Below are 72,089 nucleotides of genomic sequence, written 5' to 3' on the forward strand. Positions count from 1 at the left end.
GCAACATACAGAAGGATGGGATGTAAGAATAACCATGCACAGAACCATGCAGGCTCCCTATCTATAGTTCAGTCTCTGTGAGACCCTATGAGCCCAGATTAGTTGATTCTGTGGTTTTCCTTGTGAGGGCCTTGACCCCTCTGGGTCCTACAATACTTTCTCCCCCTCTTCTGCAGTATTCCCTTAACTCTGCCTAAAGTTTGGCTGTGGGTCTCCATATCTGTTTCCATCAGTTATTGGATGAAGCCTCTCTGATGACAACTGGGCTGGGTACCAATCTGGTCACAGGAGATGGCCAGTTCTAGGATAACATTAAACTTTCCATTTTGATAAAACACTAAGACTTATTGTGTATGTTCTCTTTCTTCAACCTGGAATCAATCATGTAGAGTGTCAGTTCCATTTAGTAAGGAACAGTGTTTAGACATTTCAATCTGCCCCTGGGATGTTTAATTCTCCTTGATATTGATTCTAGGCTGTGTGGATACTTAGAGTGGTGGACAGATTAAGCAATTTATAAGTCAAAACAATCAGCATATCCTCAAGTAGCTGATTCAAATTTTAAGTCACAAAGTTCTTGTCTTACTTCTGTTTGTATATATATATATGTATATATATATATATAAAATTCTTATGACAAAAACATCTCAGTTCTTTGTGATATCAACATAACTGCTTATTACTATGACATCGGAAAGACCCTCGGCTTTGACACTTTACCAAGTCAATCAGAAACTTGTTCTGACCTAAATGTCATGGGAAGGTGTTATGTAATATTAAATAAATTACATTAGCCACAAAAGACAAATATCACATTTTCTCTCACTTGTGGATCCTAGACTTTATAAATACATAATATTAATGTATGTGCAGGTGACAGGAATGTAGAAGTCAACATATCTAGAGGAACAAAGTGTTCTCTTGCGGGGGGGGGAGGGGGAGAAAGTGGAAGGCAGCAGGGAATGAACGAACTATGCCTCAGCTGCATTCTAAATGGCTTAAAAACCGTGTGTGTGTGTGTGTGTGTGTGCGTGCGTGTGCGTGCGTGCGTGTGTGTGCATGTGTGTGCGTGCGTGCGTGTGTGTGTGTGCGTGCGTGTGCGTGCGTGCGTGTGTGTGCATGTGTGTGCGTGTGTGCATATGTGTGTGTGTGCGTGCGTGCATGTGTGTGTGTGTGTGTGTGTGTGTGTGTGTGTGTGTGTAGAAAGCTGAAACCTTCTATCAAATGGTACCCGCTGTACACAGATGAGAATCTATTCTGAAATCTGGAACCTGGCAACAAAGCTTGAAGATGAGTTCTTCCAGTAAGGACATGCCCCTAAAACCCAACATGATAAGATCTGCACCCAAATGGAGCAATGTTCCAGACCCAAGCTTCTTGTCTACAGCAAAAGCATCGGGAATGCAGTTTATATACTTAAGTTTCAGAGTGTTGAGCCAAACTAGCACTGCACTGGACCATCCTTCTGGGGATTGGGGTTGGGAAGAGCCTCTAGCTAAACTGCATTTGAATATCTGAAACAGAAAATGAAAGCTTAGAGGGAGGAAGGTCCTCACACCCCAAATTCTAACCTTAAACAAAACAATGAATTTCCAAATCTCTCATTTTAATGTTGACAAACGGATAGCCATTTTACTGTAGGTTTGCCTTCCCTTCAAACAGTGAATTAACCATACAGTAACTATGAGATAAAAGGGTTTGAACTCAAAAGGCTTTGATCATACTATTCCATCTCATTGTCATGGGACTCTTTAAGACAGCATTTCCAGGGCAGGAGAGATGACTCAGTAGTTAAGAGTATGTATTGCTCTTGCAGAGGACCTGAGTTTTATACCCAGCACCCGTGTTGGGCTGCTGACAACAGACTGTATCTAGTTTCAGGGAGATCCAGCACCTCATTTTGGGGGGCATTGAGCATTTTCATTCACACAATATACTTTATAATGCATATACATTATCAGATATTTTAAAATTAATCTTCAAAAAGAAAAAAATCATGTTGCCTCAACTTCCATGTAGAATACTATGTAAGTGGTTATCTTAAGGGACAATGAAGCCATTAATTATATACTAACTTTTCAGGGATTGCCATATTTTGTCTCTATATCAGTTTGGTTTTTCTCAACATAAGAAATCATTTGTTTGCCAACTTTTGAGGTCTGTACTAGGATAGACTATTCTGTGAGAGTAAGACAACCATGGTGTTTTTTATTCCTTTTCCATGAAGGGAGGGATCTGTATTTTTTGTAGTGACTAGGCTGGTCAGTCACATGATGCAGGATCTTCCTCATCTCATTGACTTATACCCTTGAACTATACATGTTTTGCATATCTACAAGAGTCAAGCAGTCTGGGCACTATTGGTTACAGTTTAAGTACAGTCTCATTTTCCCCAGAACAGTTGGATACCAGGTCTGCCTTTACTGTTCAAATCCAAAGACCCAGTCAGCACAAGATCCAGTCATAGACTCTCAGAGAGGCCCTAAGTGTAGCATAAACATGTTTACAGAATGCTATGCTTGCACATGCTTGTGTAAAACTCCTGATCTTGCCATTTATTTTGATGGTTGCTCCAAGGAAAAGGCTACCCTAATCCTCCTGATAGTTTCATGTGAATACATTGAGCAGATCCATTAAGCCTCAATAATAATCCAATTAATTGTTTAGAAACAAGAGCCTAGCTCTTTCGTGTGGTTTTTCTCACAGAAAGACCAGGTGCCTGTTTATCTCACAGGAGCACCGACCAAGGGAGATATTGATATTCTCCATGAGTGAGCGCTTTAAAATGGATTTGCTATCGACCGGCCCATTTGCTATTGTTAGAAACCCTGTTCTCTGCTGAGAGGCCTGTGACTTTTTTCACCCCCATTAGCCCTGTGAATAAGTCCTCCTCTAGCCAAAGAAATAAAATCAAGTTTACATGTGCATATTATGTATACATTTTCCCTAAAAGTACAATTTCCCCCAAACATATTTGTATATCTCAATTAGATTTAGATTTTTTGAGGATGTAGGTGAGTTATTTAAATTCCTTTCACTTCATTATACAGTTGAACTTAAACTTAAAAATGATGGGAAAAGTAATTGCATGTGCATGTCGGTACACACGTAGGAAATCATAAACATATATGTGCATGCACACCAGAGGACAATCTCAGATGCTGTCCACCTTGCTTTTTGAGACAGAGTCCCTCGTTGTCTGTAGCACATTTTATTTAGATATGGCTGTCTAGCCAGGGAGCCCCAGCACTGGGATTCCAGGTTTGTGTTACCACACCCAGATTTTTAATGTGGGTTCTGAGCATGCAACTCTGGTCCTCATATTTGCATGGCAAGCTTTGCACTGCCCTCTCCTGCCTCTTTCCTCCTGTCTTACACATAGTTAAGACTGTGGAGTAGGACAGACCTGCATGGAGGTCTGATTCGGACATTTGTCATAAAGCAGAGCCGGCTGTTTCCGAACTTAGTTCACTCACTTCTAACTGGGAGTGGCCCTGGTTTCAGCCTCAGTGGTACATGATTGGATGCACTAAAAACCCCAATAGGTGAGCTATGTAGACTTGGCTTCCTATCTGTCTTGGCTCCTACAGACACTATATAAAATTACATGAAAGATCTATTTATTTTTAGAAGTTAAAAATCATTGGATATTAGCAATTTTATGAGACTCACCTATTTGTTTCCTGCCTGCCAAGAAATAGGATGATATTTTGAAGGGGTGATTGTATTTTCTTCTCTTTACATGCTGTTAAAATTCGGTACAGAAGAAGCACTGAGCCAATGACTCTAACGTGTAAATAATGGGATATAAATAGAGTAAAGTATGCATAATATTCAAAATGGATCCTATGTATCGGTTTCCAAATCACTTAACAGACATCAAACTATCACAGATTTACCTTTAGAGGAGTCAGTCTTACTACTGAGGAGAATATGCCACAGTTGTTTATGTGCCTGTCATGTGACTCACAAAATGGCATTGTACCTGTCGGCTATTCTACTACTAGCTGAGAAGAGATGCAAGGTTTCTAAGGGACAAAGATCTTTTCCTAGTCCCTAGAGATGCTTGCTGCTTCCTTGTGTCACACAGACCATGAAGTAGAGAATAGAGGACACCATTGACATGGAATAAAAATACATACCATCATGGCTGTCCCTACTATTCTAGCAAAGAGGGAGTCCTGTCAAAAATCAAGTCCCTTCTGGCAATATGCAATGGGCCAGAACACATGGCACTGTGTCTCTGCAGTCATCCCTTGGCTACAGAAATATTTTTATTACAGGCTGCTGCTGCTGCTGGTGGTGGTGGTGGTGTGTCGTGTGTGTGTACATCAACGTATGTATGTGTCTGTGGAGACAAGAGTTGATGATGGGTGTATTCTTTAACTGCTCTCTGCCATATTTTGTTTTGTTTTGAGCCAAGGTCTCTCATTGAACTTGGAGATCAAGATTTTGCTAGACTAGCTGACCAACCAGCATCAGAGATCTGCCAACCTCTGCTTATCCAGAGATGGGATTTCAGGTGCACACAATGATAGTCAGATGTTTACGTGAGTACTAGGGATGCAAAAGAACTTTATTGATTGGACAGCCATAATAAGAAAGTAATTAAAGATCCAGAGACCGATATTGGGGTTCAAGCTTCAGGCTGAAGATCAGGGAAGCAAAGCAGCCTACCACTAGCTTCTTACCTCTACCTCAGGCTGAATGGGCTGATCCTGTCTACAGGAGCTTTCACCAAGCTTCAGACTATAACCTTTCTTCAGCATGGTTGGAGAACGAATGCCTCTCTGAGACCTTGCTTCTGTCTTATATATGCCCCTAATGATGAGATTAAAGGTATAATTCTCTTTTAGACTGATTCACTCTCATGTAGATCTGGTTGGCCTGGACTCACAGAGAGATCCATCTACCTCTTAAGCCTGAGTCCTAGGATTAAAGGTGTGTACCACCCCCTCCTAGCTTCTGACTGCTGGGGTTAAAGGTGTGTGCCTATCTTCCATGACTTGTGGCTGACTTTGCTTTCCGAATCCCCCAACAAGCTAGCATAAATCATAAATAATATATCACTATAAACAACCCCAATCTTCAGGTTGCTTTTTGCAAACAGGGTGTTACTTGCTACATAGCCTCAGCAACTAGACACCTACTTAAATGTATTTCCATTGCAGAGTGAATGAATGAAGCATAACTACTTATATCCCTAAGATTCCAAAGAATACATACATCTCTGAAAAATGAATCAGGATCACTATGCACTGTAGTCTAGTGACTAGACAGGATCACATAGTGACAAACTTGCTTCCCCAAAACTGCTGTACAACTGTGCACTTTCCAGGATGGAAGAATATTTCTCTCTCATACAGTCTTCCATTGCTTATATCAATTGACTTCTCATTGCTGTGGCCAAAACACCTGGGGGTTTATTTTAGATCACAAGTCAAGGGCACAGTCCACCACGGCAGGGAAGGCGTGGAGGCAGGGGCATGAGTCAGTCAGTCACACTGCATCCACAGTCAGGAAACAGATAAATGAGTCCTGGTACCCAACTAACTCTAATTCTTTTTACTAAGTCCAGGACCTTACCCTATGGGATGTCACCATGCATGTTTAGAGTGTGTCTTCTCTCTTTGGTTATAGCAATATCCTCACAGACACAAGCAGAGTTGTGTCTCCTAGGTGGTTCTAACTCTAATAAAGTGGAGACTAATATCACACTGTTTTAACAAAGTCACCAAACCCTCAGTGGCTTCAGACAGTACAAATTCATTGTTCCACTGACTGAAATCCTGGTGTTAGCCAGGTTGTGCAGCTAAAAGCACTGGAGAAAGTACCCCCCACACACACACACACTTACAGCATCACACAATCACAGGGTTCTTGGAGTATGCCTCCTTATAGCCTCCAAGCCGGAGCCTAGGGGTTGACTCCCTGAATCGTAAGTGGTGTATTTGTTTTATCTTCTCTGCACTGTCTTTCTCTTTTAAGGGCCCCATCATCACCTGAGACTCAGTAGGACAATTCATGACAGGCTCTTCATCTCCTCCATCTCTCGTTCCATACTTCATCATCATCTATAGAGTTCCCTTCCCTGCCTAATTCCACGTTCTGTGGGAATTAGGACCTGGACATTTTCTGAGACCCATTATTGTGCTGATGACACATCTCTTTTGAATCTATATGTGGTGGTCAAGTTTATATTAACTGAAGAAAAATCACATCCATCCAATCCTACCTCTGTCAGTCCCCACTGTATGAGCAAAGCTATGTGCTCAGCCTCTCTGTTTTCAGTGTCTTTACCTTTAGCAAAATGTTAGCTCATACGTGAAGGCGGGACAGAGACAAAGATGACAGAGAAGTTGGAAGTCAAGAGGTGAGAAATCCAGAGTCTACACCCTCAGCCTTCTGGCAACAAAATGTTTAAAAATGGGGGGATGGGAGTGGAGGTGCCCTGCTCTGGTATTTGAGGACCTGAAGATCAAGACAATATGGTTGAACATCAGCAGCCCTCTGAAGAACAGAAAGGGTTGACTTGAATCTCTTGGCATCATGGCCAATAATCACGAAAAAGATAGGCCTCAGACTCCATTCTGTCTGACAAAGAAAGTGTGACTTGTGTTTCCACCCGACGACCTGGTGCTTTGCACTGTACAACAGGGGAGAGACCCCAAATCTAATTACGATATTCCTTTAGTTATTTACACCTGCTTAGGTCCAAAAGGATTTAACATGATTAATGCTTTAAAACTCAGCCTCGTTATTCTTTCCTTCCTTCAGATAAGGATTAAACACTACAGGAGCTGTAACAAGCAAGGGGTATGGGGCCGCTGCAGCATCCTCCCAAGTCAGTCCCCGGGGAGCTCTCTACAGACAACAGGCGACGCTTTCTTGTATCCAAAACAGGAAACAGAATAAACATCATCTATTTTTAAGGGATATGAAAAGTCTGTCTTCTGATAAGCTGAACTGATGTTTAGCAGACATGCTTATGCGTACTGTGATATATTTCCTTAATGTGGATAGGTAATAATTATAGTTATTCTGTGGTGTGTGTGTGTGTGTGTGTGTGTGTGTGTGTGTGTGTGTGTAGGCTAGAATTCTATCTCAGATCTCAGCTGTTGTTCCCAGATGCTGTTCACCTTGCTTTTGTTTGTTTTGGTTGGTTGATTTTGCTTTATTTTGTTTTGTTTGAAAACAGCCTCTCACTAACCTAGGACTTATCCTTTTGGCTAGGCTGACTAGTGAGCCTAGTGGTCCACCTGACTCTGCATTCCTAGTGCTGGGTTTATAAGTGTGTATCACCAGTATCACCATGCTAAGCTTTATTATGTGGGTTCTGAGGGGTCACACCCAGGACACCAGGCTTGCCTGGCAAGGCCTTAACAGACTGCCTTGATTTCTTTTCGTGCTGCTCTGATAAAATTCCCTGGCAAAGACAACTAAGGGGAGAAAGAGTTTATTTTGGCTTATGTTTCCATAAAAGTGAGTCCATTGTGGGGGTGAAGACATGGCAACAGGCAGGGTGTTCCCATGGTAACATGGAAGGCATGGTGGCAGAGACACAAAGTTGGCTGGTCACATTTCATCCTCACTGAGGAAACACAGGTTAGATAGGAAGCAATGTGTGTCTATAAAAACCCACTTTACAGATTAGATAGAAACAACAATGTGTGTCTATGAAACCCACTTGCTCTACAGTTGACCCACTTGCTCCACAGAGGCTCCGTAAGCTACAAATTCTACAAGCTTCCCAAACAGGGCCAGCAGCTGGGGACCAAGTGTTCAAACACACCCGAACCCATGGTACCATAGAGGGCAGTTAGTATTCAAACTCTAACACCAGCTAAGTAATTGTTCCAGCCCCAATCATTCTTTTTAATGGGTAGAATAATGACTACACACACACACACACATTATATGTGAAGGTAAATGACTCTCAAAAACCTTGCAAAGTCACAAGTGCAATTATAAGCTCTGGCACAAACTTCAGATGGAGGCCACAGGCCAGAGATTCAGGTAGAGACCCGAAAGGATGTACAGCCTGGCTTCCCAAACCTTAAGACTGCAGGGAAGAAAGCCATCAGCCTCTATGTGTGTTCCTCCTTCACACACCTCCTACTTTGCTCTCTATACCCACTTCCAGAATTTGTGTTCCCTTCTGTTACTAATGACAACTGAAGACACCATGAATGCATTTCATTCAGGAGTTTTTCTGTCTACCCCCATGAAGATGCAAACTCCGTAAGACTGAGGAGACATTGCCTCACATGCTGAATGGGCTCTCAGCAAAGAGTGTTGACAGCCTGGACATGTAAAAGCCAGTAGGTTTCTCTGAAATGAAGAGATGCATCAATCAGTAGGTGTGGCTTATCTTTTAATCTGCCACCGTATGATATCTGCACATCATTCCCGGGAACCCCATGCTCCAGTCACTCCTAAAGGTTTCCTCAGCTCAGAGGGCTCCTGCTGTTCAGTGACCCTATATGTTTATGTTTTTACTCTTTCCCCCTGTTATTCTGTGATTGTTCTGTCTCTCTCTCTCTCTCTCTCTCTCTCTGTCTCTCTCTGTCTCTCTGTGTGTGTGTGTGTCTGTGTCTGTTTCTCTCTCTCTCTCTCTCCCACACCACCAACACACACATGCACACCTCCTCCATGCTCCCCCACTCAACCTCCCAGAACCAAATATATTAGCTAAAACATTGAATGTCATAGATGATTTCCATGAGCATCCCTGCAGAAGCATCCACTCTTCCCATCAGCGTTTATTCGCTCAAGCGACATTCTCAGGAGATGGGGGGATGCTTCCCATGTGTTTGCTACTGTGAGCACAAGAGAAACAGCTGCATACAAACACAGATGGGTCCTGTGCTCGTGGAATGCATAGCATCACCAGCACTGTGCCTCCCTCCTCTCTGAGGAGACATCCAGCAACCTACGAGGCAATTACATGTTGACATCTGTCTCCCCAACTAGACTCTGAAGTCCTGCAGGGGAAAACCATTCTTTATTTGTCTCCATTTCCCCAATGCACGATGTTTGTTCCTTGATAAATGTTTGAATGAATGAAGCAACCTAATGGCCAAAGGATATGAAAGAGATGATCGTTTCTAGCCATCATACTGACAGCCCATTTCTTTTTGCTCCTGGCCTTGAAGGTGCCTATGCTGTTGCTGAGGATGTCATTTTCTCTCCTTGGTATGTGGGATGGCTGCCACTCATTCACAGCATGCTTTGTGCAAGGTACTCAGGTACCATATGACATCACAAAGCTTAACATCTTATTTAGCCCTCAGAAGACCACTAGTTGGGAACCAACTCAGAAATCCCTACCCCTCCCTGGGTCCCTCTACAATTAATGGTTGCTAAGGGAGGGAGAGACATTTTCTTCAGTGATGCAGTCATTGATAAGTTGCCTCACTGCTCTAAAGAACCCCTTCCCTATGCACATGTAAGCAATTCTAATTAAACTCATAGGAACACATACACACACACACACACACACACACACACACACATACACACACACACAAATAACAGGAAAATTGTGAATAGTAAAATAATCCAAAGTGGAAATGAGAGAATAGAGGATAATAGTGCATGAATAATATAATGCCAGCACACCATAAACATATATGATAATATCATCATGAAAATCACTACATATACTTAACATATTTGAATAAAAATTATAATAATATAAACACCAGCAAACAAATATCAGTGCCCCTACTTTGAAAATGTCTTCCTTTTCCTCATCATAGGCCCTTCTTGTTCAAGTGGGACCTGTCTTAGACTCACAGGACTCCTGAACCCTCTATGGTAGAGACAAGTTCCTGAACATCACCATGTCCCAGAGACTCGGGTCCCACTGTTTCCCACCCTGCTCTGCTGCAAATCCTCCTTTGTCTCTGATTGCCCAATGCAGATCCTGGCAGAGTCACAAGTCTAGACTGTATTGATTTCCTTGACAAGTGACAAATAGACCATCATAATGAGTTGTTTCAAAAAAAACACAGAAAGATTAACAACTTAAGGCAGCTGTTACTCTCCCCTATCCTACCAGGAGATTGACACAGGGTGCTCTCCCAGAGAAAACAGTGGTAGCCAAGCCCCAGATCTATTCCTTACCCATTCAAACTTGTAGCTGACAAGAGTTGGATATGTAGGTTATGCGGCAACACATGCACTGAGTCTTGTTGCATGACAGCTTACAAATATACCAATAATGTGTATGCAAACCACTAGATTTTAGTAAAGGAGTGTACAAATGACCTCACCTGGAACAGAGCATGGTAAAGCTGCCTGAGACTACTTGTGGGGGGAAATTCCAGGGTACCTTTAGCTTTTGAATGCAGACAGGCATGCTTGGAATCCCTTCCTCTGTCTGATGCCTACATGACCTTCAGGAAGCTATTGAATCTTTCCAAGGTCTCCCTCTTTAGCTGTGTAATCAGACAATGCTACCAGTTCCACAGGCTTGCTGAGGAAATTAAACGAAATAACATTTACAGGAGGTCTAGGATTTCAAGGATCTGCAGATGCCTTTTTCTTCTGCCGCTCTATTCCAGTTTCTTCACTTTATGAAAATCTGGGATTCTTAAAAGGAAATAAGGAGCCACCAACGGCAGCCTCTATACACATCAGAACACACTCCTGCATGGGTCATCTGGCTTCCAGGGCTACACATCTGTTGTCCTTAATAACTCAATTCTGGTTTTCTTTAACACTAGCCTGTTTATGTGATACGTCTGTTTCCCCCACAGACTGAGATGACATATCATGGGTCCATTTTCTTTATTACAACACAATAACCAAAGGATGTGAGAGATATCATTTCCACCCATCATAGTGACATCCTTCTTCATTCCACGACTGCCCCTGAAGATGTCTGTGATATTACTATGGCTGTTGTTCTTACTTATAGCCTCCTCTTTTTTCTTCCTGAGTCACCATCATGGCTACCACTGGACTGACTCTGCGTAGCATATGGATACCTGATGCGTAAATGAACTGTTCCAAGAGTTCTAGAAAGCTCCTCCTCTATTAAGCAAACATCTTAATGAAGTGACCCACCCTCTCCTGTTGTGCATGTGCATTCTACACACAGTTGTAAGGATGGTTGAGCTGACCTTGACATGAACATCCACTGAGCACTATGGACACAGTCCTACTCCTGTGGATACAGGAAGAAGTTTTTCATCAGTCAAGGTGTTGAAATACAGAGTGCACAGAGAAGGCACCTGGGAGATGCTAATTGGTGGCTTAAGAAAAATGGGAGCAATTCCATGGCCTCTGATCTAAATTATACATTCACCCTCTCCTGGCTCTTGGAAACACATAACAAATGAAAAAGAGAGCAAGACTTTAGAACATTAATTCATGAAATGCAGGCAGTGGGTTCTTCTTCTAAGCCCTCCTCTGTTTCTCTCATTCTCTTTTGATTGATAAAATCTCAACTTCACGGAAACAGTTAAGAGAATAAATTAGAAATATACTCTCAGCACTTACAGAGTATATTCATTTCTAACACTGAGTCAAACCCAGAAGTGGGCAGTTTGGAAAGACAAGAAATAGATCCTGCCCTCAGAGAACTCAGGGTTGCCTGGGACAGATGGGGGCAGCGTAGCATACTCACATATTATTAGAGCCAAGGTAGTAAAGATTACATCTGTAGCAAAGTACTACAAAGCTGGTAGTTGCATCTAGGTTTGCCCGCTGCTGTACTAAACACCTACAGACGCATCCCCAGGGAGGAAACTGTATTTCAGCTCATCATTCCAAGGCACCGCTCATCACGGTGGGAAAGTCCAGGCAGCAAGAGCTTGAGGCTCACGCTGCATCTGTAGCCAAGACACAGAGACCAGCGATGCTTACCTTCAGCTGGCTTTCTCCACTCTTTGCCATCCAGGGACCCAGCCCATAAGACAGAGCCACCTACATTTAGGGTGGGCCCCACCTCAATTAACCTAGTCAAGATCAGCCCTCACAACCACACCCAGAGGCTTGTCTCCTACATGATTCTAGGTCCTGTCAGGTTGGCAGTCAATATAAATCACAACAGTAGTTGAGAACACGAGAGAGCAATCTCTTTAGTTCTGGATCCCAGAATTCCTCAGGGAGCTAGTCACTTAAGACCAGTCTCTTGGGGGATCTAATCTCGATAGTAACCCTAGCAGACTTCTTATTGCTTCTGGTGGTTTCTAGATGCCCTCACCTGTCCTCATTGCATTCTCCTCTGAGACCGAGTTCATTTGCACATTTATTGTAGGAACACCAGTCTCTTCTTGAGTTGGACACACCTTTGTGTCCCAGGATAATTTCCTTATAGTAACATCTGCAAGAGCCTTTCCCCCGGTAGCACTGATGAGGCTGATTCGGATGTGGAGACATGTTACAGGAGAGGGGTCTTTCCAGGCACTGGAATAAGCATCATGCTGAGCACTGTTGTATTGCTTTGGAGAACAGCAACTGGAGCTCCTAAGGTTAGACACACCTAGACTTGGAGAATGGCCAGCTGCAACTCACACCCACCTCTGACTCAAAAGGATCTGCTCCCTTCCATCGCTACTAATTCAAGAAACCATGACATAGTATTCCATGTGGCCCTACATAACTATGAGATCTAAACTCATATACAGTAAGCAGAACTGAGAAAAGCCTTGTGAAGACCAATGATGAACGACACCCAAGGGTTAAAGGTGTTATGTGGGACGGTGATACTGCTTCAATGGAAGCCTGCTTAGATGCTTCCTCATTGTTGTGATAAAATACCCTGACCAAGCCACATTAAGGGAGAAAGGGTCCTGTTGTGACTTACAGTTCCAGGGGGATAGAATCCATCCTGGTGGGGAAGACATGACAGCAGGCAGGGGAGGCATGGTGGCAGGAGCAGGAGGCTGGCTGGTCACATTGAAGTCACACTCAGGAGTCAGAGAGTGAGCAGGAAGTATAGCCAGACTGTAAAGCCCCAAGGCCTAATCTCATTCCAGGTTGACTCCCCCAAGCGAGGCTCTACTACCTAACCATGACCTTCCCAAGCAGTGCCACCAGCTGGGGACCAAGTATTTAAACATGTGAACCTACGGGGACCTTTCACAATAAACCATACCACCTGCCGTACTTCCAATGCAGTGCTTTTGGTGAAGGACTCCAAGCGCAACGCATTATAGAGGAAGAAAGGCCATTATCAACCAGGCAAGAGAGAAGGAGGGAGCTTAAGAGAGTTCATGGATGGAGAGTTGTTGAGAGGGAACTAACAGGAAGAGAAGAATTGGGGTCCAGCATGAAAACATCACAGATGGGAAAGTAGAGAGATCAGGATGAGGAGAAAAGCATGAGACTGATGCAAATCTGCAGAAAGACAACAGTGATGGCAGCAGTGACAGCTGTCCAAAGAGGACTGCAGATAGGGAGACGAGGCTGGGGTCCTCGGCAAGGCCAGCATGCAATGCATCTATATGCGTGTTTGGGGACTGACTTTAAAAGTGGGAGCCACCACACAGTATTCAGGGTGAGGAGCAGCTGAAATCCACCGATGCCCTCAAAGCTCCTCTTTCTAAGTCCTTAGGACACAAAACCCTATCTTCAGCACCGCCTGTGGCCTTCGCTCTGGGGACAGACACGGTGACACATCCGATCAAATCCTCCTCAGGGTACAAAATGTAGCAAGGCAGCCACTTGCTCCCTTGGTGAGAAAGTGGTCCCGCTGCCGCACTTTAAGGTGGAATCCTGAGGACGGGTCACCTTGGTGAGGACATTTTACGCTGACCATCTCTAAAACAGCAGATCATTTTGCACTTGGCTGATGCTGAGGTCCACAGAGGTCTAATAGGGCTTGAATAGCTAGTGGAATTGAATACAATAATTGGTCTCAATGTGTCCAAAATTAAAGAGATGTGGCTCCTCAATGCCTTAAGAGTCTGGATCAGGGTAAACAGAGTTGATAGAAAACATGCACAAGATGGGACTGTCTGGGATGGAAAATGGGGCTCTGGGGACCCATACCTCCCAGAGTCTGTGCAAGCAGCTAATAGTGACTCTGGAAGGGAGAGATTTTCTTCAGTGGTGTAATCACCGGTAAACTGTCCATAATCCTGTAAGTAAACCCTCATCCATGCCCATCTAACCAATCCTAATGACACTCATTGGTACACACACACAGACACACACACACACACACACACACACACACACACACACACACACATACACACATAGGGTGGGGGGGCGGTGGAACATAGAAATAGCGGAGGACCAGGACCAGCTGGGAGGAAGAAGGATGTAAACATGAGTGAGAATGAGGTATAAAAGGGTCACAAGGGAGATCAAAACATATCACGTGTATGTATGGAAATGTCGTACTGAGGGACTGCAGTGGAGGCTCAGTGGTTAAGAGTGTGTTCCCATCTTGCAGGGGACCAGGGTAAACCCATGAGATACCTCACAGCCACCATTAACTCCAGCTCCAGGGGATCTGACTCCCTCCTCTAGCCTCTGCAGGTACTGTACCCACACCATACACAAACCCATACTCGCATTTGTACACACAAGCCAAGCATAAAGTCTTCTAAAAAGTTTAACAGCTTCAAGCTCCAGCCCCAAACAATCCTGTGCCCTCTGCTAGATTTAGGTGATCCAAGCAGAGTACATAGTAACTGCGGAGGAGATGGTACAGCATTTTTTACCCCTCTAGTTCTGTAAATACTGGGTCAGTGAGTCAATGAAAGTATGCTAGCAAATGTAAAAAATTAGATATCATAACGAAAAGCACTATTGTGTATAATTAATATGTGCCTGTAAAAATCAGGGAAAATATTGAAGGGGGACCCTAGGAAAGGACAAGAGATCATTTTGTTTTCCCAGAAGGGCAAGCCAATCCCACACCCGTACTTCTTGGCTGCAGGAACACAGTGGAGGGCAGGAACTCTCTTCCAGGGACGCCTGGACTGCTGTGCCAGCAGACCAGGAGTTGCAAACCAAAGCAAGAACTGATAACAAAACCCTAATCCCTTCAGGCACACACTCTCCTTTTCTCTTCCCATGAATCTGGCCACCTGCTTCTTGCCTTGCTTCTTCCCACTTCAAAGCTGCGAGTAAAAGCAAACTGACCCACTGCATGGATACAAATTAGCATCTGGTCACACAAAGGGAGAAATGGTCTCTGTAACGAGTCTCCCCCTTAGACGAAAAGAAAGTATTAATTACGCCAAACATCGGTAAAGCATGTGTCCATGCACTTTTGCGTGCTAATTTCATCTTCTCTCGTGGAATGAGACTCCGTGCGTGAAACGCACTTCGAACTGTGCTCAGAGCAAAGCAGGTGCTCAGTGAGAGTCCCTCTCTCATTTCCCCTCAGAGCGAGCGAGAGAGCATTCCTGCTGTCACCGTTCCAGTGTGCCTCTGGGCTGTCACTTCCCCTTACTCTCCACAGTGAAAACTGGGGCAATATTGTTCTCTTCCTTCCCTGCTAACAAACAGAATCCTACCAAATCCCTTTAAAATGAACCTGCAGAAGCACAGAGTGACAGGTTTTATAAATCATCTTAATGGGGAGAAACTACACCTCTCTTCCACACAAACGCAGCCTGGGCCTGTGCAACTGAGCCCCTCATGTGGAAGCAGTCTGGTTTAACATCCCTGCCCGTGAAATTACCTACATAAGAACCTGTTTAATCTGGATGACTGTCACTCATTAATGCACCCCACCAAAACCAAACCAAAACAAAAACAAAACAGTATAGTGAAGATATGTGAATTTAGCTGTGTCATGGGGAGTGGAGAGTGGCCCTTTAAGTCACAGAAAACTAGGAACTAATTTATTCCATAGCTAGAGTCCTACAAAGCACGAGAGACAGTTTTCTCCTTTGAATATTTCAGAGAGTGTTAGTCTATGTGTGCTAACACAGAAATAAAGCCATTGTAGGAAAATAGCTAGGGGATGCTGTGGCTTACTCTCTGTTAGTGCATATTAAGGTGTTCTAGTTTGCTTTTCTGTTGCTGGGAGAAAATGCAGCTTGGGAGAAAATGGTTTATTTGGCTTCTCCTTCCATGTCACAGCCCATCATGAATCGAAGCCAAGGCAGAGCGACCCAAGGCATAAACGGAAGCGCAGACATGGAGGGATGCTGCTTACTGGCTTGCTCCCAATGGCTTGCCTAACCTGCTCCTTATAAGACCCACGACCCCTGCCCAGGTGGCAATGCCTACAATATTCTGGGCCATCCCACATCAATTAGTAGCCAAGAAATGTCCCACAGACACACCCACAAGTCAGTCTGATAGAGACAATTCCTTAACAGAGGGTCCCTCTGTCTTTCCAGGTGGCTCCGGTTTGTGCCAAAAGCACAGATGATAAACAGCTGCAGTGTCTTTCCTTGTCCATCAACACTGTCCATCCTTCAGCATCATCTTCATGCACCCTACAGGCAGAATTAACCATGTCTTCCTGTACTTCCAGGCAGTGTACAGAACCGATTGATTAGCCCTAATCCTAAGACTCAGCTTTTGCACGCTAGGCCCCTTCACAGGAATGAGGGCCAGGCAACTTCTTTATCTTGATAATCGCCCCAAGGCTTTGTGTGGGAACTGTTATTTAGAAGGTGCTCAGCAAATGCATATGGAATTTAAATTAAATTTAAAAGCGTAAAGCAAACACAGTAACGTCCTAACATACTCTAATGACCCCATGCTGTGAGACACATCCCCCGTTCCCAGGCCCCCTCCGATTGCCCAGGTGTAAACATGGAAGCTCCACCTGGAGGCTTCCTTTCATATTTGATTATTTGTCAAGTATGTATGTGTGCATATGTGCACAGAGGTGTGTATGCATCGACATGACCTGTATGCAGACACCTGTGGAGACCAGGCGATGACCTTCACTGTCTTCCCTTGAGAACTCTCTCTCACTGGCCTGGAACTTACCAAGTAAGCTAGGCTGACTGCCCAGCAAGTCCCAGGGTCCACCGGTCTCCACTACATATATGGAGAGAAAGAATGCCTTCACCGGCTAGCTTCCTTTCTTCCCCACGCTCGTTCCGGCAGTCCCCAGGGTAGTCCCTCCCCCGTCAGCTAATCCACTTGGGAAACACCCTCACAGACAAACCCCTTGTGATTTATTATTTTGCTAGGCACGTCTCCAAATCAGTCATGTTGCCAATTAAAACTATCACCTGTATCCATAAAACAAAGATAATTTCCTCACTTAGAAAGATTCTCTTAGGGTTGTGTTGCCTTCGTACTAATATTGCTCATTCTCCGTCTTTATAGAATGGCATCGTTTCTGCTTTCCCACTCAATTTGCTATGTGTCTGATAGACATTTGAGGAGCTATTAGAATATTAGAAATATTAGAATATAGTAAAGAGGCATCTTTTACTGCAGTATAGAGAGCCAAAGGGACAGACAGAGCCTTAGTACCATGAGGGTAAGTGTGGGTTGTTGCTGTTAGAATGAGCAACCTTTTCACAGGATGCTAGCCTTCTCACACAGCCCTGCATCATTGGCTCTGGGCTATGTATGCTTCCAGGAGTGTAACCTCCTCGCCAAGTGGTCCTTAGTAGCAAAGGTAACCTTTTGCAGATGGATTAAAAACTATAGGTCATTATTAGCCAATATGGTAGCCGAGATGGGTGCTGGCCCAGTGATGAGAATATGGATGGAACCCAAGCCATATCCACTCCACATCTGCAAGCTGCCTCTCTGAGATGTGTGAAATTATGGTAATATTGAGTTCTAAGCAATCTATCCTATGCTCTCACACCCACCTGTTTCTAACCTTAGCTAGTACTTGAGCCTAACTAGCCACAGATTATTGAACAGAAGTGGTTGCTGTCAGGGTTCTGCCTGTATCATTTGGCTCTCATCTTTCCAGGACATTCCAGTTGCATCTTAAAGCAAGGCCAAGGACTTTCTGACTTTCTTTTGGGGATATAGGCAGTGCTAGGGTTATATGTTAGTGTCCCAGGATCAGCTCTCAGGAGTAACCAATGGGAATTGAGGGATAAATACTCAGTTTCCCCAACCCTCAAGTAACAAACTGAAATGGTTCTTCACCATCTCTCCAAGGTCCCCAGTTGTCCAAGTCATAGCAGACAAAAAGTTGTGTCCCTTTCTTTCTTGGACCCCTTTCCCTCTCAAGTCTCATCTTCAGGATGCTTGTTTTAGTCGCCCTTTGCTCTGCTTTGGACCCATGTTTTCCCTTCTGAAACACATTGGAGTTTAATCACCATGGTCCAGCATTAAGAGGAGGAAACTGTATCAGAAGGTGAGGCTAAAGCTGCAGTCTTCAGGAGGTCATGAAGATTAGATGGGGTCTTCAGAGCAGGGACCAGATGAATGACTGTGGCTGCTGATGGCATTAAAAGGGGAGGACCAGAAACCAGAACACACAGGTAAGTGTGCATACTCTCTATCCCCACACACACTCTGCACCACTCAAGGGCTGCAGCAAGAAGGTCAGAACTGGAACCAAAATACGCTTCTTTTTTTGTATCACGTAACCAGTCTACAATACAGTGTTAATGGCAGCATCACTATATGAAAACAGACTAAGATAACTCTGGAACAACTATTTACTCCCAGATTATTACCTGGGATCTCTGGAGGTACTAGCCTAAGACAAAAGGCCATGTTTAACCACCAGAACTCAATATCTACATTTCTGACATCACTTAATTCATAGGAAACATATTTTAAAAGATGATAACAGTTTATGATGATATCCAATTAACTACAGCATTCCATTTTCCCATGGGACTAGAAAAAATGTTAACTATATTTGCACACTGATATGCATGCACAGGGACATACACAGTCTTATTTTGAAAGGTATGCTAATGAACTAAATCTTCAAAACATACAGTTGCCATCACCCAAAGAGCCCCTACTGACACTTGTACACCCCAGCCCTGACTCACGGTGTCTCCCCTGGTACTGAGGCTCACCAACTGAGTGGCATACCCTCATCTTCACCCTCATCCTCATCCTCCTCCTCATTTTTTGTTGTCTTCTCCTTCTACGTCCCCCTCTCCTCCTTGCCTTCCTCCCCTCCTCCTCTTCATCCACCACCAATTCCTTTCTTCCTTCTCTTTCTTTTTTTCCAAGTTCATGATCATTGCAAAATACTCAGTCACTTCAAATTCCATTCTCACCACAATAGCCAATCTGAATTGCAAAATAAAGAAAGTCCTGTAAAATGAAATAGACTTCTCGTTTTCTGCATTGCTCCATGGAATGAGCAAGTGACAAATGAGAGCCCAAAACACCAGGGCAGTTGGCGTTAATTAATACTAAATTTACTGAATTAAACAATGAATTTTAAAGTAATAATTCTAAGATGTCATTTCAATTAAGGCACTGTCACTGAGATAATGGATGTGGGTGGCGTCCAGGAAAGTCGATCACAGCTCTGTTACAGGAAGGAACCATTAACTCCAGAGAGAAGGAAAGAGAAGAAACCGCATGACTCCTGGAAGAAAGGTTACTGAGCTAGCAAACCTCCACCTTCTTAGTAGAGGAAAATCTATCTCAATTGGACAAAAAAATCTAGAATAGATTTCTTTAGAAATTCCCTGAGTTAACCAAGGGAAAGCAGGAGTCATTCTCTCCCCTCATACGAGAGAAAAGGAGACATTATTTAGGGTGAACAGTTCTAATTGGCACAAGCCTTTCCTTGGCTTTTCCCCCCTAAGCAATTCCCTCCAGTGAGTCCAAAGAAATGAATAGTAACAGCTTCATAAAGTTTGGAAAACTGGGGCATGTACAGGAGAGAAATTGCAGCCACAAAGCTCCGAGCTAGGAAATGCTCCGTAACTGTCATCAAGTTCAACTGCAAAATTGTCTAAGAGTGAATAAGACATTGGAGTCTTCTGGAAAGCCTCACGGCCCAGACCTGCAACTTGCTCATTTCTCCTCCACAACAAAGTGGGTCTCTGTCAGTGCTGAGTGTAACGAAAGAATGCTGAAGAGACACTTTAATTAAAAATAAGAATTAAAAATTCTAATTAAGGGAATAAATCTTCTGTCACCAAGTACAGGCAAGCATGACATCTCTCAGTCTCAGATTGCTCATTTATAATATGGACCTAATAACTACTAACTAACAGCTAATCCCACAGGTGCCCAGACTTCCCCCTTGGCATACATCATGTTGCTCCATTTTATATATTTGAAGAATGACTTGACCACTCTGTTGTATAAAGAGGATTTCTGTATACTTGGACAATAAAATATGTGTGCAAGCTAAAAAAAATGGCCAAAGTCATGTTAGCAGAAGGGGGAGAAAAATGCCACACTTCATCCTGGATGATCCTCCCAACTAGAGGATGCTCCCCCAACAGGAGTCGAGCTGAGAGGACAACCAGATGCCATCCCTAACAGCATTTCACCCAAGCCGTCAGCTGGGACGCACTGTGCATGGTGGGGTTTTTCTGCTTTGGGCTCGGTTTAGTTTCTTTTACCTCTCTATCTTAGACTCTTAAAATGAACAGTTCTGACCCAGAATGTCCCTGGAGATTTATGTTCACAATGAGAGAGGAGGGGGAGAATTTCATTCTTAATTATAAATATTCATGTGCTCAGCCTAGATTGTGCATGTCATTATGACTCCCAAATTAGTTCAGAAAGAAACTGACGTTTTATTCAAATTTCTTTATTCTTCCTCAAAGTAGAATGGGTAACATTCGCTCTTGAAAAATAAATGGAAATTTCCATTGCTTCTTTCTCCATTCCCAGTGAAATCCTGTTTCAGTTTCTGCACAGAGTTAAGATAAGTCGAGTAGTCAGTAGGAAAGGCTACCTTCTAAAAGAGGAGCTGGCTTAGACAAAGTGAAAGTAAGAAGCAGCAGAGGACACTAGCTTACAATTGTTGTCACTCAGTCTTCAGAGATGATGAAGAAGAAGGAGAGGAAGAAGAGGAGGAGGAGGAGAAAAAGGGGAGGGGGAAGGAGGAGGCAGAAAAACAGTTTAGTGGCTTACCTAAGCACGCAAAGCACTTAAATACTAGAAATAGAATATGAACCCATCAGTTCTCCTACTAATCCACCATAACTACTAATACATCCCATAATATTCATAGACTATGGGTCTGTTTGCAGAAGCCTCTCTCCAGCCAGCTTCTTGGCTAGTGCCTCTCAGCAAGCCATCTGACTCCCCAACTATAGCTGCTCCAATGTCACAGACAAAGCAAGAGGTGGCATAGGAATTTAAGTAGCTCAACAAACATGATACAGTGGTGTATCAAGTGGTATAGATTCCTGTTTTTGAAAATTCCTACATGAAAAACACATATGTAAGTTTAATAAAGAATCAAATGAGAGAAGCCAAATGGAGACCCTGTAGCTAGCCACACATGGAGTCTAAAGTTCTTCTCCAAGAGGAGGTGATGTTTGATTTTTCTTGGCTAAGTAATACAGAACAACAAACTTGACCACCTTCAAGCCACTTCCTCTCACCAGTTTTCTCTGTAGGGCAGATGCATGTTCATCTGGACCAGAGCATCCTTGGTAAAGCTCATGGGGCTGCGGACAGAATTCATTAAAGGCCCAGAGGAGGTGCTCTCTAACCCTAGAGATCTCCTAAGCCTTCTTTCTTTCTGTCTGTCCTTCTTTCTTTCTTTCTTTCTTTCTTTCTTTCTTTCTTTCTTTGTTTTCTTGATTTTTTTGAGACAGGATTTCTCAAAAATCCTCAGCTTAGTAGACCAGCCAGGCTGGCCTCAAACTCACAGAGATCTGCCTGCCTCTGCCTCCTGAGTGCTGGGATTAAAAAGGCGTGTGACACTACTGCCTGGCTCCCTAAACCTTCTTTTAAAGGGCCTTCATGATTAGATTAATGCTACTCAGATAATCTCCTTTTTATAAATTCAAAACCAAGCTAGAAGCCTTTGTCACAAGCATGAAATCCCTTTACATTTCCAACAGTATAGCACAATAACAGGAGTAACATCTATAATAATCATTCTTCCCACAGCAAAAAGGGGGGAGCATACGTGCTCATCCACTGTAGCCAGAACAGAAAAACCTCGGCCCTTCCAATGCGGGCCTTTGCACTTCTATTCTGCTGGTGATATCCCTACCTCTAAGTAGCAGGACTGCTGCCTCCTGCATGGGTCTTAAATGGATGACAGGTGGTTGCTCAATCAGGTAAGCCAGACTAAGCCCCACTGGCATGCCTGGGACAGAACAAAGAAATCTACACCGTCCAGAGCAAATAAAAGATTCAATCTTTTCTAGAAAATACATTGAATCTATTGTGAAGAAAGGTGGAAACTGCTGCCTATAAAAATTAGCCGCTCCTGGCTGGGCATCGTGGCTGACTCCTAGAATGCCAGCACTTAAGAAGCTGAGGCAGGAGGCTCACCAGAGGTATGAAGTCATCTTTGACTACATTGTGAGTTCCAGGGCAGCCTATGTTAAGAAGCTGAGGCAGGAGGCTCACCAAAGGTATGAAGTCATCTTTGACTACATTGCGAGTTCCAGGGCAATCGATGTTAGAAAGTGAGATGTTGGTCTGGCAAATGGTGAAACAAAAATGCAAGTAGCTGGAAAAAAAACTATTCCTAAAATTCAGTAGTTCAGTCCCACATTCTTTAGGTGAGCCCATGAATTAAGAGCACAGAGACTCAAAAAGTAGGGTTCACAGAGCAGAGAGGCTGCTTCTAGTTCTATAGTACTGCAGCCAAGAATAATATTACTGTTAGGATTCACATTTAGGAAAAAGCAAAAGTGCAAAGCCCTGAGATACCCCAGGATATGCATCTAAAGGCCTAGAGATAGCTCCACGCTGGATTAGTTCCTGAGGGGTGGGTGTGTCTCTCCTCCCCCTGGACCACAGCATCCTCATCAGCATAAGAGGAACCTGCCCAAGGTGAGATGCTACCTAAGGCTGATCGCCCTCTAAAGGCTTCTAAGGTGCATGTTAGGTTTCTCCCAGGTCAAGTACCAATTGTGGCACTTCTCACTTTGTCTCTCTTGTGTCATTTATTCCTGGTTGCCATAACTAAGTTGTTTAATCATGTAACTCTGATTCTTATTTGAATGGAGATAATTGTTTCTACTCAGAGAAGAGGTAAAGGGGCCAACTGTTGTGACATACAGTTATATTATCCAGCCAGGGTTCTGGCACACAGTAGGTACTTCTGGTCTACCCTAAGTATATTGTACATTCATGCCCAGAGAATGCAGAATTCCACAGTTGTATTGGTGAAGGGCTAAATGAGCTTACAGAAAATTCAAGTCTGGTAATCAAAATTAATAATGGTATTCAATCTAATTTTCCAAGCCAAAGGAGTGGAAGGCTAAGCTGTAATCAATCTTTGGAGGTCAATTTACAGGGGATTTATCAGGTTAAGGACCTGGTGCTACCTCATATAAAACAGTCTGACTCTATGCGTGCTTTTTCTGTGACTCTTTTGGATGCTTGGAAATACACTCACCCTCGCCTGTGACCCTATTCAACTCTTTAACACTGGGTTTTGTTTTCTCTTTCTCTCTCTCTGCCTTTTATTTTCAATTATGTGTATTGTGGGGAAAGGTGATTGTACACATGAGCACAAGCGCCCAGGAGGCTGAAAGACAGCCCAGGATCCTCTGGAACTGAAGTAACAGGTGGTCATAAGCTACCCAATATGGACAACAGAAACGGGACTTGGGTCCACAGCAAGACCAGTACGTGCTCCTCACTATTAAACTGCCTCTCCAGGCCTAGGTTTCCATCTTTTAAAAACTCTAAATTGTTTGCCTACATTCTATGTGGGATGGACTTCTATGAAAAACAAATAGGCAACATAGCCTATTCCCTTTCCCATGGACAAGCTCTTTTCAACAAATTTCCATTGTGGTGATGATGGTGATGATGATGACGAAGATGAAGATGATAGAGATGATGATTGTGATGGTTAGTTTTAGCTGTTGACTTGCTACAATCTAGAATTTCCAGGAAGAATGTCTCAGTGAGGTGATTATCTAGAACAGATTGGCCAGTGAGCTTGTCTGTGGGAGATGTCTTCATCTGTGTTGTCAATTGCAGGAAGATTCACCCTGAATGTGGGAGGCACCATGACATGGTCTGAGCTCCAGAACATATAAGAATGAGAAAGGTGGGTGAGCACTACACATGTACACATTCATTTCTCTCTGTTCTTAACTGTGGATGGCACGTGACCAGCTGCTTCTTCAAGTTCCTGCTGCTGTAACCATTAGGCAATATAATGGACTGTAACCCAGAATACTAAGCTAAAAATAAACCTTTTACAGCAACAGAAATGAATCCAAGACAGTGAGTATGCATATACATAAAAGTCCACAAATACAAATATATATTCTACTATTAATATCTTAAGATTTTATGCACTGAAATGTTTTCTTGCATATGTTGAAGATTATTCCATATCTTTACATTTCATGCAAACTCATACTTTAATAATCATTTTATATTCCATTGCATGAAACAATAATTTTTCTGCAGGATACTTTTGATAAACATACCTATTAAATGAATATATTTCTTTAATCTTTCCTATTCAAACCAAGCTACTACAATTCCTTAATTTAAAAAATATTTTACATATGTTGGCTTACATTACCCATATTGGACAAACATAGGAGTGAAATCTTATCATTGTTGGTCAAATTGTTTTACACATACTCTTTCAAATATATTTAAGAATAGAGTATGCATCAGGTTCCAGCTGTGAAAATAATGGACAGAACTATTCTAGTAGTAGTTTCCTACACTTTATACTAATGATTCACTTAATCTTTAAGATAAATGCTTGGGAAATGGACTCGTTCTCACCTTAAAGGTGAAGAAGTTGAGTCACAGGAGTGTCCAGTAACTTGCTCAACATGACACCGCCAGTTACTGAGCTGGGACTGAGACCAAACAGTTCAATTCCTTGCTCATTGTCCACGCACCATTTTACATACTGTGGTTTTTTCCCATTCTTTGGTGTTCCACCATCACACATCAACTCATAAAAAGAAACCTCATTATGCTTTAGAACAGAATTTTTGACCAGGCAGTGGTAGTATGCACCTTTAATCCCAGCACTCAGGAGGCAGAGGCAGGTGGATCTCTGAGTTCGAGGCCAGCCTGGGCTACAGAATGAGTTCCAGAACATCCAGGGCAAACCCTGTTTGAACATATAGAGAACCCCTGTCTCGGGGGGGGGGCCTTTTTTGACCACAGAATTAGTCTTACCTCCAAATGAATGTCCATGGTGCACTTTCTAAATCCCCAGTTTCCTAAAAGCAAGTTGAATCTGAGGTGACCAAAAGGTCAAGAGAAATCAGAACAGCAATGTAGGAAGGGCAGCAGAATGGATGGCATGAATTTGATTTTTGTGAACTCCAGCTTCGGAGTCAGGAGCTGTGTCTGTGTTGTTTCAACTGCAGTAGTTTTCCCAGTTGCTTCCTCAGTCCTAACTTCTGCACAATGACCCTTACATTTCTAATACACAAATTTCCCCTTGATACTTTAAATCTTTCACCTAATTTATTTTATCTCATTTCTCTGGGATTAAGTCCAGGACGTCACATGTGCTGGACAGGGTTCCTACCATTGTGGCACATCTCAGCCCTTTGAACTTTTCCCCTGTAGTATTTCAATGACCCTCCTTCTATACATGAAACTTGTACCCTCAGTGGCCATGGCAGAGCTGGTTTTCACCAACCCCTGCCCTTGGAGCCTCTTCACACACCCAAAGTGTGATAGGGTGTGGTAGGTAGGGTTTCTATTGCTGTGATAAAGCTCCATGACTACAAACAACTTGGAAGGAAAAGGGCTTATTTCATCTTCCAGATAATAGTCCATCACTAAGGAAACCAGAACACAGGTTCAAGCTAGGCAGGAACCTGAAGTCAGGAGCTGACGCAGAGGCAGTGGAGGAGTGTTGCATAATGGTTTGCTCCTCATGTCTTGCTCACCCTGTATCTTTACAGCACCCAGTATCATAGCCCAGAGGTGGCACCACCCACAGTGAGCTAGGACATACCATATCCATCAACAAACAAGAAATCCAGTTGCCCACCAGACAATCCAGTTGGGGCTTTTCTCAGTTGAGACCCCATCTCATGACAAGTTGACACAAAACTATCTGGCTCATTCACCCATTCCCATACCATAAGGTATCCTCTTACCTGAGTGGCTGGACCCAACAAGAGTCTTCTCAGGCTAAGCTTCTTCTGCCTTTAGGGAAAGCTGTCCCGTCACCCCAGAATACTCTGAAAGGACTTGGTGCACATCCGTTGCAGCTTGTCTTCAAAGTCCCTAAAACTCAAGTCTCTCCGTGTTTACTCTCTAACATCTCACCTTTTGAATGTGAGTCAGACTTAGGGACCCTACTGTAACCCAAAGAATGCTGTTGAGGTGGCACTGGTTGGCTTCTGGAGGTAGTCAGGAAAAACACCTTGTTCCTTGCAACTAAGGACAGCCAGTACTCAGGAGGAAGTCAGTCTCGAAACTGCCATCCAGTGAGGCATGCAAGCTAGTCATGTGAAAAGATACCTTCCAGCCTAACCCTCCTCTAGCCATATATATGAAGAAGTCTTCCTATGACTATTGTCTCAACACACACACACACACACACACACACACACACACACACACACACACACCAGCCCCCACCATGGCCTATAAAGTCATTGAGAAGCAAATTCTGGGGTCAATATCCAGAAAGTCTTGAGGTAACTATTATTTGGCCATAGATAACCGGGAATATACCTGGAGGTATATACTGGTTTTCTGTTTACCCTAGGCAAAACAGAGGAGATGATCCAAGGGTGAGTGCATCCCTGAATCTTATCATTTTAGAGTGCTGAAAGGCATGGGGACTCATGAAGCGTCTGACAAATGAACTGAAAAAGACTGAGCTATTGGAATCTGGGGAGATGGCTCAGAGGGCAAAGGGCTTGCTGCTTGCTTGGATTCCCCAGAACCCGAAGAAAAAGGCAAGTGAGGTATCACACACTTGTTATGACAGCTCTGGCCAGTCAGACATAGGATCCTGGGGCTTCCTGGCAAGCCTGTCTAGCCAATCAGTGAGCTTTAGGTTCAGTGAGAGACCATGTCTCAGAAGAGTAGGTGCAGAGTAGAGCTAGAAAGATGGCTTAGAAGTCCAGATAACAGACACTCTTATATACACACATACATCATACATGCATACATACATACTGCATACATACATACATGCATACATATAAAATAAATCATTTTAGAGGGACAGTGATAAAAACAGCAAACATTGACCTCTGGCCCTGCACACAGTTTCTTTGTTCTTTTCTTAGAAAAACTTCATGAACTTGCTGTCTCACTACTATAAATCTGTGTTCCTGGGCCATAGTCACTCATATTTGTGCTCTCACATAAGCTACACATCTTATTCCTTGAAAGTGAATAAACAATCCCCAACGATAAGGCCAAGAGTCAACACGAAGTAAGGCTAGAATACCCACAGGTAGGTGAAAATAATGACATTCACCCTGTGTTTTAAGCAGTTATTATAATTGAGTGACAGACAGTTGCCAGAACAGGCAACAACCGGAACGACTCTGTGCCCAAAGCTGTCATCAGCACAAGTTTGAGGAACCACTTTTCCAAGAAATGAGCCTCCCTAGAGGTAACAAAGTCTTCATGATCTTTCTTTCTTCCCTCAGGGAAGGGTTGGCAAGACTTCTACTCCCCTATTTTGGCGAGTTTTGTCATTTGTTAGTCTTCTGAAATGAAGCAAGTTATTGAAATGGGTGCCTATTGGCCATTTCTCCCTGAAGAAGAGTACTTTCAGCATGGCATTGACCTGTGGTGAGATTTTTGTCAGCAAAGAACAGTATGAAAAAATGACTTCATAGCATACAGTTGAGGCCATCTCTGACTTGTGTCTATCAGTAAGGGCTGGTGTTATACCTAGGAGGTTGGGGTTCCTGCAATGTGCTCTTTGGACTTAGCATGAGGACTGCTTCTCCAGACCATTTCCAAATGTAACCCCAAACCTGATCATCACAAATAGGGAGAAAATATCAGAGACTGATTTCTAGAAAGACATGTGGTCATTATTGTCAAAGAGAGGGACACTGGGCTGACTGAACATATAGTAGCTGACCGAAGATTTGTCTAGTGGATAATAGATCTTTTTCCATTGGTCTGTGGCTGTGAGTTTTTTAAATCTATCTCCACAATGCTTCTTAGTAGTGAGAAACAAAGCAAAGATTGATTCCCCTTCACAAGCTTCTGTTTGTCCATATAGCCAGGGTGCCTTTTCTCATCTTAGGCTAGCACACGCTAAAACTCTAATGAAAATACCAAATTGCTGTCCACAGGAAGACAAAATGAGGCTTTTAAATGACACAGACCTAAGATTAATATCTTAGTTAGGGTTCCTATTGTGGTATCGCCAAAAAGCAACTTGGGAAGGAAAGGGTTTACTTGGCTTACACTTCAGCGTTGTTATTCATCACTGAAGGAAGTCAGGACCAGAACTCAAGCAGGTAGGAACCTGGAGGCAGAATCTGATGCAGAAGCCATGGAGGAGGCTGCTTACTGGCTTGCTCCTCATGGCTTGTTCAGCCTGCTTCCTTATAGCACCCAGGACCACCAGCCCAGGGATGCTACCACCCACAATTGACTGGGGCCTTCCCATTGAGCACTAAGAAAATGCCCTAAATCTGGATCTCATGGAGGCATTTCCACAACTGAGGTTCCTTCCTCTCTAATGACTCTTGCTTGTATCAAGTTGACACATAAATCAGCCAGTACAGTCATCAATCCTAGAAACATCTCCTGTCAGTACTTGTACAGGTACCTGCAATTTCAATGTCTCCTCTTTCTCAGGCAAGCTCTGACTGGAGTATTCTCCACACATTGGCCGCCAGATCTGCAAGCATTCCTGTTGGCATGCCCAGGTTTGGTTAAATCCACCCTACGCACAGGTCCCTGCCACTCTGCTCACATCTGTCCCCACGGTGCTGTAACCCTTTAGGTCTCTCACACCTAGAAGAGGTGCTTCATCCCTGTGCAACAAGATGGTACTGGCTTTAGCTCCACAAACCTGGAATATAACCAGGGTTCTAAGATGCTGAATGGAGCTGAGGTAGATGGGACTCGTTGACGGGCAGGTCCAGGGGATCTTTAGATAAGACTCTACATAGGCTCCTGATTTTGTAGGTACAGCTGTGAGATCCAAGATAGATGAAGGGCTAACCCAATACCATGTGTCATGTGGGTTATGGGGTGGGGTCTGGGATTCAATTCTCCTAATTCTTAGTCCTGGAATTCCTTATCCAAATTAAATAAAAATTACGTGTCATGCACTTGCTATATTCAAGGTTCTATGAAATAAGCATGGCTCATGAACTCAAGCAATTTCTATTTCTAGAAAAAAGGAACATATAATACATATATATATTTCACACATATATTTTGGAGTATGGTTTAATGTAAATTGAGCTTTTGCAAAAATGAAGTGAGATGAGAGCCCAGGTATAACACAAGATTGATTCCAGGACAACTGACCAGACACTCTGGGTACTCTGAATTGCTTCATGGTGGCCCCTCTCTGGTTTTGGCATCTGTTGTCAGCCACACAGTCTCTCCCTCATACTCACGGCTTCTCAACTGGAAGAGGCAATTAGTGTTTTCTGCTTCTAGCTCCGCTCTGGTGCTAGGGAGCCACTCAGGATTTATGCAAGACCCCTGGGATGGAGGTGACAGACTTCTAGGGAAGCATTCCATGAATGAAGGACAATTCTCAGTAGATGGACACCCAAGTCTTCCACCCTTCATGGGGAGAGGGTAAATTGTTGTGAGAAATTCTGCCCATCTGTGGGAACGGGGATCTTCAGTGAAACTGACTCATGCAGTCTATGTGATGACAACATGCAGAGCACAGAAGACACTGGCACTTCCTCTGTGCCTGGCCCTCTCCCTGCACCTCACATCTGCATCTGCTCCCTAAGATCTCTCCTCAGACTTGTGCCCCAGAGAACCTGGGGGAACACCTTGCTGTTGAGGAAACCAAAATCAGAACATAAAATCAGAGGTTCAAGATTGCCCCAGGATTTCCACAGGCCCAAAGAAAGCACTTTTGACCTATGGATCGTGTGTGTGTGTGTGTGTGTGTGTGTGTGTGTGTATGCGCAATAATATTCACTACTGCATTGATGTAAGGACATATAACATTGAGAGTGAACCCATTACCATTATATATATCCTCTGGGTTTTAAAGATTTTTTTCCCCAGACAGGGTTTCTCTGTGTAACGTCCCTAGTTGTCCTCAAACTGGCCTCAAACTCACAGAGATCTACCTGCCTCTGCCTGCCTCCTGAGTGCCAGGATTAAAGGCATACGCCATCACTACCTGGCTTAAAGATTTCTTTAATGATATATTTGTCCCTGGGTCTGCACATGCACAGGACAGACATGCGGATGCGCATGGAGGCATAAGATGGCCTGGAACTGAAGTTATAGGCTGTTGCAAGTCAAACAACGTGGGCACTGGGATCAGAAAGCAAAGCTCCCCCGAAGGAATGGCTTGTACTCTCAACCCCTGGCCATCTTTCCTGCCTTCTTCTGGTTTCAGTAGTATTCAAAATTAAACATTTCTATAGACCCCTAAACGCGTCATGGGTCCTAACAGGTACACCTGCTGCAGCGAAGAAAAGCACGCAGTAGACAAAGGAAGGTCACAGAACATCACATGACTGGCGCTACGCCCCAAAGGTCATGAACAGACTCAGTTTAATATGATCAGACGCAGGCATCATCTTCCCAGGTTATTAGTCTTTAAAATACTCATCTTTATTATATAAGCAAATCAGGTTTAATACACAAACTATGAATAATGCAAAAATATTAAGATAAGAATAGCAGTTTATTTTAATTTTGCCAGCCATTGTAAGCCCTGCACTGTAGCACATTTCCTGCTGGTCACTGAGAGGACTTGGCTTGGTGTTTGAATCATTTGTGTTAGTGAGATTTAAAACCAGGAGTCTTTGGCCTGGGGGCTAAGGGAATATTTTTCCTTCCTTCCTTTTTCTTCCTGGCATCTTTTACTGAGGATGGGACGACGTCTTTTGTCTGACAGTGACTGTTTCTATGATCTCTGGAAACTCCCATTACCTTCCCTTTATACACGGGTATTGTTATTTCCGTGTCCTGTGGAGGGTGAAAATCCACATGCTATTGGTTGGAGAGATGCTCAGCTGTCAACAGCAGGCAACATTCTTGATTCGACATCCCTGTCCTCCTCAGGCCCTGGGTTCACATGAACCTACCCACCCACAGACTTCTACAGAACTAAAAAGAAATCACTGTTTAATTTCGCAGAGTGTAGTCTGTCTGTCTGTGTCTGTCTGTCTCTCCTTCTCTCTCTCTCTCTCTCTCTCTCTCTCTCTCACACACACACACACACACACACAGACTTATTACACTTGTTTACAGCGTGCTGTCTGGATAGTTCAACAATGGTTACCTCATACTGAAAAGACTGAGACACTGGTAGTTGTTCAGTCCCCATCCAGTGCTGAGTCCCGCAGGGCTCCTGGAGAGCTGCCTATCTTTGGGCTACATTAGGCTCCCAAAGAGGTTGGTTCTAAAATCCCTGAAGAAACACTGTAACCCCAGGCTAGATGGACTTTCCAGAAAGAGTGAGAGCAAGCAGGCACAAAGAAAGTTGTCCTCCTTCCATGTCCATTTATATAGGCTGCAGCCAGAGGGCATGGCCCGGGTTTAGGGTGGGTCTTCCTGCTTCTGATTAAGAAAATCCCTCCAAGCAGGCCCAGCAGCCTGGGTATTAGTTTATTCCAGATGTGGTCAAGACAATGCAGATAAACCATTAAAAATGCTGTCTTCTATTTCCTAGTCTTGTCTGTTGAAGAGCACACCTGTAAACACTCCCCTACATCTAGTGTAACGTTTGGTTCCGGGTTTGTTGTTGTTGTTGCTGTTTTTTATCTGAAGTGACTTCTTACAAGTTTGCCTGTCGTGCCATACAACTATACTTCTCTCTCTTTCTAATTCTGGGTGTTTTCAACACATCTCTGATGAAAGAACCTTACCAGGTGATTTTGTCAGTGTGAACAGTTCCTCTGTGGGACTCCTGGCAGTCCCTTGTGATGGTCTTCTTCCACGATTTGTGAAGTTTTCTCCCTGGCTTTTTCTTGGTGGGAGCCTGGGGCATACTCTGAGCTATGGGGTCCTTCGTGGGAGTACACATGAGTGCTTCAGTTGGGGCTGGGTGGTTGGGTTCATTGTATTTTTTCTCCTTGTCAATAGCTCAGGCATCCACAGCACGCAAGCCAGTCCACTCAGAGCCATGGCCTCCCTGGTACACCAGATTCCGCCACAGGCCAAAGCAATCCGTCAACTCTTTTTAAGGTGGGTGTTTCATCTGTAGTGCATCTTCATGGGAAGTCAAGGGAGGGACCCAAGGCAGGGACCTGAGGTAAGAACAAAAGTGGAGACCAAGAGGAACGCAGTTCATCGGCTTCTCAGACATCTCTCTACCAGAACTTCACAATCTTCCTTCTGACAGATAAATTTGAATTCCCTACGTCATCCAGGCCTGGTGGTTCAGGCCTAGAATCCTTGCACTAAAGAGGCTGAGGCAGAGAGGATCACCCACAAGTTCAAGGCCAGGTTGAGCTGCGCGGTTCCTGATCAGCAAGGGCGAAGGGGTAAGACACTGTTTAAAATAATAATAAAATAAATAAAGATACAAATGCATATATAAAGAAAATGAATAAGATCTGAGTCTTCCCTTTTACCCCCGGTGATTATAGCATAGCTATTTAATCAGAGGCACACTCAGAACTTTGAGAGATACATTTGAATTGGGCTGAAACTGTTTAAAAGAATATGTTTGTACATTTTTTTTTCCTGAGGAGAGTCCACAGCTTTCATCAACTGACATAAGGGAATCTAAGCCTCAAGGAAGCTTGAAATCAATTGCTTCAAATCATCTCAAATGTCCCCTAAATTAAATCCAGCCCTTAGTGACACACTAGGAGCTGCAAATTTAGGTTTTGAGACATGGCCCCTGCTTCTTTCCTGGTGTCTATCAGAGCTCAGGGGAAGGGGCCAATCAGGGGCGCCATAAACAGGGTGCCAAGGGGACTCTTTACAGTGACACACGTGGATATTTGGGGGTTCGGTGGAATTGGGGAGAGGCTATTGAAGCAGTGATCAGTGTGTTAGTTGAGGGGAGTAAAACGCCAGCTGGAATCTGCCTGTTCTCCGTACCCCACCCATCACCTCTACTCCCGTGAAATGTAACAGCACAGAGGCGTAAGATAAACGGAATACACACGAGGGAGGGACAGAAAGCAGGACAAGAGGTTGGGCTGGCTGGAGTCACCTTCTGATGGCGAAAGGTCTAAGTCACCAGGAAAACATGGTCATTTAAAGCGTCATGTACACACACACACATAAAAACAAAAGGGCTGAAGGAAGGCTCTGTCAGCAAAGGGCTTGTGGCACGGCCTGAAAGCTTGAGCGTGGATCGTTGACACACGCGTAAAAAGCCAGGTGTGTCTTTGGAATCACAGTGCTGGCAAGGCAGAGACAGGAGGATTTCTGCGGCTCACTGACCACCGGCTCTCACCTAATCAGTGAGCTCCAGGTTCCCTATGTCAGGAACAAAAAAAATCCAAGACAGACAACACCTGAGAAGCAGCACCTGCCATTGACCTCTGACCTCCACACACATGCAGATACGCATGAACATGTACACACACACACACACACACACACAATTAATGTCTCAAAAAATCCCAACTTCATAATCTTAAAAAATAAATAAAAATAAAAATCAAACATTGGCAAATTCATCATTAAAAAACAGATTTTTTTAACAATTGAAGAGTGATATGTGTCATCTATGGGTGTGTTTTTACAAATAGCACCCAGTCAGGTGACTTACCACACACTAAAGTCCAGGAAGCAAATGCTTCCAAAGCCACAGAAGGAGAAGGCCACCAGACTGAGCTGCAAACCCACGCTCATCTGGCCTCCAAGCCAACACTTTCCAGGGGAGCTTGCTAGCGAGAATGAAGAAAGATATTGCAGTATCAAAATCTTTTTTTAATCTACATAATTCATTTTGTTGAGTATTTCTTTTCTCCTTGGTGGCAGTGCCTTGCTATTTTTCCCCCACCTGTTAATTACTTGGGGTTTGTGCGGGGGTGGACTTGGCTTCCTGCAGCAGCCCAGGCAGGCTGTCACACTGTCAAGGATCCCTTCATTAACAAGCTGTCAATATGCTGCCAACAGCCGCCATTTGGTTTGTTCAGGGAGCGGAGCTGTGGTATGGAGTCTTGGCTCGATCAATTAGAGGAATTAAAAAAAAAAAAAAGGCAAGACACAGATGTCTCCCAGTCTGTTCTCTGCAACAGACTTGGGATCCGGCGTGGGTTTTCACTGGGAGGAAGGGGAGTTTAAAGAAAGTGTCAAGGAGGAGGCAGCTCATGGAAAAGTATGGCGAGCAAGACGGGGGTGTTCAAAGAAGCAGGCTTCTCACACCACGGGTTTCTGAGTGATGCTAGCTGTGGCCCTGTCCTTGCCACAGTGGACAGCTCAAAATCAAGCTTTTAAAATGGTTCAGAAGCCACCGCCAGTCCGATTTTTAAAGTGAAAGGTGCCATTTGCCTACAACCTTCTCAAAGTCACCCTAATGAAGGCGAGAAAATCTGCCAGTCCCAGGCAGCCCTTTAACCAGCCTGAGCTCTCCCTGTTAATTGGCACTGTCTACTTCTGAGCCCCCAGATCCTCAGGCTTTCCAGTCACAGCACGCCATCAAGGAGCAGGTTCTCAGAGGGCCTCGTGTAAAACAGGACGGCAGAAGACTCGCCTTTCAGCAACTGTTTCCAAAGCTTGGGTCGCGATAAAAACTTTATTCTGTCCCTGTGGTCTCAGAGCCGACTCTTGCATCTCCCCCCATTTCCCATTCACCTCTACTCCAGTCTCAGGGGATCCAACACCATCTTCTGGTCTTCCTGAGCATCAAATGTGCATGCAGACATACCTGCAGGCAAATTCCACATACATGAGAAAAATCCAAAGGGTTCAAGGTCATCCTCAGCTACAGAGTGAATTGGAGGCCAGCCTGGGCTACATGAGACCTTTCTAGAGTGGTAGGGAAGAAACTTTAAGATATGTCCATTTATATTACACTCTTCCTGTTTCACTGTGACAAATGACATTTGTAGACCAACATTCTTGAAATGAAGACGCACACACAGGTTGGCCAGAACTTCAATGATATCACAGACTGGTGAGCTAGGCAGATAGTAAAAATCAAATCCAAGCTTGAAAACAGTGACAAAAATTCCTCTTAGGGGAGTGTGACTATGACAAAAGTCACAGCAGCATCATACAGGTTCTAGGAGATTATTTGGGAATTGAGTATTTCAAATTTCTTAACATCTAGAGGAAAAAGATGATGTTTTGATTGGTTGTAGGCTTTAATTTAATTATATGTTCTACAGATATTCCTGGCTAAGGAAATGAAAAGAAAAATCTTCAGAAATAACAGAAGATATTTTCTCAAGCCAAGAGAAAAGAAAGTCTAAGCTGGACAAATGGAAAGCAGAAAATCAGAAAGAAATCCAAGTGCATCGGTAATCATGACAAGTGGAAATGGACTGACTGATTTAAAATAAAGACGATTCAAGCTGGGCTGTGGGGGAGAGGCTCCGTGAGTGCCTGCCACACCAGCGTGACGAGCCAGGCAGAGCACTGATCCCACACGTCTGTCTAGAGCCATGGGACTAAAGCAACTGGCAGAACACAGAAAGTTGCCTTCTTTCTGTCTTCCTCTCTCTCCTCCCTCCCTGTCTTCCTCCATCCCGGCTTCTTTCCTTTCTTTCTTTCATCTTATTTCTGCAAGACAGCCATAAAACTGGACTGCTTTGGAGGTCATAGGAGAGGAAAATTAATGCAGATGATTTTGCAAAGAAGGAAATACAAACAAAGAAGTTTGGCCCTGAGCCCCAAAGAGGAGCATGTCTGCTGCAGCCAGGAGGAGGGAGAAAGTGCCTTGGAATTGTGCAGGTGATTACAGAAAAAGAGCAGCCGGGCAGCACACCCTTGTCACAAGCTGGGTGTCAGTGTGTGGTTTCCCCCACAGTTCATAGAGTGAAAAGAATTGATTTGATGGAGCAGAGCTGGGAATCTGAACAAACTTGCTTCCAGACCTCGGCCTTAGCACTCCTTCACCAGACAGCCCATGGAAAACAGTATTTGTGACGACTGTCTACCATGACCCTCAGTAGAATCATGGCAGTAGGCAGACTACATCCAATCCACATATGTGACAGTATATGTAAAGGCTGAGCATAAAGCTATAGACCCCACTGACCTCTGCAAGCAAGCCCAGCTCACTATACAGGTTGTATGGCCCCTAAGAGGAAAGGAAAAAAAAAAGAAAAATCAAGCATACACGATGACTCTCTTTATGCATTCCTTTGTCTCCTACAATAAGTTTCATTTCCCCAAATATGTGGGAAATTTGTTTTCACCTGCAGCAAGTTTCTGTTTCCCTGTTACACCACAAAGAAAATTGGAGGACTGGGGGAGCATTAACCCCAGCCAACCAGTGACTGCTTCCAAATCCAGGCACCAAGGCAGGGGTTTCCCTTACAGAAATTTCTATATTCTGAGGCAGACACAGGAAACCCAATCTCTTCACCACAAGGAACATACGAATACCTTCAGTCCAATAAGAGAATAGAGAGCACTTCCAAGAGGGGGATACTCAACCCAAAATTTAAAATTAAAAACAAAAAGCAGGGTCCCTTAGAGTTGGTGGGCTCCTGGCTCTGGGGACCCTTCTCTATTGGGAAGTCTTCAAGGCCAATAAGCTTCACTTCCTCCTTGCTCTGAACTATTCTGCTGTCTCCTAAGTCTTTAATGGGCAGAGGGAAAGAACCCATCAGGCCAGCTGGCATCATACTTTGTGAATCCTGGTGGAATGCAGTCCACTCTCCAGGTTTCTGCAAGGCTCTGTTGAGATTCTGCTATTCCAGATACCTACAGATTTTAGGAGTGCTCCAGCCTACAGCCCGCCAGACACTTGGAAGGACAAACTTGTATGATGGCAGAGAGAAGGCTCAGAGTGGAAACCCACAAAGCCCCAAGCCTGGGCTAAGGACGATGAGGTGACCTTCGAGGTCACCTTTGAATGGCTCTGAGCAGGCTTTGCATGAAGTCTGGTGAGCAAGGACACTACTTGAAGGATGAAGAGACCGAAAGGCCCTCTCTAGAGCCAGAAAGTTAGCAGGGCCCCAAAACTCATTCATGCAGACACGAGTTCCAGAATGTCTACATGCCACACGTGTTGCTATGTATTGGGATACAGCAATGACCAAAGCAGGCAACATCAGGGTCAGAGATGACTCAGTGGTTAGAAGTGAGCACTGCTCTGGAAGAGGACTGGGCTCAGTTCCCAGCTCCCATGGCAGGCAGCTCAGGACAAACTGGAACTCCAGCTCAGGGGATCTGATGCTCTCTTCTGGCCTCTGACAACACCAACATGCAGGTGCCCTTACACAGACACACCACACACAAATAAAAAATGCAAGTAATTCTTTAAATAAAACAGACGAAACAGCTGCTTTGAGCAACTAAGATGTAATAAAACATAAACATACATTTTGATAAGTGCTGGGGGAAGAGAAAGGGGTAAGTCAGGGAGGGGAGACATGGGGACCAGCTCTGTGTGGGGTAAATAGACTCCTTGGAGGAGGCTTCACAGGGGGATGCAGAGGCAAGGGTCTAAGAAAAACAAGGGCTGGGTCACCTGGCTATCTGCAAAAGAGCAAGCCAAGCTGCAGAAGCAACAATGTTGAGGAATGTACACAAAGTGGCCAAACCCTGAGTTTTACTTACGATGACATGGCCACTGTATGCATCATGTGAAGAGACCCCTCTCTGGCTAGGGGGACAGAAGTCTGTCAGTGTCTTAAGAGACATCCCCGGTGGCAGGGATTCAGAGTGCCCTCAGCCTCACCCCTCCTTGCCATGCATAGCCAGGGTCACCTGCAGTAAACCATGTTTCCACCCATGCCAATTTATTGAGAGTTCACATCGCCTCTAGCTGTGGTTTCCCCAGCAACCATGCTTCTCTTATTATTATACTTTATTAGCTTCCTTTTCTTTTTACAGGAGAAAACTATTAGTTGTGAAATCCATTTTGTTCTGCTAGGAGCTGCACCACAGTTGACACTACCCAAACAGACTCCAAGATTAGAACTTCTTGCCTCAGTGAATACATTTTCTGACCTAACGCTGCCATCCAGGCACTGCAACTGTTTCTTCCCGGCTAGCAATAACCCGTAACGCTGAGCTCCTCTTTCACTTTCTTTCTTTTGCCTGACTTTATTTATGCCCTAAGTGACAAATTTCAGGCGATCTTTTGGAGTTCACTGGAAGCTAATTTTGAGATGAGGATGTAAGAGTGTTAAAATTAAATTCATCTTGAGAACAGGGGTGTCTATTTAAAATGCTGATGTTCCATTCCCTGTTAATGCAACGGAGAAGCTGTGAATCTGCAGTGGTGAAAGTCTGTCCTCACCCCACATCCTGCCTCTGTCAGCACAGAGGGAATAATCCCTGCCTCCGTAGGAAACCCAGGCCTCTGTGCCATGACTCTTCGCAAACCTCAAAACTTCTTCAGGGTCTTAGGTCCCCATTAAATACCACCCTTCAGTGCTGCCACCACGGAGTGCCGCCTTCAATTGCACGGACAGTCTGGACTGTCGTTGGCCTCAGCCTCCTTACAGCATCGGAAGCTGTGGCACACTGTTGTGCCCCCATGGATGAGATTCTCTGTCACCCTGTCTTTGCCATACCTCTTTTGCGGGCATTTCTTTCTCAGTGCACTCTGGTGTGCTGAGTCAGGTTCTAACTCTCTGGGCTCTAAAACTCCAAACACTGTAAGGGCTTCTTACGCACATTCTGTGGGTCCCCAGGCATGGCTGCCCATTCCTGTCACTCATTTCCCGCTGATTGGGCCCTATAGCGGGCTGTCAGAAGACTCACACATCCCTCCAATTGATGAGTCAATAGCAAATTGACTTGTTTCCACAGCCTGTGCACAGGGTATTCAGGACTGAGTTTCTCTAGTTTGTCCCATCGGGACTCCAATTTGCCCACTGTTCACTTCACGGGCTTTTGCTCATATGTTAACCACGGCAATACTTTCTGAGGGAATCACTCATTTCTCCTACTGCTGCAACTAAAATCTTTGTACACCTGCTGGCACTAGCATCTACTATCATGTGTGTACACTCCGCTGTCACTTGTCTGACACCGGGACCTTTGAAGTATCGATGGTTTTGTTGGTCAGTGTTTCACTGCAACACAATGAATGTGTCTTAAATAACAGGATGGAGACAGGGAAGGGGAAGAGACTCTGGTTCTACACATAGAGGAAAGGGAGAAATTATAAAACTTTCCCAAATTCCATGAAACTGCAATCCCCAGACCCAAGAGCAATGTGTGTGTGTGTGTGTGTGTGTATACACATGTGTGTGTGCATGCAGGTGTGAATGCATATATGTTTGTATGCATTCCTGTCTAGGAAAGAGATCAACCTCAGCTGTCATTTCCCAGGAGTCTTCCACCTTGTTTTCTGAGACAGAATCTATCACTGGACCTGGGACTTGCTAAAAGGACTGGGTTAGCTGGCCAGTTACACACACACACACACACACACACACACACACACACACACACACACACCAGCATCTGCCCGTCTTCGCTTCCCTAATGCTGGAATTATGCATATGGACCACTGCATCAAGCCTTGTAACACGGGTGTGGGGATGGAACTCAGGTCCTCGTGCTTGTGCAGAAGGCTCTTAACAAAGTGAGCTACTCCTCCATGCACAGCTTTTAGATGTGAAAAGACCAGGACTCTCCTCCTACAGCACAAGTATCTTGCCCATCATTTTCCTCTCCATTTTGTTAGAAATGGCATGAGTGTGCTTTAAAAGACAATCCAAGAAGGAAAAATTCTCATGGCCTCCCACTGGGACAGGGCTTTTCAGCCAACCTCTCCCCATGCTTCTCCAACAGAAGAGGGAAACAGTGTGCTGATTTCCCTGCTGAGCCAGAAGTCCTGAAAGTGCCCTTGGATGACTCTCACAGGTACCACACGGAACTGGCCCTGAAGCCTCTCCACGCTTCCAGGTGCCAAGCTGCAAGCGAACCTCGCTGTGTTGAGTCTTCTCTCAGTTTCGGAGTCTACAATGCTGTACCCTGGGGAAGCCTCCCCACCGCATCAGCGCCTACAAAGGCAGAATGCAATGGTCAACTGGTAGCAGCGGCCATTTCTGTCCACCAGGCTCTGGCCATGCTTTAGAGACTCATGGCTAGGTTCTCCTTCAAGGAAGGCCTGGCATTCCAGCCAATGGGAGAACAACTATATGACAGCTTCTGTAAGTAGCCCTGCCGTACCTCCATTTCCCACCCTGAAAACCCAAGACTGTGCTCCTCTAGGATGTGATGTTCATGGCCTTTTTAGCGGAAAGCTCTACCCCTAGCTACCTTGAGGTGAGTCAAGACATTACATTAGGGTAGAATTCCTTTTCTTCCATCCTACCATATGCTTCCCACTCTGATGCCCCAATGTCTCAGGCTCTTCTTCCACTGCAGTCCAGCTGACCTAGGAGTTCTTTCGAGGCTCCTGCACCATCAGTTTGTTCACCCATGACTCCTACTGTCCATTTCCTATTCTGTGATATTTCCCTGTGCTTATTTTTATCCGTTGGAGATAGACTATGGAATGATCAAGGGAAGGAGGCAGGACTTCTCAATGCGATGCTGTCTTTGTTTACTGGGAGAGAAGTTAATTTGCTGAGAGTCATTGTTTAGACTGATGCTCTAGCCTGGTTTGCTTCCAATCTCCTACACCCATGGGCACAAGCCTCTGAAAGGTTACCTGGTTCTCCAGCCATTTAAAATGTCAACTGTGTTAGCTCCTTCTGGGCAGTTGACTGTCAGTGTTTAAACTGACTTAGCACTGGTGCATGTACATAAGATTAAGTATAGGAAGGATTATTTCTCTGCGAAATGGATTCTTTTTGCCTGCCATCTTAATCTAATTGCTATCTGGATAGAGACTTTCAATTCCTGAGTGAAAATAGAGAAAATTCCTTTCGTGGTAGGAAGGTAAGTAAGTGAAATTGAAGGGAGGGAGGAGGATGGGGATAATTCCATGCCCCAGTTTTCAAACTGTCTTTGGAGCAGGTGTTATGAATTCACCCCCATGTGCTTTACACCCATAGTGCACCCTCCCCAGCTCAGGTACATGCTAGTTGAGGTCCCCTTCTATGAACAACTTCCAAAGCACACACACAGCTGACATCCCCTGATGTACTCTACCACCAGTAACACTGACAAAGGTGTGTGACTGCCAGCCTTCTCTTTACCCATAGTAAGCCATTCCCTCAGCCTTTGCCTCCTATAATATTTCCCTACAAGTTAATGGCTCAGATGCTGGAAAGAAATAGCACTGAATCTGTTGCAATATACTATTAGAAGATGGATCCACCAATAATCATTCCATTCACAGGTATCAAGGGGATGCCCCCATTGGCTTCATGTAACACCCCAATAACCAAAGCAGTCCTGAGCAAAGAGAGCGATACTGGAGGAATTACCATTCCATATTGAACTATAATTAAAAAAACAGTATGGTAGTAGCACAAAAATAGACACATAGTCCAATGAAACAAGGCAGAAGAGCTAAACATGAGTACACTTAACTATAGTCATTTGATAGTTGACATATTCTATGTGCTGATCCTGATTTTTTAAAACATTTCCAGAGTTCAAAACTCTGTGACATACTCTATCAGGTTTTATGCTTCTTATATCAAAGGGAGAGCTGAAATACCTGGGAACATTTTTATCTCAATGACGAATACCCACCTTTCAATCTAGTGCCTCCCATCGCTCATGGCAATAAGACTGCCTACTGAGCCACTGGGAAAAGCCTCAGCCACACCAAAAGAGCCTTTGTTCAGCTCACAGGCCTGGAGGCTGGAGGGGTCAGGTGATTATCTGGGTCCTGCTAGGCTTGGAGAGAACTAAGGAGGATCCCTTACATCTTCAGGGATGGGGGTGTGACTCATTTCTGTTGTTAGCCCTTGCTTCACAATTTTCTCTTCTGCCCCATGTGACAAGCAGGGGGTCCTAGGCACATTATTCTCAGGGTAGCAGCATAATGCAAGAGGAGCCTAAACACGTGTGTGTATTCCCACCCTCTGGCCCCCATTAGCCAAATCAAGTCACATGAGGGAAAAACAAAACTACACTACCAAATGAACAGGTACCCAGTACTGAGGGGTCAGACAGGCAAGGTTGCTAGAAACCGGTGGGGGGTTAAGAGCTGAACAAAAACAGATGTCCTGAATGCCAAATATCTCAGAATGACACTTGTAACACATCTTTTCCCACAGTCTCAATGGTTACAGCTTTGGGCCAGGTTGAATTGCTATTTCTCTTAAGGTATGACCTATTTAAGACCAGCAGTTGCAAACAGAAATGGAGCATGGCCCTGCCCCAGTCTCCACAGTGGGTACTACAATTTCCCAACAGATGTCGTCACACAGTCCATACCCTATGGTAACGCTTTGAGTGACACACACTTCTATTTTCAGGAGTGACCACATCCCTCTGAAAGCTCACATGGCAATATATCAAGGACGAAGCTCATCGGTGAATGATATTCTGCGCACAGGAACCTGAGATGGTCTATCCTGGAAAAGCTCAGAGCATCTGCTGGCTTGAAGGAGAAACCAGAGCTTATTCTGAATATAAATGAGAGGCCACAGAATCACAGAACCACACAAGGAGGGAAGCCTGTCTACCCCAAAGCCAGACAGCAGAAGATGGGGAACAGAATCGGCCCCTGCATCTGACCTCTCAGGCAGAGCAGGCAACCCCACATGCCCCGGGTATTCTTCCCAGACCCTCTATACTTTTCATCCTACTCCATCTTCCCCACAGTACTCGTTATATGAACTGTGTATCCACCCGCTGAGTGGATCCATACGCCCTCACCAGAGTGCGAGCTCCCTGTGGGTAGACTCTGCTTCCTTTGTTGCTGCATCATTGTTAAATGTACTCAAGTAAAAACCGCGTTGTGCCCCATCATCGTTAAGCCTACTCAGTAAAAACTGTTGACTGCATGAGCACACAGGTAGATTGAGGAGCCAGGCTTATGTTGGATTTCTACTTTCTTACCACCAAAAGAATCCAGAGATGCTGTCAGACCACAGAGCCTGAATGAACATGGTGGGCGGGGGAGGAGGGCTTTTCACAAGAGCAGAAAACATAAGGGTTGCTATCAGCTACTAAAGTCTTCGTAGGGAGAGAGCATGGGATTCATTCTTTGTGGTTCCAGAAGGGAAAGTTAGATTAGGACTTGATGTAAGGAAATGTTTTCCCAGAAGCTGTTCAGGATGATTTGTGCTGACAGTCGGCAGCCGGCTTCCTGTCACTTGTGCAACAGGTTAATCTAACCAACCAATGGAAACTAGGCAGAGCTCGCTGCATGGTGACAAGACAGCTGCTGGATGATCTCCTATATGGAATCATCCTTCCAGCCTTCCCTCTGGGGCCCCCAGACTGTGTGTGCATCTTCAGACCTGAGCAGGTGGGGCTGTCTCTTCTTAGCATACAGGTTTTGTAAAGCTTTCCTCTTGTCCCATCCTAGCTTTGGGGCTTAGAGTCCCGTGTCTCCAAGAAAGGCAGGTGAGCTAAATTAACTATCCTGAGATTGCACTTGTAAGTGCCCGTCTGTGATCCAACCCTTCAACTTAATACGAATTTTAGAATTACAGAAAGCTCTACGCCAAAAGGGATGCATTACTGTTGCCCTTGTTTTCCAGGTAAAGTAATAAACGCTCAAAAAGGTTTAAGAAGTATTTCTCAGGTCAATTTTAAAGCCTGGAACCTGAACTGTTACCCTTGACGTCAGTGACAAACTACAGCTTATGTGCTGTCTTGATAGGCTCTTCCAGATCTGGGGGACTAGGACCCCACCCTTCCATCTCAAGCTATATGTTAGCACCTCAGACTTCACACCCAACTGAGACAGTAAGACACTCCACCCTGCAGGGCTCTCTAATGGTTCAAATCTAAGTACTGTAGAAACTCCCAGTAGGTTTGTTTCTCCAACATCCCCTGCCTTACACTTGCCTTTGCATATCTCTGACACCAAGACAGCAAGGCAGACTGGACCAAGGCAGATGGGCTGGATAACAGAATGAGCTCCATTGTTTACATATTAAAACCAGGGGATTATCGCTCTGAGCTTGCATGGCTCATATCAGGTAGCCCACAGCTAGCCAGTGTAGGAGCCAAGTTATTTGAATTGCATGCAGGACATCAAACAGCCTAACCCATTTTTTTTCCCTCTCCCAATCATCACCCAGTGACTTTCTATAGATATTGTCCTGGAAGAGATAGAATTGAAATTACAGTTCTACTTTATTCATATTTAAAGGAATACAGAGTCTCCTAATTAGAATTGTTGGGAGAATTATTAGAGTTACCATTTGTTAACCTCCTTACATCCTGATTCTTAGCCCCTGCCACTGCCTGCCAGTGAATGATGAGAGAAATGGTTTTGCAAAAACTCTGAAGTTTCCTCTTTGGATCTTGGTTACTATGTCAGCTACTTTCCCAGTCATGCTATCTCATAACCGCCGCCCCCTCCCAAATCTCAGGAGATGAGATTAAGGCAATGACTATGGACTGCTGTGGGTATAAGGGTCATTTTTCAGGGAGAAGGAAGCTCGGTTGTGGACTACTGTTTCTGAGTGTTGCCTGACTTAGACAGGGCCCACCCAGCTCCCTCTGCTTCATGTGTGAGACTCTGCTCAATGCGCCTCATGCTTTTGGAGATACCCTCTCCCGGGCCTTCGTGAAGCACAAGAAGGCACACTGGAACATGCGAATGCCATCCATTGTCTACTCACACATGTGTGCATATCACGTGATCGAAGGCGAGGGTGAGTAAATGCAACCCACCCATCATGGTGGCAGCATGTTTTGCTGGGGACGCCATCACAAAATGTCAGACGCCGGCAGACTGAAGCAACAGAAATGTCTTCTTTCAGCTCTCCATCTACGAATCTAATATCAGGGTGTCAGCAGGTTTGGGGCCTCCTGAGGTCTCTTTTCTTGAGTTGCAGAAGGCCACGTGTATGCTGAGCTCTGAGGTGGCCACTTCGCCACAGGTACTGGTAGGGTCTTTTGTTTCTTGCTGGGTTTGTTGGTGCTGCTTTTTATTGCTATTGCTATTTGTGTTGCTGTTACGGTCCATTGTGCTAAGAATCAAACACAGGCTTTGCACACATTAGGCAAGTGCTCTACAGATAAGCCAAATAGATCTCCACCCTGCTTCCTCATTAAAAATAAGGACAGCCTTATTGTCCTTACAAAAATCATATTGAATTAGAACTCTACCAATGAGGTTTCTTTCAATGGCTTCTATAGAGACATGGTCTCCAAAAACAATTATACCTGAGCCACTGCCTCAGCACATAAAGTTGAAGGAAATGCAACACAAGGCATGCATGGTGCTAGTGAGACACTCTGAACGATAAAGTTCGGCCTCCCTTTATGTGTTTCTTCAGCTTGAAGTCTAAGAAAGCGCAGCTCCAAGCTCTGACTCTATCACTCATTCGCCATGTAACAACCTTAGAAAGATAACCTTTCCCCCACTTATCACATTAGAATTACAATAATAATGAACTCACACATTTGGCAAGAGTGGAATGAAAGAATTAATTTTATAAAAGCATGTATCACAAGATTGTTCTCAAAGTAATTGCTCAAGAAAAGTCACTGGTGTCAAGGTTCTTTGCAGTAGAGGAACTTTACTTTCCCCAGGGAGGCCGGATGGGCTGCGACACAGCCCACGTGCCTTCCCTGTCGAGGCCTGGATCCTCTCCTGCAGCAAATTCTATTTTCCCAAATCTGTCTTCCTTCAATCTGTTTCTGCAATATGGTGACTCTTTTTAAAAAGTCTACTTAACATTTCTCTGCCAATAAATTAGAGACCAGAAAGAGGGTGGCATGCACTTGCCTTTCTAGACACTCTGCAGATGGCTTGCTGCCTGGAAGCCATGGCATGGCTGTGGTGGCCTCTGCAGAGAATCTCAACTTTTCTCTTGCTGTGTGTGAAGCCGGTGGGCTCAGAGGATTACAGTTTGGGGGATAAATGTGACCTTTGGGAGTTTCTCCGAGACTCAGGAGTTCTGGCTGTGAAATCTAAAAGGACTTTCAGAACTTATCATTGCTCCTCAGAATCACGTTGGTTAGTGGCTATGGGCCATGGAAAGTCTTATGCATCCATGATCATATCCCAATGGCTTTACAAAAGAATTGCTGTCTATCCAACTCTACCAGCATCAATTCTTTCAAACACCAGTCTTTACATGCGAGGGGCGTGTGTCGACACTCACATGTGTTGGTGTATGTATATGTGTATATCTATGTGTGTGTATGTGTGCGTGCGCCTGTGTGTGTGTGTGTGTGTGTGTGTGTGTGTGTGTGTGCCTGTCTGTATGTATGTCTGTGTGTGTATTTGGAAGCCAGAGGTCAACTTCAAGTGTCATTCATCAGAAGCTGACCACTTTGATTTTAGAGATAAAGTCCTTCACTGGGACCTGGGGCTCACTGATTAGTCTGGGTTGGATGGCTAGCAAGACTCAGGGATGCTAATGTTTCTACCTTCCCAGTGTTGAGAATACAGAGCATGTACCATTGTTCCCAGGATTTAGAGAAAATTCAATTCAATTCCTTATGCTTGCATTGCAAGTACTTTAGGAGTTGAGCTGCCTCTCCAGCCCCCGAATTACGTTTTACTGTTATGTTCAGTGATCATTAGGTTCATAGCTCCCTCCTCCCAACAAGCTCATAAGAAGGGTGGGGTCAGGCACACACGGATGAGAACACGACTCAAATTTATTCCCACTATGCACTCGCACTTCAGTTAATGCGTACAGTCTCCCTGAACAGTAGGTAACATCTAACAGGTTTTCCCCCCTACAAACAAGATGTTTAAACTGATATTTGTGAATAAAGTATCAAAATACAAGAGGTATGCAGGCTGCAGTTAGAAACTAGAGAAAACACTGGGTATGAAAGGAAGTATTTGAGAACAACTTCCACAGTGGTTAACTCCTGCCAGAAATCAAGCGGCATGAAAAGATGTCAGGGTATAGAAAGAAAGGATACCTCATGGGAAACATGTCTGCAGGGTGATGATAGCCAAAGTGCAGCCCCCAGACAGGCAGCACCAGAGGCTTAGAGGCTCGTCCCAAATGTAAATTGTCAGGCACCGATCCAGACCCCTGTGTCGGGACACTTGGTGGTCAGTTGGCAGCCCTCTTTGGGAAGGCTGTGGAGCCTGGAGGTACAGCCTTGCTGGTGTGAGTACTTCACTGCAGGGAAGGTTTTTAGAGCTTGTAGCCCCTCACCCCTACCTTTAGTGAGCTGGCTTCCTGCCTGTGAGTGAAGTGTGATCAGCCAGCTTCCTGTCCTGTCTTCCTTGGTACGAGGACACCATCGTTCCGGAACTGTAAGTTAGTAGAAAGATTTCTTCCCTAAATTGCTTCGGTCCTGGTGTTTTATGGTCACAACAGAAAAGTAACTGACACAGCTAAGGCCAGCAAGCCTCAAGGATCCACCCGTCTCCATGTCCCCAGCCCTGAGATTATGAAAATAAGCCATTGCTCCTGGAGTTTTACATGGACACTGGGATCAAACTCAAGTCCTCTTTCTTTCCGTGAAAGTGTTTCACCATCTGAACCATTGTCTCAGCTCCCAGTCCCCATGCTTTTTGTTGTGATAATCCTTCCAGTGATCTGGATGCAGCTAGAGTTTGAGAATCACTGCTTTGATGCTCCCAGAACATCCTGCCCTCACCAGGGACTGATTTGGGCTATGAAGAATCACTAGCTAGGACCATCCAGGAAATTAAGGACAAACTAACCATAGTCTTCCTCATGGTCTGCACATATCCATCCTGGCCATAGGGGGACTATTATCTCCAAGCCAGAGGATTTAGGAAAAACAGAAATAAAATCAAGGTTATCTCTCTTTGTCACTGTTCTATTGCTGCAAAGAGACACCATGACCAAGGCAGTTCTTATGAAATAAAACATTTAATTGGGGGCTTGCATACCGTTTCAGAGATTTACTCTATTTTCATAATGACAGGAAGCATGGTGGTATACCAGCAGCTGCTGGAGGAGTAGCTGACTGAGAGCTACATCATGACCCATAGGCACAGAGAGAAATACTAATCCTGGCTGGGCTTCTGAAACCTCCAAGCCCACCCCCAGTGACATACTTCCTCCAGTAAGGCCACACCCCCTAATTTTTCCAACCCTTTCAAACAGTTTCACTCCCTGGTGACTAAGCATCCAACTATATGAGCCTATGGGGACCATTCCTAGTCAAACCACCAAAGCATCTATAAGAAGACATTGAAGTTTGCTATAGATGTTTGGGCCAGAAAGAGTCAAGACACTCACCCTTCCTTTCCCATACATGTGTCCCTGTATAACCCTTCCTTTCCCATACATGTGTCCCTGTATAACTTGCCTGAAGCATTTAGGAGGCACTCAGAACTCCTAAGGAAGATGTTTAATGTTCTAAAGACCAGAGAACATCTGGAGTCTGGCTGGTCTCCCCAAGGAATGAGGAACACATTCCTCTGGCATACTCAGTCATGTGTGTGTGTGTGTGTGTGTGTGTGTGTGTGTGTGTGTGTGTGTGTGCTTATGATAGCCACTGAACTCAAATGCTTGTCCCTGAAGCTATAGAGGTAGGGGTGTAGCTCAGAGGTAGAACACTAGCCTAGTATTTATGAAGCCCTAGCATCCTCAGCATTGAAAAATACATGCAGACATCATAAGTAAGCATATGATCTTCAAACATGTCTGGTGGTAATTAAATCCAAGGTTCTGATAAATGAGTACACATCCAGATAAACTGTCAGCACTAAAGTAGTGTGTTTCCCATAGAAACAAGGTATGGGGTACACAGATAAAACAAATAAATAAGACTGCATATGCTCTGTTGAATTCTTTTTCTAGCAAGCATAACAAATTGTTGTGACTTAAAAGAAAATCACTCACTTATCAGCTCGCAGTGATGTGGGTCAAAAGTCCAGGAGCCGCCTACCTGGGAACTCTACCGGGAATCTGAAAAGAGTGAGAGTCAATGGGTCAGCAAAGCTGTCTATCTGTCCTGGTTACAGTCACTTCTTCTGTGATGAAACACCTCCATCAAAATCATGCTGGGGGGAAGGGCGTATTCAGTTTACGCTTGCACATCACTGTTCATTGCTAAAGGAAGTTTGGGCAGGAACTCAAGCAGGCCAGGAACCTGGGGACAGGAGCTGGCTGATGCAAAGGTCACAGAGCAGCTTACTGGCTTGCACTCATGGCTTGCTCAGCCTGCTTTGTCGTAGAACCCAGAACTACCAGTCCAGGGATGGTACCACCCACTTCAATCACTAAGAAAATGCCCCACAGGCTTGCCTACCCCAATCTTAAAGAGGTATTTTCTCAATTGAGGCTCCCACCTCTCTGATGACTCTAGCTTGTGCCAAGTCAACATAAAGCTAGTCAGGACAGCAGGCCCCTTGTCAACTTTACATACAAACACATCACTGTTAAGCCACAACTTTTTTCTTTCTTATTCATTCCCAAGATCACACATTAATAAAGACATACAGAACATTTTACAAACTTAAAAAGTGCCACAGCCTCCGGGTGGTGGTGGCGCACATCTTTAATACCAGCACTCGGGAGGCAGAGGCAGGTGGATCTCTGTGAGTTTGAGACAAGCCTGGTCTACAAGAGCTAGTTCCAGGACAGCCTCCAAAGGTACACAGGGAAACCCTGTCTCAAAAAAAATCCACAGCCTTACAAATTCAACACTTTAAAAGTTGTCTCTTTAAAAACATCCTGTCCCTTTTGAAATCCAAATTCTCCATAAAATTCTCTCTCTCTCTCTCCCTCCCTCCCTCCCTCCCTCCCTCCCTCCCTCCCTCTCTGTCTCTCTCTCTTTCTCTCTCTCTCTCTCACTCTCTCTCTTTCTCTTGATGAAAGTTTCTCAACTGTGGGCTTCTGTAAAATCAAAAATGACTTAAATACTTTCTTACTTCAAGAGGGAAGAACCAGGGCACAGTCACAAACCGAACCAAGCAAAACCAAACCCCAACAGTGCAAATACTCAGTGTCTAACATACGGGATTCGCTCACGATCTTCTGGGCTCCTCCAGGGTGCTTGGGTTTCTCCAGCTGTGTCCTCTGCAGCTCACACAGCGTGTCTACTAAGATTAGGCAGGTTCCCGTCCACCACTGCTCCTGCAGGGGGTGGTCATCCCACCATACTGTCATCTCCGAAATGCTTGGATCTCTTGCTGCAACGGGGCTGCACCTTCACCAATAGCTTCTCCTGGGCTCTCTAAATTGTGCCAAGCCTTGAATTCTCTGTGTGAACCTTTTAATCCTGAACCTTCAATGGCTACTCTACCTTCACTAATGTCTTCCTCTGGCCTCTCACACTGCTAAGCCTCAGCTGCTCTCCATGACCCCTTCATGCCTTCAAAACCACTACCACCTGGGTGACTCTTACACTACAAAGTTCAGCTGCCAGCACGAGGTACAACATTGGCTGCCTCCAGCACACAGTTTCGGGGTGCTGACTCTGAAGAAACACTTCTCAGAAGATTTCACCTCAATGATGTGGTCTCTTCTTAATCACCGCCAACTTCTTAGCTGCAGCTAACCAGCTTCAATTAACCCAGAAACACAAAGCTCTTCAACAGTGTGGGTTTGTTGTTAATCATGGATGCTTCTACAGCCCCAGCTGACAAGAATGACAGACTCAACTCAAAATTGCAAATGGTCCTAATGGTCTTTAAACTTCCCCCCTGAAACTTCACGAGGCAGTCCTCCATCCTCTGCACTGCTCCCATCATTCTTATCTTCTGAGCTCCTACAGAACAGCCCACTGAGTTCTCAACACTCAGACTTTTCTAGTTCAAAGTTCCAAAGTCCTTCCACAATCCTCCAAAAAACATGGTCAGGTCTGTCACAGCAAAAACTCACTATGCTTGTACCAATTTCCATCCTATTAGGGTTACTATTGCTGTGATAAACACCATGGCCACAGGCAAGCTGGTAAGGAAAGGGTTTATTTGGTTTACACTTCCACATCAGCATTTATCAACAAAGGAAGTCAAGACAGGAACTCAAACAGGACAGGAACCAGGAGGCAGGAGCTGATGCAGAGGCCGTGGAGAGGTGCTGCTTACTGGCTTGCTCCCCATGGCTTGTTCAGGCTGTCTTCTTATAGAACCCAGGATGACTAGCCCATGGATGGCCCCACCCACAATGAGCTGGAGCCTTCCCTGTTGATCACTAATTAAGAAAATGCCCTATAGGCTTACGCACATCCTGATCTTATGGAAACATTTTCTCAACTAAAGTTCCCTCCTTCCAGGTAACTCTAACTTGTGTTAAGTTGACACAAAACCAGCCAGGACAATGTCTTGCCAGATGCTTTAGAGAAGAATTCACTTTCAAGACCACTCAGATCATTGGCCAAAATTAGTTTCCTGAGACTCTAGACTGAGCTCCTAGTATCCTCAGTCCTACCAGTGAGGACAGCTCTCAGCTCCCAGAGACCTCCTACCTTCCTTATCCCATGGCCCTTCTACCTTAAAAGGAGCAAGAGAAATCTCTCTTGTACTTCAGATCTGTGGCTTCCTCTCTCTGAAATCTAGATCCAGTTGCAAACTGCTAATGTGATTAAGTCAGCTGGAATGATCTCCTCTTTGATTAACTGTTAATCAACTTACTAGTTAAGTAATGAACACTTATGTATGGAGTGAACTGATTCTGTAAATAGTGTTAACTGCAGAGGAGAAGACCTTTTTCATGTAATATGAGGATCGCCAAAAGTAAAATCCTATCATTTTCTTGGATTCTTTTTGTACCGAAGGACAGAGTATCATTAGATAATTTATTTTTAACAATTTAGCATATATATATGTATATATATATAATATATGCCATTCATACTATACATTCTCATCCCTGTATGCCTACCATCCTTGTCCAACCTCTCCATCCCCTACAAATCTCGCTCTCATGTTCTTGTCTGTCCGTTTTGTTTTGTGACCCACTGAGATTAACAGGAGGATCTGTGTGAATCTAGATTGGAAGCTATCCACTGGCACTTGCTGGACTCAACAGAGACTCTACAAGTAAAGACAGTGATTTCTCCTTTGCAGAATATCCCTATAGTCAATGGTTCCTTATCAAGAAGGGTAAAAAAGAACCCCACCAGTTAGGAAATACAGCTGAGTGACAGACATCCAGGGACCATCTTTTGGAGGTCAAGTTTCTTTACAAAGTAAAGACTCAAGCAAAAGGAATTCCCACATAGCTCGTAAACAAGTGTTTCCTGTGAGACACAGAGAATGAACCAGAAGTTCTGTTGAGTCCAGGAAGCAAGAACACAGAAAGACCACACCAGTTATTAGAGGCACAGGAATTTCTGAAACCACCATCACCATCCACCCACTCCCAATGACCATTACTATCTGCCCACCCTCAACGACCATCACAGTCTACCCACTCCACCATCACCACACACCCACTCTCAACCACCATTACTATCTGCCCACCCTCAACCATCATCACAGTCTACCCACTCCACCATCACCACTGTATTCCCATTCTCTACCACCGTCACTGTCTACTATCTACCCACTCTTAACCACTATCACTGTATACCCACTCTCAACCACAGTCACCAACTACTAATCTACCCACTCTTCAGGTAACTGTTGGGACAAGACCATCATATTCTCTTCCCCCAAAGGAGGGTAGTACAAAGCACAAGTCTCAGCTAAATTGTGGGAAGTCATATTTGGATGAAGATTGACTTGATTCATGTCTAGAATTATACTTTTTTTCAGGAATTAAAGCTGTGGTTTTGTTTCTCATTTCTTTTGTTTTCCTTAAGATTCTGAAGCACAAACAGAAACTCATGACAAGTTATCCACGAGATAAAGGAGAGCTTTTCTCTTAGGAATAAAGAATAAAAAGAGAACAGAGGATCAGAGAAGGGGTGGGGAGGAGCAGAGGAGGAGGTGGAGAGGAGGTGGGGCGAGCAGAGGGGAGATGGGGAGGAGCAGAGGAGGAGGAAAACACCAGTGTCAGTAGAATCAGCTTCATCTTGGCCCTGCCCTAAGCGTAAGTGTTGCTCAGATTTATGATTGCATTCTTATGATGCCTCCCAGACTTAGACACGTAGGGTGACTTACACAAGACACAACTCATAAGGACTGGGATTGAAAAGCAAGTCTCCTTGTCCCCCAAAGCTATTTTCATCTCATTACTATATCAAGTAGAAATTTTGATTGTAGGAATATCTTTAAGGTGGACAGAAAGCTCGCCTTCCTGGGCAAAATATAATAAGCCTGCCCCAGTAAGTAGCTCCCACCATACCCTTTTCCTGCAGGAGGGTCCTCTTCTGGCTAGAGGATCAAACATGGCTTTTCACTGAGGCCTCAACCATGCCTCCGACAAAGAATCCCAGAGTCAGTCTTGCCTTTCCAAGAATAAGAATTAAAGACTCTTTGTGGAGGTGAGGAAAATCGAAAGTCTCTTGCTTAATCTGTGCATGACTCAGGGACAGGGGTTAACTTGAGATAAATCAGTCTCGCTGGGGAGAAAACTTACACAAGGTCTCCACTTTCCATCTTTTGACCCAAAAAACGGCCAGCACAATGCGTTAGGGCAAGAATGAGAAAAGACAAAGGAAAGACCTTTGTGGTCAGTTCTTCTCCTTCTGCCTAGCAAAGGACTTCCATGAGGCAGGAAGTGAGATTCAGAGGAGGAGGGGCCTGTTGCAGGCCTCTCCCCAGGCGCTGAGGCGCCAAGACATCCCAAAACACTCTTCAATTAAGTGAGACTCAAGGGAAACTGAGGAAAGGGAGCAGCGTAGACCAGAAGCTTGAGGACAGAGGGGAGTTGACGTGTGGCCTGCAAAGCTGTGAGGTTTAAATGCATTTCATAAGACTTTGGGAAACTTAATCAGATAAGTGGGCCCACAGCTCCCTCAGATTGTTCTAGATGAAATTAACCATATTTACAAAAATCTTTACATACAGTTTGCCTTGACTTTGGTGTTTGTCCCCAAAGCATGCTCTATTATTTCATCATAACAGACAGTCTGTTCTTAAGAATCATACGCAAAATGCAATGAGTCCGTTACAATATTTGGAATTAGTGAAAAAAAAAACCCATGCACAATGCCTCTGCCTCCTCTATATCCGAATTTGTGCATTTTATATGAGAAAAAGAAGTCAGCAGTCACTGATACTGTTCACTAAACCTGCCCTCAAGCTGGCAGTCAATCCATGTCTCCCAGAAGGTACACGGACCTTCTTCTGGCTCCCTCCTCCTTGATTCCAAACATGGAAGCAGGAAGACCTTCATACTAACCAGAAACATAAAGACTGGGTGCCCAATCCATGGTACCCCGCAGTGGATCTCAACTGTGAGTCATGACCCTTTCGTTCACAGGGGTTGCCTAAGACCATCAGAAAACATGGATGTTACATTATGGCTCCTAACAGTAACAACATTACAGTTATGTAGTAGCAATGAAAATAATTTTATGGTTGGGGTCACCACAACATGAGAAACTGTATTAAAGAGTCTCAGCATTAGGAAGGTTGAGAACTGCTCTGAGAAGAGGGGGGGAAAGTAAGACTCAAGTTGCCGTGAAACTCTGTCTCTGACAGTGGGACCCACCTGAGCTGACAGAGTGACAGCATGTGAAGATGGCTTTAGCCTATTATCAGCAAGGTGATAATGTGTGGCTGGGCCTAGACTTCTATCTGCAGAAGGACCAGCCTACATGAAATGCTCTCAACTCTCCTTAGATACCTCAAATCTTAAAATACTAATTTCATTGTTTTTAGTTCTATGTGCACACACATGCACATACACATGTGTTAATGCATGTAAATACATGTATGTGCAGTACCCGTGGAGGCTAGAGGCCTCAGATCCCCTAGAATTGGAGTTATGAGCATTTGTGAGCTGCCCAACATGTGCTCTGGGAACTCAACTTAGGTCCTCTGGAAGAGCAGAACATGCTCCTAACCAGTGGGCAGTACTGTAGCTTCGTCATATGCTAAGAATTCTCATATAGGGCAGGAGAAAGCACTCAGTGGTCCAGATCACTGGCTGCTCTTCCAGAAGACCCAGGTCAAGTTCCCAGAACCCACTCAGTGGTTCACAACCATAACTACAGTAAATAGCAGGAGATCCAGTGATCTCTCTGGCCTCCACAGGTACCACATGCACATAGTGCACAGACGGACATGCAAATAAAACACCCTTATACATAAAATAACAATAAATAGACTCTCAAAATGAGAGTCTTATAGTTAACACGTGTTTTTATCCATAAATAACAAGACAGGGCTTTAATCAGAGTAGTCAGTACCGGCTGCTTCATCAGGCCCACCATTTCAGTGGTATGGGGCATGCATGTCTGTCATTGACACTGAGAGTCCAGTGATTCTAGTTTCTCCTTGGCAGGTCTAAAATCAGTCCATAGGAAAGGAGATACAGGAAAAGAGCAACAGCAAGATATGTGGGCTGACTCTACATCCTGTCTGCAGCTCTCCTGGGTAGGTTTCCCATGCTCCTGGTATTACCAGCATCGCTGGGCCTCCATGCAGGAATTCCCCAGGGACATACCTGAGCTCAGTTGCTTTCCTTAACTGCAGACAATCCTTTACATCCTGTACCCATCATTTCATGTGGTAGATGCTGTTGAATTCAGCTGCCTGATTGGAATGCAGCCTGGCCTTCTTCTGGGACTACATTTGCATAAACTTTTCTTTGGAAGCATAGCTGGGTGGGGTCCTCTCTCCTTATTCCATTTTGTATCATGCCTCTCCTAACCTCTTTCAGCACAAACCTTGACTCCAACATTAAATTTTCTGATACTCTTTTTCTCCTCAAACTGTACATTCTGTATTTCTTTTTGCCTACTCAATCTTCTTCATTGTAGATCTACATAAGAGTGACTACTAATAACCCAGTGACAGAGTCAATGTTAGGTCACATTGAAGTCTCTTCTACCAACAAAATTAGCTCAAAACCTTTCAGTTTTGCCTGAGGCAAGCTTTTAGGATAAGGGCAGAAAGCAGCCACATTCTTTGACAAAGTATCGCAAGAAATATCTCTAGCCGGTTGATAATAATATCCCCCTCTGAAACCTGCTGAACTGGGCCTCCACAGTCCACATTACTCTCAGAATTGGTGTCTTCCAAGCTCCTACTAGAATGGCCCATTAAACTCCACTTATAGCATTCAATAATTTCCTAGTTAAAGTCCCAAAGTCTTCTACATGCCTCAAAAGGTAACACCAGCATGATCAGGCCTGTCACAGCAATAGCCCACTCCCTGGTACCAATTTCTGTCGTAGATACTTTTCTATTGTTGTGATAAGACACCATGACCAAGGCAACTTATAGAAGAAGGACGTTATTGAGGGGCTTAGAGCTTCATGGAGTGTGCCCATGACCATCGTGGTGGGAAGCTTGGCAGTGGGTAGGCAAGCACGATGCTAGAGCAGTAGCTCGGGTTTCTGTCTTATTTGCAAGTTGTGGTGATAAAGTGTCTACGATTTATTAAAGTTTGCCTGGGGATTCAGAAAGCAAAATCAGCCACAAGCCATAGAAGCCAGGCACACACCTTTAATCCCAGCATCCAGAAACTAAGAGGAGGAGGTGGTGGTGGTGGTGGTGGTGGTGATGGTGGTGGTGGTGGTAGTGCACACCTTTAATCCTAGGACTCAGGATTAAGAGGTAGATGGATCTCTGTGAGTTCAAGACCACCCATATCTACACAAGAATTAATCAGTCTAAAAGAAAATTATAGCTCATACCTTTAATCTCAGCTTGGGGAAGTATCTAAGACAGAAGAAAGGTCTTAAAGAAGTTTTTTGTTCTCCAGTCACACTGAGGAGAGGCAACAGTTGGAGACTTAGTGAAAAGCTCATGCTTGGATCAGCCTTTTCCAGACTGAGCTAGAGATGAGAGGCTAGTGATCAGCTGCTTTGCTTTTCTGATCTTCAGCTTGAACCTTAATATCTGTCTCTAGGCCTTTTATTTTCATGTTACAGCAAGTAGGAGGCAGAGAGAGATGATTGGGAGTGATATGGGGCTTTTGAAAACTCTCAACCTATCCTCAGCAATACCCTTTTCCAACAAGGCCACTCCTCCTATTCCTAAGCAATTCCACCCACTAAGGATCAAACATTCCAGTATATGAGCCTATGGGGGCCATTCTCACTCAGTCCATCACAGGCAACATCAGCGCATTATTCATGATCCCTGGTGATGCACAGCTGTAATTTCTTTAACCCCATACTCAACACACCCACTGCACTCTTGGAATCACCAGACCTCCCAGTCTCTTTCTGAAGGACACCCAACATAGGAGTCTGGACGTCTTCTCAGACCCATTACGACAATACGTATTGACAGTGATTTTCTGAAATAGATAGCACCATTCCCATTTTATAAATAAGAGACACCACAAAGATCTTTGTAAGTGGAGGCCAAATGTATTCTACTTACTTCAATACAGCTGCCAAATATTGTCCTTGATAAAAGTGAGGAAGGGCTAATCCTTGCTTCCTGCCATAAAGTGATAGTATGAAAAGATGAAGACACGGGAAATACGACCACTCTAAAGACAGAATTGCTCTAACAGGTTTCTCTAGAAACCAGGTTTTCTCAGAGCTCTGAGCTACACACACCCAGCTGCAGAGATGATGCATAGCAACACTGCTAATCAGAGTGGCGTCGACTTGCACTGGGCAAAAAGAACTGGACACAGATCACCAAGTAAAGCAGCCCAGCTTTAAAAGAATGATGGGGCTGGGCAGGGGGTTCAGTGGCTAAGGGTACTTGCTGCACAAGCATAACGATCTCAGTTTTGGTTCCAGCACCCATGTAAAAATCCAGACAAGGCTGTCTGTGTGCCATTCTGCCACTGGGGATGCAGGGAGACAGGATAATTACCACAGTGTGAGGGCTGCTAGTCTAGGACCAGGTTCAGTGGGAAACCTTGACTCAAAGGAAGAAGACAAAGAATGGTAGAACAAGATATTCAATGTCCTCCTCTGGCCTTCATGCATGCCAAAGTCATGCATACTCACATATACACATGTGCACACCACACACAGAAAGAAAGAAAGAAAGAAAGAAAGAAAGAAAGAAAGAAAGAAAGAAAGAAAGAAAGAAAGAAAGGAGGGGGAGAGGAGGAAGAAGGGAGGAAAGAAGGAAGAGAGAAAGGAGAGCAGAGAGGGAGGGAGGAGAAAAACAAGGCTCTCCTCACTTGCGGTAGGTATTGTTCTACTGAGGAGCTATATGACAAATGTAAGATATGCAAGCACACATATCCATAATGTTTTACATCCTTAACATACTCATTTACATACGTGCAGAGTCCAGTGGACATAAGCAACCTAAATATACTTTTCTATTTGTCTTTAATTGGATGTAAGTGACTATAGTGTTATAAGAGGAAGGAGGGTACTTTGGATAACCTTCCCTCCTCCGTGGAAGACAAGAGTAAAGGAGATTGGGAATGGAAATGGGGTGAAGAGTAGTCAGCATCTCATGGCCCGGATCGCTGAATCTCTGAGTCTCATTTCCTCTGTTGATTCTAAGACATCTGCTTTCGTGGCTTCTTCTTCTGTGTGGCTCACGGAGTTTAGAGCTGCTTGCAGGAGCACAGCTGAGACATTGCTTATTAGAGCCTGGGAAACATATCAGTGCTACGCCACTGAAGGAAAGGACGGGCCTGTCCACAGCAGCCATTACCTGGCAATGGACCTCAGAGAAGAAAGTCATCCATAGTGAAATGCTGACTGACCCCCTCTTGAGCAGATAACCACAGCTGCCATGCCATTTCCAGAAGGTAGCTTTGACTGCACACATCCCATACTATGTCTACCTGCTCTTCCACTCGTGTTCCCTGAGGGTTTCTTTGGGGGGGGGTGATATAGGTGTCCCGTTTAGGGCAGAGCCTTTCACATTTCTGAAGACACCTAAGTCCTAGGTTCCTGTAGTTCTTCTCTCAGAAAAGCAGACACCTCACTTGCTCTGCCTGAATATCCAACAAGCAAGGAAACCGTGTGAAGAGCTCGGAGCTCTCGGACATTACCCCCTTCTTTGCTTCAATCATCCTTCACTGTCTAATACACCACAGCCATTCCTAAGTATGAGCCCCATGGTCCAGCTCACCTTCAGAGGTCCACCCAAAGGATGTAAAACACTCCAGCTACGTCCATAGAAAAAGACTGAACAAATAAGAGTATTGTTTGTGAACTGATTTTATTTTGATGTTATGGGTTTATGTGAACTGTGTGTGTGTGTGTGTGTGTGTGTGTGTGTGTGTGTGTGTGTGTGCCCACGCGCGCACGTGTACATATGCTCACACATGCACAGGTGCATGGACCATGTGGGTGTCCTCAGAAGCCAGGAGAGTGCTTGATCCCAGGGTCTGGAGTTGTGAGCCATCCTGAGCTACCCAACACAGATGCTGGGAACTAACTGGGCCCACTGGACCAGCAGTCCCTGCTTGTAACCACTGAGCCATATCTCCAGTGCCAGTGTCATGGTTTTTTTAATGTTCTCATCACATATCTCAGGGTGACATTGAACTCTCAGTTGTTTTGCCTCAGTCCCCAAGTGCTGAGATTGTAGGTTCACACCACTCCACCTTGAACACAGACGTTATCAAATATAGTGAAGGGAAGTGAAGGACATTGAAAATTGTTCATGACCTTGAAGAATTCCGGAAGTATGTGGCTCATGGGAAGCCCCTGATGATGATATCATTTGGATTCTACCTTGACACTGAAACTGCCAGAAGCCCATACATCATATCCATTGTATGTCTACGTAGCTACTCGTTCGCCATAACCAGAAAACAATAAACAGCTCCTTCTACTTATCTGCTTTCCAAGTCTAAATGAGAACCTAACCAGAGCCCCAGGAGGCCTGGAAAATGGACTTTTTAGCATCTTGGCCCTTATAAAATAAGAAGAGACTTAGAACCAACAGCTAATATCCAACATAAATGGATATTATTATATTCATCATATAATTGAAAGAACTGATGATTAAGAATTAAATAACAGGGCTGGAGAGATGGCTTACTAGTTAATAGCACTGGCTGCTTTTCCAGAGGACCATGATTCAATTCCCAGCACTCACATGACTCACTCTTGCCTATAACTCTAGTTCCAAAGAATCTGACAACTGCACATAGACATATAGGCAGGCAAAACACCAATGCACATAAAATAAAAATGAATATATATTGAAAAAATTTTTGAAGAGTTATATAACTTTCTCCAGATTATTTCTACTAATTTTCAGTAGAAATTATGAAAGTCTATTTTTGCTAGTATAATAGAATATATAACTTATAAATCATAGAAATTTATGTCTCATAGCCCTAAACATTGAGAAGTTACAAGATCAAGATTCTGACAAGTCTGGCACCTGATCTGTAGATGGAAGTTTCTGTCCAGCCACCCTTCAGCCCCAAATAAACACACAGGGACATATTAGTTATTAAACTGTTGGCCAATAGCATAGGCTTCTTACTGGCTAGCTCTATCTTAGTTATTAACCCATTTCTATTAATCTATGTTTTGCCACAGGCTGTGGCTTACCTGTAATCTAGCATTGGGCAGCATAGTGTCTCTTTGCAGCCTCCCTCTCTGCCTGTCTATCCCTGGCCTTCTCCTGGTCTGGTAACCCCACCTATGCTTCCTGCCTGGCTATTGGACAATCAGTGTTTTATTCATCAACCAATAAGAGAAACATATATACAGAAGAACATTCCCCATCAGGGTCAAGTCTCTGTATCCAAGATGGTGCCTTAACCACTTGACCATTCAGAGAAGATGAATGGCGTTCCTCACACAGCAGAAGAATGCAAGAACCAACTTGTTAGAGCATAATTAGTCCATTCATAAGGCCGGAGCTGTCACAACACCTCCCAGTTGGCCCCACTTGCCAACTCTGGTACATTGGAGATGACATTTCAACATGAGTTCTGAAGGAGACAAATAATGTCCAAACCATATGAAATAGAATATGAATAAGCCTGGGCAACTCAGCATCTGAAAACCAAGGAAGTGAATGGCATTTTGATTGATGTGGGAGGCACAAACTTGCCCATCCATATCCAGAGGGGACTTTCCTGTGCTTCTATTGCTACCTCATTTGCCAACTCTGCCAGCATGAGGGAAGTAATTAAGGCATGTTCTTCATCAATCATGTTAACGTCTGGTAGATGTTTGTTGTTGGTAAATAGGAAGCGTCTGAAGGAAATATTAAATCCCGAAAAACATTCAAAGGTAGGGAGCCGGGGAGACAGATCAGTTGGTACAATGCTTGCCGCGCAAGCACGAGGAAGTTCACTTCCTAGCACCCATGTAAAAAGCTATGCAAGGTGGCACACTGGAGAAGTGGAGACAGGCAGATCCCGGAGGTTTGCCTGTGCACATTCACACACATGCATATGTGCATACACCTGCATAGTTACCTGCATCCACACATACACATGTGTATACACTGCTTTTCAAATGTACCAAAGGGAGCGTGCATGAAAACCACAAGCAGTTACTTTTCCCTATTTATGAGATTAGTACATATGACATGTTCGGGGGGGGGACAGAGTCATTCCCATGACAGGTGCTGCAGATGGACATAGGGATTGGTAAACTGTGTTGGAAAGCAACATGACATCCCCTCTTCTTAAACATCTTCACTGTCTACGCATAAGGCTGACAAGAATGTGTCCTACAGAAATTCTTGTTCTACTTCCTAACATGAAACACAGAGAAATGTGCGGCACAGTGAATCCACAGCAGTAAAGAATGTAATATAAAGTAAATACAATGGCGTTTAACTTCAGAAAAACAAATGAGTTAAAGTGTATTCACACCATAACACTGTATTTCAGCATTCAGCAAGCTACAGCAGAGACGCCAAACCCAATCCACTGTCCATTTTATAAGTAGATTTTCATGTGAGCACAGCAGTGTCTGCCCTATTCTGGGATGCCCAGGATGCTGCCACTGCATCATTCACAATGCACTGGATGGCTCAGTGGTTAAGATCATGTACTGCTCTTGCAAAGCCCAGTTCCCTGACTCCTGCGGGGCAGCACACAGCCACCTACAGCTCCAGCTCCAGGGGATCTGATGACCTCATATGGCCTCTGTGGGCACTGCACACATGTGCATATAACCACACATAGGTACACATAATTTAAAATAAGAATAAAACTTATAAACTAATGTAATCACTTAAGTCTGAGGGACAAAGGTCACTAATGTAGTTCCTTCCAGTATACCTACAAAAATGGGGGGTTCACCATGGAGGGCCTCACCCTCCCTGGGGAATGGTCTGGGGATTGGGTAGGGGGCTGAGGAGCCTGATGGAGGGACAAGGGAGGAGGGGTAGGAGAGGGAGCTGGGATTGACATGTGAAGCATGCATGTTTCTAATTTAAATAAAAACATGCTGAAAAAATAGGGGGCTAAAAAAACAGGCAAAACTAAATGCCATTCTGTTTTAGAATGCATATTTTTAGAACTATAAAGGAAACCAGGGGAAATACTAACTAAATATGGAAATAGCTCAGTCAATTTAGCAGCAATGGAATGGGATAGAAGCATGGAAGTCTCAAGCCAGAGTTTTGTGGTTTCAGTAATTATTTGTTTCTAAATGAAGTAGTGAGATCGAGTGTGTCCATTTTGCCATTTTTCTTCACATTATCTTTATAGTCACTCTGTTGGTGATCGAGGGATCTCCTCCACTCTCTGCTCGTCCTCAGCTACATCCAGATAGAGTTTTGAGCTGAGGGTGGTAGATGTACAACCCCTCCACCCTGCTCTGGCTTTCCAAATGCAGTGTGCTTGGTACAACAGGAAGACTCTTCAGGGGTGGCAACTCCATCCGTGTCTTCCCCTGACCACTTCTCACTTGCCGGGAATTTAACACCCATATAGCTCTGGTCTCTCCCCTCCCCATGGCCTTCCTACTGAGACAGATTCTAGACACCTATAAGCCAGCCTTGGGTATAATGACTATTCTGGTTTCGTTTCATCTCTCTGCTCCTGACTGTGAATGTCATGTGACTAGGATGTAGGGAAGTCAAGGCAGGACCTTCAAGCCACATCAGCAGTCTGGAGTAGAGAGAAGCTGTTGCACACGCACTCAGCTCACTTGTTTGTTTACTTGTGTTCAGCCTGCTTTCTCCACTCTAACACAGTTTGGGAACCCTTGCCTAAGGAACAGTGCTGCCCACAGTGGGTTGAGTCTCCCCCACATCAACTAACTTTCTTAAAACAATTCCTTAGAGACATGCCCACAGGACAACTCAATATATACAATCCTTCACTGAGACTCAGGTAATCCTAAATTATGCCAGTCTGATCATTAAAGTTAACCACCACAGTGACTAATGAAGTCAATAGAATCTTATGCCTCTGGGCTAGAAGGAGCACAGAGTCAATGTACCTTCTGTTGGCTAGTTAGCATGCTGAGTGTAACGTAAGCCCATGCGGTACTCAGACCACTACTGCCTGAACAATGTATGTGACAGGGAGCAGATTAGGACTGTCTTGCAATCAAATTTTCTCACAGAAGACACGGGATCACTTCATTCTGGAGCAGAGTGTATAAAAAGCATCACGAATGTGCCATTTGTTTATATACAAAATTCATCCAGAGACCAGTATTTCCAGTACTCTCTGGCCATCACAATTTTATCTCAAATATCACCTGCATCCTATCAGAAAAACCAAGCAATAATTGTGACATCATGTTCTTTTTGCAAATGGATCTTATACTGAATGGTGCTGATGTGAAAAGCAAAGGGGAAAGAAGGCATGAATTCCCTGTCTAGTCCTCATCCTGCCTTTTATCCTCACCACCTAACCCCCCGAGACACCACATCTACTTCACAGCACTGAAAAAGAGGTCCTCAAAGAAACAGACACACAAAGACCCGGGCTTTTAAAAAGGAAACTGGAGAGGGTGCAGAGACCAAGAGCTTCGGCAAAGCACCCACCCCGAGAAAAGGCTGCATAAGACACTTTTCTTTGTTGTGCGCTGTTTAGGCCACGTGTGATTAATAGCCTGCCACACGTGGCCAACTAGCCGTACAAAGTCAAGCTAGCATGGTGTGGCATCCCTCTGCACCAGACAGGGCACGTCTCTCTCTCTCTCTCTCTAAAAGGTACCAGGGGGCTCTGTACATATGCAGAGAACACTTCACTGCCACATTGCCTCATCTCGTCCTGAAATTCTGCTAAAATTCTTTTCCTTTCACACTCTCTCAACGTGTGTGTGTGCATGCACGCGTGTGTGTGCGCATGCGCATGTGTGTGTGTGTGTGTGTGCGTGTGTGCTCATTTCATTCAGCGGCCCTCCGTAAAGGCTGTTACACTGCCTAGGTAGCCACAGAAATGGGTCTGCTAAGTGCTGAGTGAGGAGGAGGCGTGATGAAAGGATAGGGCAATTAAATTGGGTAAGTTAGGAGAGGATGAGATAATGAACACATCACCATGGAAACCAGGCCACCATCTACAATCTAACACTGATCTAGCTCTCACATGCTGTGTCCTGAGAAATGTGGGAATCTTTTAGCTTTTATTCATGAATATGGTCCTCATAGAAATATCAGAAGTCCGGTCAGAGTACTCCAGTGACCCACCTAATAGAGAAGCAACATGCAAATGAGATTTTGAAATTCCCTCTGGAATAGAAGAAGAATGCGAAACTCTTTGTGAATTCAAAAAGGGCTTTGATTTCTTTCTGATTCCCTATTAAACTGACTGACACATTTCCCTTGGCTTCCCATAAACATCCTACCTTCCAAGCCACTCTTCAATAAAACACGCTCACAAGAGCACCCAGGAAATTGATGGCTAACTATAACGTTTGAGTTACTAAGCGCATGAACTCAGCTGCCTGCTTCAAAGAGCCCCTCACTACCCCTTCCCCTAAAAAATGTTTCTGGGTTAGCTGATTCCAAGTACAGATATGTTTATAACCCTTAAAGTAACTTAAGAGTGTCTATTTAAATGCTGAAACATTAAAAAATGTAGAAAGACACCAAAACCTAAGTCTCAATGAAAGATGAGCATGAAAGTAACCATTTGACTGGTGCCTCTTGTGTTCAAAACAAAAGAGAAAGGACGCAGAAAGGCAGGTAGCTTGGGAGCAGACAACATCCTTCGGAGCATGCCAAGCCACTGATTGTGTGGTACACAGGGTTCGCTGGACATGCATTTATGGGTTCTTAAGCAATTTGGGCATGAAGTCAAAGTGAACCCCAGACAAAACAGCCTCAGGGGGTGAGAATGAAGAGGTAACAAGGAAGAGACGACATGAATCTACAGAGTACTACAGTTCATCCTTCTTGGTCCAGATATTGTTAGCAATGGCCATCAGAACTCTCACACACTCTCTTCCAGCATACTGATTTCAACTCCCTGCGAGGGAATATCTGGAAAACTTTGTGATTCACTGACCCAGAACTCAGATCTATTCCAAGTATGGTGTGCCAAGGATGATGATGAAGTGATGGTGGTGGGGATGGTGGTGATGGTTATGATGGTGATGATGGTGATGAAGTTATGGTGGTGGTGATGATGATGCAATGGTGATGATGATGGTGATGATTATGGTGATGGTAATGATGATGATGATGATGAAGTGATGGTGATAGTGACGATGATGTGGTGGTGATGATAATGATGCTATGTGGACAGGCATTGCTTTTATGAAAATGGAAGGCAAGTTCAAGAGTCTCCACACAATTCCTGAGTGAGAGAGCTATCACCAAAGCAATAGAGCAAATTTCTCTGGTAATTGTCAGGCATTCATAGTGCAACTGGGCCATCCCAGAGACCTGGCTGTCTTTCATGTTCTAGCTAAATCAGACAGCATTAATGCTAACGAAACCATCTTGGTTTCTCTACCTCTCACCTTCCACTGCAGTTTAGACTTGGGCCAAATGGGTGTGGACAACTATACGATCTCTTAGAAAACGCCAAAGTGCCCCCTCGGTTTGCTTTCTTCCTTTGCTCTGGCAACTGGAGCCGACATGTGTTCCACACACACGGGGTGGCTGCATTCGGCTGTGATATGAGCAAGACAGAAACTTTCATTGTGCTAAGTCACTGAGATTGCAGACTCTGCCTACTGTGAGAGCGAGCACTGCCCAGATGACTAATGGTACCCTGCCAACAAATGGCCATCACCTCACTTTGTAAAGGCAGAGTTCATTAATTTATTGTGGTATTATATATTTCACTGTAAATAATTTTATATAACTGTTTATTTTGAGATTCATAAGGTGAAAAGATCCTTGTTTGTGTACATTAACAAATATCATATACACAGAGAAATGGGGGTCTTCTCTCCTGGCTCCCTATAGCCTTCTTCCTATTAGAAAGATACAAATAATAATTAGAAAGATAAATAGTAAGTGCCAGGAATACATAATAGACAGAGAAACACAAAACTCTGGCATGCTTGTCAGAATTTCACATATACTTCCTCAGGTGGCATAAATGCCAATCCTGGTAATTTATAGACATTGGCATTGGATACCAACAGGTAGAATGATCTTAGCCATTAGAAAGCAATGGAGGAGGGTGTTTTGCCATGAATACTTCTTCCCAGAGCCTGTACCTGAATCTCTACTGCTTTGACTTATTTCTCATTTATTAGTCAATTTTACCGACAGCCAGTATTGCTTAAGCAATGAGATGCTATTGCTTCTGTTTACTGATAACTCATGCCCTTCACATCAAAGGGATGGAGGACAGGTGTCATTTAGCACAATATCAACTACCTATTTTCTTCAAGAACAGTTGTTTAGGGCTGGAGAGATGGCTCAGTGGCTAGGAGCATTGCTGCTGAGGACCCAGTTTCCATTCCCAGCACCCATACAATAACTCAAGACAATCTGTAAATTCACCCTTTATTGGCCTCCTGAGGCACCAGGCACTCACATGGTTCACAGACATGCATGCAGACAAAACATTCACACGCATGAAAAAGAAAGATAAATTTTTAAAAGAACAGAATATCCATTTCCTGGTTTCCTATTGATCTTTGCAAACTTATTCCAATCATGTGCCTCCAATATTTGTTTGAAAACATTTTTCTAGTTTTTTCCTTTTCATTTATTTTATGCTGATTTTCCTCTATTTTATTCCCTTCAATTTTGTCTTAAGATTTTCAACATGATTGCCAAGTTCTGTTGACTAGAAATCCACTGAGTAAGCACTTACCCCTCCTGTGTATGCCAACCATTTGGTTTTCTACCTTGATAACCTATATCTGCTTTGGAGTTAGGCATATCTAAAGGCCACTGTGTCCTCCTAAAATTTATTGAGTGCTTTTTTATTCCTAGTCAGTTCCCCAAGGACACTAATGAATGCCTGTGCCTTACCTTGATTAAAGTGCACCATTGCAACATGCTAAATCAACTGCAGCTCAGCAAGGAGGGTGCACAACCGCCACTAACAGTGAAAACGACGTTAGTGCTTGCATTTCACGTCAAACTGAAGAGTTCTGTCAGACCTAGCGCTACCACATTCAGATACTGAGTTCTGTCTGTTTGAAGCAGAGGACAGTCCTCCCGCCTCTGCCTCTGGGGTGTCGGGATTGAAGGTGTGTGACACCAAGCCCACTTTACCTCAAGTGACTCAAGAATTTTGTACAATGTAATGCTTGGAAAGAACATGTTCTTGAAATCTAAGGGCTGAGTTTAGATACATTTTTTGTGTGATTTCTTTTATGTTCTGTCACTTTTTCCTATTTCCCCTGTAATCAATTTTTTAACAATGACCCATTTTTAAGTCTATTTTTCACTTATGTAGTCTGCATTAGCATGTATTCATTTAGAATGCTGCTTTATCTGATTGCCGTATCAGTGTATAACCACAGTGAGCTGACTACATAGTTAATCTTGGTCATTACTGGTAATTTACCTTGCTAATTCCCTTTATCTCTCTGATTACTTTTTACAAAAATTCTGTCTTTTATTGGCCTCGATTCTTTAAAGACAGAGGGGGTGGGACTAGGGAGATGGCTCAACAGTTGAGAGCACTTGCTGCCCTTCCAGAGGATGGGAGTCTAGTTCCCAACAACCACATCTGGTACCACACCATCCTGCATAACTCCAGCTCCAGGAGATCTAGCGCCCTCCTCTTCTGGCCTCTGAGGGCGCCCATGCACACACCACACACACACACACACACACACACACACACACACACACACACACACACACAGAAAGGAAAGAGAGAGCGTGGAAGAGAGAAAACCAAATTCTACTGCATTGTGTTTACGACTCTCAGACTGTCAATGCATGTCTACATTTTCTGTCATGTCTTCCTTGGATAACATCGTTAACTGCAACCCATCAACTTATATTGCTGATTTGTTTTTATTCCATTATCTATGTCATATGTCATGTTTTAAGTAATACTTCTTACTATTGTCTTTACTGTGGAATTTCTTTAGTGTTTTTTGTTTTGTTTTGTTTTTTTACTCTGTATATTCCCGAATAAGTCGCTTGCAATTTACAATTGCTCCATCTATATTTGGACTCTTTTTTATTCATTGCAAACCTTGGACTGCTGTTCTGGCTACTTCTGTGTCAACTTGAAACAAGCAAAAGTAATTTTGGAAAAGGGAAGCTAAATTGAGAAAATGCCCCCACCAGTCTGGCCAGTGGGCAAGCCTATCATGCATTTTCTTGATTGATGATTGATGGTGAGGGACCCAGCTCACTTTGGGTGGTGTCAGGTGTCCTGGGTTCTATAAGAAAGCAAGCTGAGCAAGCCTTGAAGAGCAAGCCAGTAAACAGCACTCCTCCGTGGCCTCTGCATAAGCTCCTGCCTTGAGTTCCTGACCTTTGTTCCCTTTGTTACAGACTGTAAACTGTAAGCTGAAATAAACACTTTCTTCCCCAGGTTACCTTTGGTAATGGTGTTGCTCACAGCAATTGAAACCCTAACTGAGAGTCCTTTGAATATATTTTATGACATTTATTTTTGCTGATATCCACCCTTTTGCTTAAAATTGCATGGAAAATTGTGTGTTTCCTTTTGGTTAAAACTGCATGTAAAAAAATGTCCATCCCATCATTTTTAGGATTTCTTCTTCAATTTATCAGTACCTACTGAAAAACTCATATGACTGGATGTCACATATTCTAGGAGTTTTCACAATTACATTTGACAGATAGGTTTCATGGCCTCTAAACACCTTATTTCCACAGTATCCTGCACGATAGTTTTTAAAGGTGGGAAAGAGCAACTAAGATCAAAATGGAAATTCACACTCCAGTACTGATGCACACATTTATATGCCCAAACAAGAATGTTGATATGCTCTTGTATGTGTGTACACACAGATGCTAACAGATACATAGTCTGCAGCCAAAGATGACCATGGTGCTTCAAAGATGACCAGCCCAATAAGGGCTGGGGGAAAAAACACAAGCCATTCCTACACATCTTTATTGATTCTTCAAACACATGCTGACTACTGGTGTAGCAACTGAAGCAGTTCCCATAAAATACAGTGAGTGTTGTCTCCTACGCAGGCAGAGGCACAGAAGCATCTTGGGGGTAACTAGCTCTGGAGATTCCAAAGTATGGGTGAGAGAGTATTTTAAATAAAAGACTGCAACTCAGAGACTGAGATGGTAGTTTGCTGTATGAACATGATGCCCCTGTACCCCCCAAAAGAGCTGAGCATGGTGGTTCACATCTACAGTCCTGGCATTGGAAAAAGCAGAAAGACAGGAACATCCATTGAAATCACTAATCACCTAGCAAACACACACACACACACACACACACACAACTGTAATCAAGACCTAATGACAGGATTACACTTCAGTCAATGCAGAATTCTCTTTTACACCCTTGTCCCTTTAGGTGTCGAGTGGTCATAGCTGAATAAATACTACAGCTTGCTGTGTCTTGTAGTAATCCAATCTGCAACCATGCCCTGTGTGTCTTTCAACTGCATTCTTGATCTCACATTCACAGGCTCATGCTGACTCCCACCCTGTCCTGCTGACTCCATAAAATGCTTCCAAGTTTGGCACTCAGGCAGCTCAGCTGAGCCCCCTAATTCTTCTGAGGCGAGACTCAGAACACTGCCAGCCACACAGGGTCACTGCCATCTGCCACACCCTGCGACTGAACTGAGTTAACCTTCTGTTTGCAGGAAGAATATCTCACCCCACGGATTGCCAAGAAGAAGAGGTGAGATCTGGGCTTCCTGAATGTGTTGGGTGAAACACTCTGTGTTGGAATCCAGTACTGGACAGACAAGAGTTCTTTGCCTCCATTCTTCAGGGGAAGATTTGGGACAGCAGACACCCACCAGCTCCCCACTGGTTTACACAAATTCAAAACATGTTCAGAATAACTATGAGATTTCCTTTCCACACAAATGTATAAAATTGAGTCTTTGTTTTCCTTTAAGGAAAAACACCCAGGCACGGTGATGTATTCTATAATCTCAACATTCAGGAAGTCAAGACAGGAAACTCATGAGTTCGAGGTCACCCCGAGCTTCCTAGTAATCCTGAAGCCAACCTGAGCCGCACAGAAAGACCCTGTCTCAAGGAAAAAAAATTTAAATGCAGGAAGACATATTGCAACATAGAACTGGATATTATCACAGGTGTTTGAAGGTGAGTTCAATCTGCTGCCTTCATAAAGAAGTGTTTATCTTCCCTGCATGCTGTTTTGTATGGTCCTCAAGTGGATCTTACCTGCTCCATAAGCTAGCAGAAGTATTGGGGAAAACATGCCTAGATGGGTCATGTGTGTAAATGGCCACCATAGGAGGAGAGCATGATGGGTAAAAAACCATCCTCATGCACCTGTTTCCTCCTGAGAGAAACTGTGCCCACAAGATGCACTGTGACTTTGATGACAAGTATCCTGACAGCCTAGGGGAGTGTCTCCAACAGTACTGGCCCATGTCATCAGCACCCTGCTGTAGGCAGCTTGAAGACATAACAACCTACCATGGATGGCCCTGTTCCAAGAGGCCTCTGGATATTCCATCAACAATGACTTTATGTACTAGTCTCTCCTTCTTAATCACTTTTTAGGCATACAGTGTTGTAAACATGAAAACCAATAAATACGATAAAGAGTGAATGAGACACAGGTGTCTAAGCACAATAAAACCAACCCATTAAAGAGATTTAAATGAGCTACTTTCTCCTTCTGCAGATTTTTATGTCTCACTTACACACACTTTCACAGAACAGAAGTCAGATACATGTTCTGAGAGATGGGAGCTAGCAGGCCCTAGCTGGAAAAGAGCTATGTTGTTCCAGGGGAGAATCCAGACAGCCCATTTGTGTGACACTGTTCTTGAGGGACATAAACAACTACTAACCCCAGATAGAGATGGGACCACCAAACTCCAGCCTTGTGAAACAGTGAGTATTACTGGGGTTACCACAGGTGAGGAGTCACTAACAGGAACATGACTGACACAGAGGCAGGAGCATCCCTCATATGTCCCCCAACATAGGTAACGACTCGTGGAAGCTGTAACCCCAACTCTGTAACATGCAGTGAGGCCAACCACTCTGACAGTCTCCTCAGCCATCCTTTCTGCTTATAGAATCTTGAAGATGGGGGAACCTTGTGAATCTAGTATGTTTCAGGAACTTCCAGACACTTATGAGTCATTTAGTTCCTGAGTCCTATGAGCCACCTTTAGAATTTCCTGCGTTGTCAGGGCCTTCACTACAGGATGGTATGTTTCTATCCAGAGTTCACTGCTACCCAACACTTCTCCATGGAGAGGTTGGGAAAGCCATTGTGTGTCCAAGTGCAGATGTCTGGGGGTGTCAGACATCTCAGGGAAGCCTGATGGCA

The 72,089-nt window shown here is 44.2% G+C and overlaps 1 long non-coding RNA gene across 3 annotated transcripts; it reads right to left on the minus strand.

Moving 5' to 3' along the window:
* Positions 1 to 30,758: 30,758 nt before the first annotated feature.
* Positions 30,759 to 50,698, minus strand: LOC110341823. 3 transcript variants are annotated; one of them, XR_002383834.2, is made up of 6 exons: positions 50,264 to 50,698; positions 49,146 to 49,211; positions 47,487 to 47,579; positions 34,933 to 35,005; positions 33,905 to 34,022; positions 30,759 to 32,423 (listed from the first exon to the last, which is right to left on the minus strand). It is a non-coding gene; the product is annotated as an uncharacterized LOC110341823 (long non-coding RNA). The 3 variants fall into 3 exon arrangements; XR_002383832.2 differs by lacking the exon at positions 33,905 to 34,022 and having other exon boundaries at positions 50,264 to 50,689; XR_002383833.2 differs by lacking the exons at positions 33,905 to 34,022; positions 34,933 to 35,005 and having other exon boundaries at positions 50,264 to 50,626.
* Positions 50,699 to 72,089: the final 21,391 nt, after the last annotated feature.

The sequence above is a fragment of the Mesocricetus auratus genome, unplaced genomic scaffold, assembly GCF_017639785.1.
Source record: "Mesocricetus auratus isolate SY011 unplaced genomic scaffold, BCM_Maur_2.0 Super-Scaffold_100691, whole genome shotgun sequence".
Classification (NCBI taxonomy): Eukaryota; Metazoa; Chordata; class Mammalia; order Rodentia; family Cricetidae; genus Mesocricetus; species Mesocricetus auratus.